At 29.3% G+C, this 72,089-nt stretch overlaps 4 protein-coding genes across 4 annotated transcripts; 1 reads left to right on the top strand and 3 right to left on the bottom strand.

Annotated features, from left to right (window-relative positions):
* Positions 1-19,764: 19,764 nt before the first annotated feature.
* Positions 19,765-23,149, bottom strand: LOC129972890 (larval cuticle protein F1-like). The gene is made up of 2 exons (XM_056087197.1): positions 23,105-23,149; positions 19,765-20,566 (listed from the first exon to the last, which is right to left on the bottom strand). Exons 1-2 carry the CDS (start codon positions 23,114-23,116, stop codon positions 19,778-19,780), a joined length of 801 nt encoding a protein of 266 aa, XP_055943172.1. The 5' UTR covers positions 23,117-23,149; the 3' UTR covers positions 19,765-19,777.
* A 19,920-nt stretch (positions 23,150-43,069) lies between these two features.
* Positions 43,070-45,690, bottom strand: LOC129973036 (cuticle protein 63-like). The gene is made up of 2 exons (XM_056087392.1): positions 45,626-45,690; positions 43,070-43,500 (listed from the first exon to the last, which is right to left on the bottom strand). The coding sequence occupies exons 1-2, from the start codon at positions 45,635-45,637 to the stop codon at positions 43,096-43,098; spliced, it is 417 nt and encodes a 138-aa protein (XP_055943367.1). The 5' UTR covers positions 45,638-45,690; the 3' UTR covers positions 43,070-43,095.
* Positions 45,691-48,327: 2,637 nt separating this feature from the next.
* On the top strand, positions 48,328-51,608 carry LOC129971863 (cuticle protein 63-like). The gene is made up of 3 exons (XM_056085838.1): positions 48,328-48,416; positions 49,866-49,964; positions 51,306-51,608. Exons 1-3 carry the CDS (start codon positions 48,405-48,407, stop codon positions 51,606-51,608), a joined length of 414 nt encoding a protein of 137 aa, XP_055941813.1. The 5' UTR covers positions 48,328-48,404.
* A 7,790-nt stretch (positions 51,609-59,398) lies between these two features.
* Positions 59,399-61,556, bottom strand: LOC129971862 (elastin-like). The gene is made up of 2 exons (XM_056085837.1): positions 61,545-61,556; positions 59,399-60,523 (listed from the first exon to the last, which is right to left on the bottom strand). The coding sequence occupies exons 1-2, from the start codon at positions 61,554-61,556 to the stop codon at positions 59,399-59,401; spliced, it is 1,137 nt and encodes a 378-aa protein (XP_055941812.1).
* Between the last annotated feature and the right edge of the window lie 10,533 nt (positions 61,557-72,089).

Raw genomic sequence — 72,089 nt, 5'->3', positions numbered from 1 at the left:
TATATAAGAGAGTTGGGAAAAGTGGTACCAAAAATTTGAGAATTTTATGGTTGCAACAGAAAAAAATTTGAGACCAGATGCACCTAAAATTTCCATTTTACGAAGTTTACTGGCGACAAAAGATTGTACATGTTTAACACCTTCAAATTTGAAAGAAACGCGAAGAAAGAAAGCTTTCCGGATGTTGTGAGTAAATTTAAGCAGTCCTATATTCCTCGCCAGAATATCAGTTTTGAGCGATACAAATTTTTTTCGGGTTTCCAACAAGAGGTTCGATCAATTGACTAGTATTTTATCCCATTTCTGATTTGCCAGAAATCTACAAATTCGACCCAAAGTTCCTTTATCATAATTCATCCTTCTATTAAAATGTTTTTGAGTTATTTCGTTCATAGACGGAAGGACAGACATGCTGATGTAAAGCCAAGAATAAGTTTCTGAGACTAAGGGAGATCTGATACGTCAAGATGCATTAAAATCTCGAATTACAATATTTTCTACTTACTGTGAATACGAAAAAGTAAAAATTTATAATATTAACAGCCCCTTTTGTTAATTTCTTTTATCATATCTACATACTGAGTATAAAATGACAAAACCTATTATATAAATAGATTTACATTTCTATATAAATAGTTCAATTAACACATTTGTAATCTACAGTAAAAACAAAACAAAAAAGTTGTTAGACTATTCTAGGCAGATGGAATTATGGATTAATTCATATTAAAAATGATATGGTTAACATTTTATCGAATTCATTTATTTGTTATCTACAAAAATTTCTTTCATTTATTTTAACATTTAATGACAGTAAATAAAAAAGAAATGATGACTATCCAAAGGAAAATTTTAAATCAGATGTTCACACAAAAAATTAACTTCATAATTTTTGGCATAGTCGTTTTGCGTTTTCTAACTATCCTTCATTAAAGGTTTGGTGTCTCTGAGAATAGTTGTAGTAAGCAAAAGTTCTAAATAGGCTAATTATATTAGACACTAATATTAATTGGTTAGACTCTAACCTTTTAATTACTTTGCTGTTTTTTTTGTATCTAATTAAGTAATAATTCCTATTTTGGGAATATATTGTTTTACTGATCCAGCTCAGAACACAGAGAATATTTAAGGCTTTGTGGATTTTATGTAACTTGATTTATTTTAAGTTTAAGAAGAGATAAGAGAATGCCCGTATGATGCTCGGATTAAGGAAATAAATTATGTCTGATTCATTTAAATTTTCTTCATTTTGTTTAATTTTGATTGATATTCTTGTGTACAGACGATCACCCCGCCACCACTGAATAAAGCAGTATCGACAGGATTTATTTTGATTATACTAAGAACGCATTCATTAATCTTCTTAGACTGCCCTATTTTGAGAAAATTCTGATTCATATAAATCTCAGCAATATACTCCATCCATATTCTTTCCCCAGATTTTAATGAGATTAAGGATTACTTATTATTATTTTTTTATGCGAACAAGATAGTATTCGAATTGAGTTTTGAAGCAAGTCCCAACTTCTGACAATTTTCTTTAAAAAAAATTTTTCATTAAAAAATTGTTAAGTAATCAGAACTAAAAATAGATCGTCTAGTTGAAATTAGGTTGCATTTGTTTGCTGAGTTTCGCGAGGAAAGTGTTTAAACTTTTCTTCATGTTGTGCCAATGCATTTTTACTTCGCACAGCATAAACGCATAAACGCAACGCATAAACATGTGGTGACGACTCATTGTACTATACAAAGTCAGATTTGCATATCAGAGACAACAACTCTTGTTGAGAATCTTGTGTAATCAGTTTACTTTCTTACTGCGTAATTTCGTATTTGATGTGAGAATCCAAATATGTCATCATATAAATAGTTATCATATGTGTGATTGTGTCGCGAATAAAGTTAGTAATTTTCTGAATCGAATCATCAACATCGATACGTAAACCATACACAACACATCACCCTCATAAGCATTTAGTCCCTTTGAATAATAACTTGTAGGTTCTGTACTATTCCTGGCATTTAGTCCCTTTGAAAAATAACTTGTGGTATTTGTAATATTCCTGACATTTAGTCCCTTTGAATAATAACTTGTGGAATCTGTAATATTCCTAGAATTTAGTCCCTATGAATTATAACTTGTGGAATCTGTAATATTCCTAGAATTTAGTCCCTTTGAATTATAACTTGTGGAATCTGTAATATTCCTGGCATTTAGTCCCTTTGAATTATAAATTGTGGGATCTGTAATATTCCTGACATTTAGTCCCTTTGAATTATAACTTGTGGAATCTGTAATATTCCTAGAATTTAGTCCCTATGAATTATAACTTGTGGAATCTGTAATATTCCTAGAATTTAGTCCCTTTGAATTATAAATTGTGGGATCTGTAATATTCCTGCAAATGGTTTGATGCTTGTGATTCTCTTATGTAATCTTTAGTGCATTAGCTAGATTTATTACTAATGTGTGAAAACAATAAAGGATTATTGGTTAAGAAAAGAGAAGCATATTTTTTCAGGGGAAGAAGCATTTTAATATTTCTTTCAAAATAAATTCTCTGAAATTATCAACAAATTTCCTAAAGGTCAATTCCTTGTTATTTGAAATCTTTTGATTATCTTCATATTTGATACAGTTTTTTTAATTAAAATTTCTAGATAAAATGATTGTATCATACACCACCCAAGCTTATTTTTGAGGTTGTTGAATTAATCTGCAAACCGCAAATCGACAGTTTGTTACTTTATACTTAAATCACTACAATTAATTTATCATTTAATAATTCATTGTCTTCTCTGCCTTTGAATATTAACCGACTGGATTGCAACGATCTCTGTGGAATAAAACTCTATGCGATCTAATATATTTTCGAATGAAACTGTAACCACTTCATTGAAAGTCATCAATTCAAAATTCAAAAATCAAGTACATATTAAATCGCCTTTAGAAGATTTTAAAATTTTTAAATGAAATGAAATAAAATGAACTAACCCGAAAACAAAACATGCCCTCAAATATAGATCATATTTCAAACTAGAATTCATATTTTAAAAGTCTAAATTGATAATCTGAGTTTTTAAATCTTGCAGATATCGATATGTTAATCAAATCTATTGACAATTGCACAAGAAGGATTTGGTCTGAAAAAACATAAGAAAGAATTGCTCTACAAACATAAGAAACATTTAAACTTGCACGTGATTTGCGTACAATATCTTATTTGATAGACGTAATGTTCATGGACGCTCTCTATAGACGGGGAAGAATTTCTAGAAAGTTCGGCAGCTTTGACGTCATTGATGTATTTCAAGAATAAAATAAAATCCAGCCTTATTTGTGACACGTGCAATTGACCTGCGTCAGAAGATTCAAGGACGAAGGATATTATTTATTCAATCGAAAAATCGAAATTGTTCTCCCTCGGTTTTAACTAACAATTCCATAAAAGGATAATCAAGATTATTAAATAATTTTACAAAAAATGATTTGGAAAAGCAACATTCATAATCAGGCTCCAATAAAAAAGGAGCAAAACTATTTTTTCTACTTGTGATTCCTGGGGTCTTTTCTTAATTTTATAACTTTTTTCGCGTTTTTTTTATAATTACGTGTCTATAATCTACGCTATCATATTTTCCCAAAGGGTATAAAACTTTAAATAGATGGACGAGGGGAGAAAAAATATATACTATACAAATTAACTCTTGCCTAATGTAAAAAAAAAGAGTTTTATTTACAAATATTCTCCCTTTAACACATTTTATAACAAATGTTCATTAGATAATTTAAATTTATATACAATGGAAATTGTAGTTAATGATTTATTTGAGTTGAAAAATTAATTTTATAAATATATATTGACTCATGTATCTTGTTTAACATCTAGTTCAGGTAATTGATCATTTTCACCTTAAGAAACATTAAAGATAATTTTTTACTTTCTAGTATAACACTATAGAGAAAGTCTTGCAGTCTTCGAAAAATTTTAACTCAAGATTTTAATGAGTATCTATGGTTAAGAACACCATGAGTTTGAAAAACTTAGTTTTGGAAAACGCCCCTCTGTCTGTGACAACTCAAAAACGTTTTGAGCTAAACGGATGAAATTGGTACACAGGTTTTGCCCCAAATTTCTATCAAATTTTGGGAAAATCCATTCCGAGAGAATCTGCCTGTCCGGCTATTCGGATACAAGTTAACAGGTTGGTAACAGGTTCGGATACAAGTTAACAGGTTGGTAACAGGTTCGGATACAAGTATGTAGGTTGGCATAAGTTCTGACAAATTTTTTTAGTAAGTCAGAAACGTAGATGCTTCAGTTCTTTATCTCAGACAAAATGATGTGTCTTGATTTGTTACTTAATTATTAATTTACCAAATTAGTTAATTAATCAAATTAAATTTATTTAATAAGTTAAATGAATCCTTTTTCTTATTCTAATTTCAAGCCTAAAAATATTTTAATATGACTAGAAAAAAATGGCCCTTTAAAGTGTTAAAATCAAAAATAATTATTTTTAATGAATAGAATGGTTCAAATATATATTGAACAGAGCATGGATCTAAAATCTGTTATAATTTGATGATTAAAATTTTTTTCGAAGGAATCATAAATATTAAGTTATACATCAAAGATTTAATTCAAGGTAAATGCAGCCCAAACTAGCGAATTATCTGCAGTGGCAGCAGTAAAAAAAAAAAAAAAAAGCTTAAAACCTAGAAAATAATGAGCAAAACTGTCTTAAAATACTTTTATTTTTATAATAAAGACAAAGACTAATTATTTTTACAAAAATGTTGAAGATGAAATTAAAAAAAAAATCGAAAAATGGTGAAGTCAGAAAATGACTGAAAGAATATAATGTTACAATGAATATCAAAAGAAAAAAAATCCCAAATATTCATTGTATAAAAATTAGATTTACATTTATAATGACAAAAATTACATTTACATTTATAATGACAAAAATTACATTTACATTTATAATGACAAAAATTACATTTATATTTATAATCACAAAAATTACATTTACAATTTGCTTGGAATATTTCTCTTTCCGGCTTATGCATTTACAATTTAGATTTTGATCTCCAATTGTCATATCATTTTTGTCTGTTGTCCCCATGTCCATTGTCATAAAAATCATTGTTATAAAATGACTTTTCCTTTTTGATACATTGATAAAAGCGTTTTTTAAAGCAAATTTAAAGACATTTACATTATTATCGTTATACTAATATTTAATTTGGCAGCAGGTGATCTGGGAATATTGGCTGTGTTTAGTTTGAATCAAAATTTATATTGACAAAGTGATATTGATGATTATCTAGCAAAATATTTTTGATCAGTAAATAGTGATGGCATTACGGCCAAGGAATTTTAATAGCTGTTGTTTACCAATGGATTCTAAAACTCTCCGAGCGCTTTTGCGCATGCATTAGGGTGGGTTTAATTCATGAAAATAGAAGTGAGGGAAAAGATGAAAGGAAGAGATGTTAACATTTAACAATAAAGTAAAATCAGATTACTCGCGGACTGAATTAAAAAAATAATATGGGCAGAAACGGCATGGAACTCACATATACGTGAAAAAAAAATTGAACCGAAAAATATTTAATTGGGCAGGTATCAAGGTCAAAGAATGATGATAAATTCGGAAAGGCGCCCATCCTTCCGTGTCTCACCCCTTAGTGAGATAGAATCGTCGAAAAGTGTTCGTCACAGGATACTGAAATGAACAGCATTTATTTGTTTCATTTATTATTAACAAGAATGTTCAAAGTGGGTTTGAATATAGCGAGTTATTGTGATATTAATTAGAGGGAATGATCATCCCAAAACTTTCTTGAATACACTCTAATATAACTGTTTTTTCTCAGAAAACGCCTTGCATGTCATCGGTTTTCAATAGTTATGAAATAACAATCTTTTGTGAGAATTTATCATTTTTATTGAATCTATCGTGGAATACTTGGTAACCGTTTTTTGCTGAATAATCTCTGGCATAAGGTTAATAGTATTCGAAAATCGAATTTGTGGTTTAACCCTTTCTAGGGTCGTGGGAAGTATGCTTCCCACTAAATTTATCAATCTTTGTATGAAATTATGTAGGTTGGCATAAGTTCTGACAAATTTTTTTAGTAAGTCAGAAACTTAGATGCTTCAGTTCTTTATCTTACACAAAATGATGTGTCTTGATTTGCTACTTAATTATTAATTAATTAATAAAATTAAATTATCTAATAAGCTAAATGAATCCTTTTTTAATTCTAATTTCAAGCCTAAAAATATTTTAACATAATATGATTAGAAAAAAATGGCCCTTTAAAGGGTTAAATGCGTTTTTCCCATTAAGTGAAAAGAAATCTGACACAAAACTACGCTTGTAGTCATAAAGTCCCATACCAATTTCATATATTTAAATGCCGGCGTCCTGGCTTAGGGGTAGCACGGCTTCCTTGTGATCTAGGCTTCCCGGGTTTTTCATAGTTGTTCTTCTGCCTGTGTTCTATCTGTGAGGTGTGTGAAAGAGCTCCCCTGTAAAATGGGGTTATGCAAGCATTGTGTGCTTCATCTTCGTATGAGCTGAAGAGCCAGACTTCTGTCCTCGGGTGCTCAGGGACCTTTACCCATAGAAGCTTTGCGCAAACTCGGCTTAAATCGCTGACGAAATCAACAGGCTTATCTATGACAAGCGCAATAAGTAACAACAACATATATTTAAGTCGTTGTTTTTACATTTTTCTGGGAGGTAGAGACAGACAGATAGTCAACCCCTTTTCAGTTCGACACAAAATTTCACAGGCGTCTGTAATTCATATTAAATCTGTGCACTGAATTTTATCTACTCGGTTCTCTTCGTCTTGTATTTATTGTGCTAATTTATATTCGAATAGCCAGGACAGACAGTCTTTATCTGAATGGATTTGTTCAAAATTTGATAGAAATCTACAAATTTGGTGTAAGGACCATACACCAAATTTCAACCATCTAGCTAGAAACGTTTTTAATTTTCTTTGCCACAGACAGACAGACATTTTCCAAAAATGTGTTCTTCGAACTCATTAAGGTCTAAAACATAGAGATTAATCAAAATTTACGGTTAAAAGTTTTTGACAAATTACGCAGTTTTTACTATACTGCGTATACGAAAAAGTAAAAATATTACTGTCCATTTAATATATCTTCTATTTGCATGTTATCGTTCGTGGTAGTGTAAGTTCACTTTCTTATTGTTCAAGTACACTGTACAAATAATAAACAAAATTTTACTTCCTCAGCTTTCAACATTGGAAAAAAAAATCACGTCTTTAAATATTTGTTGAACAAATAAATATGATTTTAGCTCCATTGAACCAAAGGATGTTGTTGAAAAGTAGACTTAAAAATATTTTGACAAAATACTAGAATACTAGTACAAAGATACATTTTTGCAGTAGCTTTAAAAAACTCAGAAAAATTATATTTATATACATAGATATAATTCTAGAAATTCTATTTCATTTTTTCAAACTTAGAGAAATATACAAGACTGAAATTCATTAACATGTTGAGATAGAAAATGAATGCTTGAATGTGAAAGAAAAAAAAGCCTTCCTGCTGCAGATATTTTTGAATAGGCCAACACTTTCTCAATCACTTATTTTTTTACTTCTGCATTCTTCTCCATCAAAAAATATTGTTTTCGTATTTTTATTTATAAAACATTTACATTTTATTGTGTTTGCCACTGATATTACTCCTGTTAAGAAGTAAATCATTATTGCTCGCAATTTTAATAACCAGAGTGTTCCCGCCAAAACTTCCTCCCTACTTTCTAATAAAGGTGATTTCCCACCCAGAACGCCTTGCAGGGCACTTGGATACAAATTATTTTTTAGGTGCGAATTTTGCATTTTTATCGAATCTATCGTGTCATCCTTGGTAACTTTTTTGGCAATTAATCTCTGCCATGTGGTTAATAGTATCTTAAAATTGAATTTGCGCTTTAAGCGCTTTTTCACAACCGATTGAAACAAAAATTTGACTCAAAACTGCACTTTTAATCACAAATTAACATACCAAATTTGATAACGCACTTACTTATTTCTGAAAGTACAAACCGACAGACAGTCAATCCCGTGTTGAATTTGGCTCAACATTTGATAGGTATCTTCTCTATAGATGTTAATTCTGTGTACCAAATTTTATCTATTTAGATCTTTTGATTTTATATTCATTTTGTTAACATATATTTGAACAGAGGGGCCGGTAGATTTCCTCTGAATGTATTTTGCTCAAAATTTAATAGAAATATACAAATTCGGTATTAAGAACAATAAACCAAATTTTAACCATCTAGCTCAAAACTTTTGAGTTATCTTTGTCACAGACAGTCAGACATTTGACGTAAAGACCATATACAAAATTTCATCCATATATTTCAAAGTTTTTTTAAGTTATCTTTGCTACAGACAGAATGACGGACATTTTATAAAAATGTTTTTTCTATTTCAGGAAGGTCTAAAATTTGGAGTTTTGTCAAAGCCTAGAGTTCGAATTTTTTTTGATGATTATTATAATTTCTCTGTACTAAGTATAAGAGAAAGTAAAAAGCGATACTTGATATTTCACATGTTCATATAATCTGATAATGAGTTTCGAATGTAAGATTGAATATACGGGTAATCGAAATATAATTTCTAATGAAATGATGAATATGCTTTTATCTATTACTTTTTGCCTTAGGCCATCAGCAAATTCTCATGGAAAATGGGTTATATTTAATTTCAGTTAAATCGTTGAGACGTAATTTCAAACTCATGATTCCATCAATTTATCAAAAATTAAAACCCTGTTTTTTTAAATAGTTTTAGTTATTTTCTGTTCATTGCGTACAGGAACTTTCATAATGGTGTCCAGTCTCATGACATAATAGCGCTATTAAAAATAAAATTGTGTGGTTCATCTCTTTTTTAAAATATGCGGCATAACAAGTTAACTTTTTGTTTTGTTTTGTAAACTACCCAGAACCGAATCCTTTTACCTTAGCTTTTAACAATGGGAATTTCCGTGATTAAATAATTGATAAAATATTGAAAACGGTTTAAGTTTCGGGTCAACAATGTACTGACTATTGCTGAAAATCAGGAAAAATTTACAAGGCTATTAAATCATTATCGTTAAAAAGATTATATTTTGAATTTGGAATGCTGTAAAAGCTGTTTTAGTACAGTAATATTTTCGGAAGTCATTAGAGCAAAATCTCAGAATTCAGCTTAATTCTTAATTAAGGATAATCTATTTAAAAATTCAAAAGGCCCGTTTCCACTTTTCAAAGTATACATGCACATTTAATTCATGTTGTTGTTGTTTATAATGGCACTTGCCATGGACAAGCTCGCTGACGAAGTCAACGATTTTAAGCCAAGGGAGCGTCTCTTGTTTTTAGCGGCGCCAACTAGGGCCAAGCTACGCACGCATCACATTCGCGTGCACAATCCTTTCTTACAGGGGGTCACATTCACACATCTCACAGATAGAACAAAGGAAGAACAACCATGCCTGAACCGGGACTCGAACCCAGGACGTCCAGATCATTGGGAAGACACGCTACCCCTATGCCAGGACGCCGGCACATTTAATTCATAGAGTAGTTAAATAAACTAACATAGACGGCATAATATTAATCAATTTGAATGAAATTTCTGTCAAAGCTTATAAGTTTTATAGTAATCTCATTGTAAAAATGTAACATAATGTGTAAAATGTAAAGCTTCACGCTTCTTTAAAAAAATATAACTAAAGCATTTAAATCTTTCTTTAACATGTTGGTTTAAACAGGGATGAAGTTATAAACATGTGTGTATTTTAAGGAAGAGTGGCGATAAATAAAAATATTCTGTGCCAGATGAGAATGAAAATTATTCTGGAATACAACTTTTAGGAATTCAATTACTTTTTTACTAATTTTTAAAAAAACATAAATAATTTTATTGAAAAGATAATAAAAAAGAATTGACGCAGAGTATCTCAATGATAGGATACAGCGAAGGATTTTTTAAAGCTTCGAAAAACATATAAAAAATATCATGGATATTCATGTTTTAATTCGGGACGTATTGCCTTAATTTTGAGAAGTTTTCCTCATTTTATTTTAGCTTTTTTATTAATGGTTGAAATTATTTTTACAAAGACAGTATTAAAGTAAAAAATTAATAAAATTATTAGTAATTTAAAATGGTCTCAAAATCATATAGTTTATACAAATGGCTATTCCTTTGCTAATAGTAAATTGATAACTGAAGAATCTAATATATAAAGATTACAACTCTTTTACTTCGTTGAAAAAAAAAGATAGAAAAATTTCAAATTTGTGTTAAGTTACATCATGTTCAACAAACTATTAACCAAAGTCTAGTAATATTTCAGTGGAATAGGAGAAAATGTAAATTATCACAAAATTTTTGAATGAAATCTAATTTATTTTACATTTACATTACAATTACTAAAATAAATAGCAGGACAAATCTGAAATTAAATCATTACATCCTTTTAAATTAATCAGAAAGATTCTTAAATCAGAGCCTTTCCGAATCCTGCACCCAAGATTCCTGCTCCATATCTGAGTCCGTAAACTCCTCCGTGTCCGAGTCCAGCACCGTATTCAAGGCCAAGAACACCGGCACGTCCGACAATACCTCCGTATGTAAGTGGAGCAGCAAAGACAGGGGCGGCGATTGCTGGAGCGGCGACAGCGGGAGCGGCATAGGTCAAAGGAGCAGCGATGGCAGGAGCAGCATAGGCCAAAGGCCCAGCAAAGGCAGGAGCGGCGAAGGCAGCAGCCTTTCCTACTTCAGCCTTGGCGTTCATGGAACCGGTTGCTCCATCTCTGATGTCATAGCCATATGCATAGTTACCAAAGGCCTGAAAAATAATCTGGACATTAGAAAAGGACTTTTTAAAGCTTAAATTAAACTAATGTGCGTATGTGCAATAAGTTATCAATCCTGGGATAAAGACTGGATATTCTTTATAACAGTTCATAGCATTCAAAATGCTCATTTTATTACATGATTGTGGACTTGAAGGGAGATATAATTATCTTTTTATTGATATTTGTCTATGATTTCAAGAATTACTTAGTAAATAAAATATCAAATATAGTAATATTTAGCACTCGATTCACTCGATTCATGCAAATGTTTCAAAACTTAAGCATAATTAACCCAGACCTGATGCTAAAAAAGGATGTATAAGAAAGTAAATTTCAAAATATGGTCACATGCAAAACAATCAGCTAATTATTTCTAATTATGTGCTAAATGGCAAGATTCTATAATCAAAGTAAGTTATTTAAACTTTTTTCCTTGGAGAGCATGAATTCGTGAGTTATGCTAAGTGGTGTCACATAACAATTGATACAAATTAAAACAATTAACGACAATTAAACACATTAACTTCTTTAAGATTTTTTAAATAATTATATGTAAAGATTATAAAGAAAAAAAATTTGTTTTTAAATATTTAAAATGAATTTGACTCATGGTAATTTTGAAGTTGAAACTATTTCAATTTCACATTGAAAGAATAATATTTCATTTTGAAATATGTGTAAAGAAATAATATTTCATTTACGGAATTTTTGTTTTTTTATCGTGTGAAACTTGTAATATTTTAACTTTATCAAGAAATAGTAAGAAAAAATTACGAAGTTCTGTAGAAGGTAATAAGAAAGACACATGATTATTTTCTTGAATTAAACTATTTTCTTCGTCCATTTGCTATCTATGTTATATCTTGATTTACTGACATGCGAGGGAAATGGACCATTAATAAAAAGATTTGCATATACATTGTTTGATTTAATTTAATTTAGTTATGTTAATATCTCGTTTTAAAGAAACACTAGGGCAATTGTGAGACGTTAATAGATCGCGGTCAGATGTCGAAGATGGTAATTGAGTTGGCACCCAACTGTCTAGACCACCGCACAACAACCAGTGGAAGAATATTTCGGATATATAAATTGCTTAGATACTTACATCTTGCTGTCTGGTTTCGGTACTGATTCCGGTGTTGACGAGAGGGGCAGCGAGGAGGGAGGCGTTGGCAGCTACGACAGCAGCGCACAAGATGACAATCTGCATAAAAATCATATTACAGTAATTATTTTAAATTGTTGTACTTTTTCTTTGTATCAGAAAAGTTGATTTATTATAAAAAAAAGAAGCAAGTAATAATGTACGTATACAAGCAAGCAAATGTTTTCGAATTTAGACAACAAGGAAAAAAAACAAAAACTCTGAGGAGTTTTATGGTCAGAACTTTGCTAATTTGGATTTTATAGGATTTCAAGAAAAATATCTTGGCTTTTATCAGCTTCTATTGTTGAAATTTGTTGATTATCATGCACAAAATATCTTAATAAGGTTTGAAATATAGTAATAAACTACTGCTGTAGGTGATCAAATAAAACAAGAAAATATACATAAGTAGCATATAAATCCTGATTGTTTAAAAAAATTAATCTGAGTTCAAGAATTTTTAAACAACGTTCAACTGCTTAGACAAAACAACATCACACCATTTTAGTATTTTAATATCATGAGAGAAACAAATAATTATATGTTGTAGATTATAAAATAAAAGTTACATTTTTTAGATGACACATTGGGATAAAATATAAGGAAAAATAACTCATTAATTAAGAAAGCAAGTTTAGAAAATGAAGGAAACAATTTCTTTTGTGGAAGCCTACAGTTTTTTTTGTGTGTGGATAGCATAAAACTCGCTGAAAAAAAATAATGGCACTGAGTTTCATTTTCATTTCTATTATAATGAAATCGTTCATTTATCCAATGGTTAGAATTAAAAAGTGAGCTAATGCAAAAGTTCTAACTAAAATGTTAATAGTTTTTAATGAAAATTACTCACCTTAGCAAACATGATGGGAGATTTAACTGTGTCTGGATACACTGATTTATAACTAATATCCCACGAGTATTTATACCCTAAAAATGAGTAGCAAAAACAGTTAAATCTGGTAATAATTAAAAATGATTAGGCGTGGAAGGTTGAAATTAATTTCTTTTGTCAGTGTTTCCTGAAAGGCCTTGAGGAGAATTCTGGAATAGAGCGCGTGAGAGCAGGAGTTTTTGACGTTCATTGCCATAACTGGAAGGGGAATGATCGATACAGTTTGAGGAATAAAGGAAAATTTAGCAAGCAAAATATTGCTAAATTTTGAATTTTTCACACAACTCAATTTTTGTTTTCTCTCTTTCGCATACGAAATGTATTTAAAGAAAATAATGTCAAGAAATTAGTCCTCTATACTGGGTTTCAAAAGAGGGATGTAATGACGTCATAGATTTAAGAAGTCTTGGATACACATCTTTGGCTTTATGTCTGTGTGATTATTTTATTTGCCGCTTCACGTAAAGGCGAACACTGTAATTCAGAAATACCGTGAATTAGATGAAGAAACTTAAACATTTGATCGTTTAATAATAATTGTTGAAGTCTTTCACATTTATGTCAAATCTATTAAAATCGAATATAATATTCTTCGCGCTTAGAAATCCTTGTTCCATTTCCTTTTGATGGAGTTAACGGACGCAGAGCTACTCTTGATCTTGATGTTTATAGATCCGATGTTATGGATACGAAATCGATGAAGCTACCATCTAAAAATATTTTCTGACTACAAAAAACTTTAATAAATTATGAACTGCTAGAGCATACTAAATGATTTGCATCTGTGATAAGTTGGTGAAAGTAGTATTTAGATTTCCATGGATTATTTTGAAATATGAATAAAGTTACTTTTGTTCATTTATAGTTTTTCGTAATTTGATGAATTATTTTTATTTTATAATTCTTAAGAACTTTCTTTTTTCATTCTTATTTATTCTTTATTTATTTTTATTATTATGTATAACTGTGATCTTATGAATCTCTTACCTATCAGTTTAGTGATGGATTTTATCGAATCAAATAAAACATCTAGGAATGCATACATTGTGTAATAACAAATACAGATTTATGGATTTTGGCTGTGCACTTCTTTTAGTTAAAGAGAGTTGTTATTTTTATGATATTCTAGAATGGCATAATATAATTCAATGCTGTAGGAATAAATGGTAAACTCAATAATCTGTTAAAATCGTTGTAGTCGCATGCTGATTTCCAATTCGTGATCATCACGCTATAAGTACTTAAAAGACTACCTTATAATACTACAATGAGTATCAATGCATTTTTGTGTAACAGACATTTAAACTTTATGATAATTGTTTTGAATAGTTTAATAATTAATTGATAAAAAAACCCTAAAAATAATACATTTTACCAGATTTAAAAAGCTTTAAACGAAAGAATTTTTAACTAAGCAGTTATTACTTATAATTAATTTTCATTTAGAGAATTTTTTTTTGGCACCTGTGACGTAACTTATTGAATTTTAAGAAATTCTTAAAATTTGTCACTTTTCAGAAAACTTTTTCCAATTTAAAACTATAATTTTTAGATCTAATAATATATTTCCAGTATCAATTCCAAATTTTTTTTGAGATAATTATTCAAACATTTTTCTTTAATTTGAAATACTATCGATCAAAAACTTCCATTGATTGATTTTTAGTTTATTATTTTCAAATGAGCTGCAAGCTTTTTTTACCCACTGATATAGTTAATGAAGAAAGAAACATTTTTCATCATGAAAATTTGGCGTATAATAAAATAAAAAACCAGAAAAACTAAGAATCTTAAAAATTTATTTAAAAAAAAAACTCTTCAATTTGATATTGAAAATTTATTTTAAAAAAATAGTAAAATTTTTCCAAAATTTATAATCGTCTTTTGGCAACAGCCCCATGTTTGGATTATTTATGTGTTTGAATCGGCGGAAAGCCCGTGACAATATCCATTCAATTTCAAATATAAATTGAATTTAAAATCAGGCTGTCTTAAACTATTACTAGGAAATTTAGCTGTGCCAAAAGCTAAATTAACTAACTCACTCACTTGATTCTAACTAAATTATAATTAATAAAATAACTTACTAAATAATAAAAAAAACATTATTTCTGAAAATGCTGGAAGGCATGCCGAAAACAATAATGCAAGGCTATAAGCTACATAGAAAAGCACACACACACAAAATGCTAACATAACACTTATTATGTTAAATGCATTATAAATTTGAGTGCTACATCAGTTTGCTAATAATTAATAGAAAGGGAATGAGTGAAAAGCATTATGTTGGCGCCTTCAACATCCTTTATTTTATTAAGTGTTTCTATAAGGCTTGTTGTTTCTTATATGAACTTTTGTTCCAGTTGCTCATTAGTATTTTCTTTTCTTAAAAGATTTATAATACAATGCAATATTTCCAAATTAACAGAAAATCATATGCTTTGGAAGTATTTAAAATTTCTCATTAATTAAGGACTAATAAGCTCGGTGAAATAAATATTATTTTTAGAAGTAACGTGGGAAAAGCCAATATTTCATCTAATTTTTAGTTAATTAAAATTCTTATTAAATGTTCAAAAACTCTTTCCGAGTTGCTTATCTTCACTTTCCAATGTGCCAGATTTGTTCTCTCTTAGTCAAACGATTTGGCTCGCACAATGGCAATGACGACACATACTCATGTTTATCTGTTATTAATAGAAATGTTAACATTTATGCAAGTGTAAAGGTGTTTGAGATATTTTGGGAAATGTGGTATCTCCATCGATTTGTATTAATTTAATTTTCATAATATGATTTCATCTCAAAATTGATTTATATAAAAAACATTATCAATAAAATTAATATAACAAGGTTGTATTGGTAATTATTGCAAGAATTAGTTTAGTCGTTAAGGGTACATGCGAACTCAAAATTTTGATTTGGATTAATATGTATTCATTTTAAGGAATAAATAATATTTTGACAACAGCTTATATGGGTTATGAAGCATTTCCGCCCTATCTTTCCTTAATATTTTTTTTACTGTGTTTATTTCAATTCGATATACCTATGAAAATACTGTTATATGGGCAGGATTAGTTTTCTTCATATTATCAGTTTGTAAAAGAAAATTTATATTAATATGATTGCATGAATTAAACATTCAAAATAATATTTTTTAAGATAAAATGGATCTTTTGTCTTATCATGGATATTTTTTCTCAACCAAGCAGTACAATGATTCTAAAAATACATTCTTTGTTACATATTAGAAATGGGTACAGATACATATATGTAATGTGTGCTGATGTAAAATGTACAGTAATATGTACTGATCTACATATATTCGGAAATATGTACTGATATATATATTCAGTGATGCATAGTTATATATATATATATATATATATATATATATATATATATATATATAACCAATCTTAAGTAAGAAAAAGTTTGAAAACGAAACTAAAATGAAAACGAAAAACAGTTTCGAAATCGCAACTAAAATTTATAACCTATTTAAACTAAAACCAAAAAAGAACTTCATAGTATTTAGAGAGCGCAATTGCAGCTACTTCTAAAACACAGATGAATTGATACAAAAGTATTAGAATCAAGTTAATAGGAAAAACAAAAAATCAAATAAAAATTAAACCAAAAAAATTATAAAAAATATAAAAAAAGAATCCGGCCTGAAGACTTTTTCAAGGCTCACCCTCAGGCAGGGATTCAAAGAAAGGGATTTTTTCTGTGAGGAAATACAGACATTGTCTAATAATGATTCCTCGTGACCAATAGCAATAAAAATCGAAATTGCTAATGATAAAACAATAGTTGGTATATACGATAAAAGGGATGATTTCAACTTTAAAATAACAAAACTATGTAACTACCATTACAATCTAAACTCTAAAATTTTCAAAAATCTAATTTTCTAACAAGTTAACAGGATCGAAAGGGTTTGCAATAATAAAAATTCTTATATTGTAGCATCAAACAACCTCCTTAAAAATTTAATTAAAAATGAATTTCCTAGAAATTACTGTAATGTCAATTTTTTAATTAAACAAGGTATGGTTTGGGATTAATCCTTTGGCTTAAATAAAAATAGAACTTTCCTTGAATATTGGATCACACAATAGATGGCGCTGGGAGCCCACATCTGTTTACATAATTTACCGCTAGTGTTTTAAAAACAGGGAATCACAATCGATAGTTTAAAGTTTCCTTGACTGTTGATGGTATGTACTGGCCTTTTCGTTTTTAATTTTTAATTTTAGTGCTATTTTTTGTTTTTATTGTTATTTTTGTTATTGTGTTTTTACTTTGTTGTGGTTAATTTCTTCCAATTTGTTGTTTAATATTTCCTTTCTGTTAAAATGGTATATCTCTTGAGCATAATTTCAGGGGATTTTCGGGTCACGAGGAATCATTATTAGACAATGTCTGTATTTCCTCACAGAAAAAAATCCCTTTCTTTGAATCCCTGCCTGAGGGTGACCCTTGAAAAAGTCTTCAGGCCGGATTCTTTTTTTATATTTTTTATAATTTTTTTGGTTTAATTTTTATTTGATTTTTTGTTTTTCCTATTAACTTGATTCTAATACTTTTATATATATATATATATATATATATATATATATATATATATATATATATATATATATATATATATATATATATATATACTATAAATATACATATAAACAGTCTCTCACTTTATAATATTCCATTTTCTGGGTCAAGGTTAAGCAGTTGAGCAGATTGCTTTATTTTGTTCACGGTTGGTTTGACAGTTTCACCACTGAAACACTGCATTTATGCAATGGCCTAGTTAAGATTAATCAGACAAAGCAACCGTCTAGTGTCGCAAGGCTGAGGAAAGGTCAGCAAGTCAGTCAAAAAATTTATTTTCTTAGTTTTCAAATAAATAAGTTTGTAAAAATCGAAATTCTATAAATTATAAAATATTAGGATATATATTAACGCTTTATCAAGTGTAACTGGTCAGGTTACTATATTTCTCGTTACATTTATTTAGTTATTTGAATATTTAGAAATATCAACATCTGCATCAACAACATTGTGTAGAAATATGGAGGAAGGGTAGTCTGGTGTGAAATAAAATTGTATTTTGAATTAGTGAATAAAAAATGAATTAGTTAATAAAAAAGATTCAGCTTACACAAAAATCATGAACACGTTAGAAATATGTTTGAAATGCGAAACTAAATTGATCAATTTAATTAAAAAAGACCTTCATAAAGACGAAAGGAGACTTTGATGCCTTAAATTCTGAAGCTGTGTGTATCACACCGTTTATAAGTATTCTATATCATATGTATTTGTATGTAGTTTCATCATTCAGGTAAAAAGATGGTTCATTCATCATTAGTATGTAGTTTCATTTGTATGTAGTATGTATCATTGTATGTAGTTTCACTCTTCTTCCCACCAGTGGTTTAATTTGGTCATCTATACTAAGAAACAAGAATGTTAAAAAAAAGGGGGGTTATGGTTTCTTTTCTCTAATTATGCTGTCAAATGTCATTATTTAAAAATTGCGTTGTTCACCATAACAACGAATTGCTAATGATGATGGAAGTTTTCACGTTTTTCTTCTACGAGAAAAGCAAATGTGGAACGATTCTTCCAGAATGTCTTCCAGTAAAACATTTTATAGATATGCATGATTGAATTTAGTCAGACTTAAAGCTAAAAGCTCTGAAGTTACTTTTGACAACCAGAAGGCGCCACATTAACCTTTTAACATGGATATTTTATTCATAGAAATACTTCATCTAGTAGAGTTTGTAGATATGCTATAAAACATGATAAAAGAATGAGATGATCAAAGATGAGATCACATGCTTTGTTGAAGTCCACAACTGACAGAAGTGATACAGATGTAATTCGTATTATATAAGCAGATTCCATCGCATTTCCTCTTTTCATCAATACTTATTTCCTAGGCCTTGAAATAATGCTGCATACAAGTCAAACAGAGTAGACAAATTCCTCTAAATGATGTGAAATTGATGCAGTTACATTTGAAATCTTAAAATGGATTTGCTTAGTAATAATAATTAATAATTTGCTTAATATTAATTAATAATTAAATATTGCAGCATCTTTTTTTATCTCAATAAAAAAAATTTGAAATTTTATTCAGTCGAGTTTATTGATGCAACCAAAGATGCAACTTGCATATGGGGGCAACGGGTATCATATTCGGACCTGACAAAACAAATTTGGAGTTTTGAATTGTGAATATAAGCGGTGTCCTTTGACTAGAAAAAGTAAAGCGGTATTTGACTAGAAATAAGACACTTTATTGTATAACATGCTGTTAAAATTAATAACAAAATGTTAGCTTTAATAAAAGATCCAAATCTAATTTCAAAATTTCTAGTAATTCTAAAAATAGGAAATTATTTTGCACCATATTTTGGTTTTTAATATATAATTATCGGATACTCTTATGAAATATTAGTTTGTCAAGGGCAAGAAATCTAGATTGAATTGGATGTAACTGATAGCGATATTCTCAAATGCAAATTGCAAATTGTAGTTTTATATTCGCGTAATTAAATGAAAACTGAAATTTGTTTTTGTCTTAAGAGAACGTAAGAAAATGGTAATTTAAAAAGATTAGATCCAGATTAGTTTTTAACAAAATATTTGTTTTTAATTTTTTAATAATATATAAAGATTAAGTTATATTTTTATTAATTTTTTTGAACAAAAATGAACAAAATGAAATTGATATGCTAATAAATAATTTATTTAATTAATATATTTTAACATTTAGACAGATTTACATCAAATTTTTACAAGATGGCTTTTCCAAGACCAAGACCGAGGGGTGCAGCAAGTCCGAGCTTTCCGACTCCGAGACCGTATGGGGCTCCGAGAAGACCATTTCCAATGGCGAGGGGAGCAGCAAGACCGTGTCCAGCGACGAGACCGTTAGCGAGGATGCCGTTACCAGCGATGACACCGTTGGCAAGGAGACCATTACCGGCAACAAGTCCGTTAGCAAGAGTGATGGGTGCGGTTGCAGCAAGAGGAGCAGCAGCGGCAATTCGGGCGGCAGGGGCTACGTGGTTGATGGCGGTCCTTTGGGAAGAGACTGTGGCAATGGGAGCAGCAAGACCGTTGACGAGGATTCCGTTACCAGCGATGACACCATTGGCGGTTACAAGTCCGTTGGCGAAAGCGACGGGTGCAGCGGCAGCAATGGGAGCGGCAATTCGAGCAGCAGGAGCTACATGGTTGATGGCTGTTCTTTGGGTGGAGACTGTGGCAACGGGAGCAGCAAGACCGTTGGCTAGGATTCCATTACCAGAAATGATACCATTGCCGGCTACAAGTCCGTTGGCGAGGGCGATGGGTGCAGCGGCAGCGATGGGAGCACCATATCCAAGAGAAGCAGCACCTGCAGGGGCGACGTGGTTGATGGCGGTTCTTTGGCTGGAAACGGTGGCAACTGCTGGGGCGGCGGCGATTAATCCTTTTGCGATACCTAAGGGTCCAGCAGCCAGAGCGGGGGTACCCAGTCCTAATGGTCCGACGATGGATGCTTGAGCAGCTGCAACGGCAGCGCAATAGAAAACGATCTAAAAGATGAAGAATTTTTTTTAGTAAAAATGTTTTAATAATATCAATAAAATTTGTAATGATTTAATAAAGTGAAAAATGATTTCCTCAATTTTAAGACTGAATGTAAAAGAACTCATTTTGAATGTTATATCATGTGAGCACTTGATATCAATCTTTAAAATTATTTTTGACTATCCTTACATTTTATCTTAGCATCTGTACTTAAGCTTTATCTTGATGTATATCTTTATATTTTATTACCTTGTTATTTAACTTTTTGATTCAAATTTACCTTTGTATATGTAACGAACACTCAAGGAAAGTATTGTGAACTTGATGTATAAATTATAATAATATAACAGAAAATTCTTTTGTATTCGACGACCTCTTTCTTAAAGAGAAGAAAAAAAAAATTCATTCTATTTAAAAATGATAAAATATTAATATCATACTTTAATATTCTGTGTAAAGTTATTTGTGAAATTTATTTATTACAAATAATAAGGGTTTTTTTTTACATACATAATATTAATAAAATCTTATGAACTAAAAAAAATTGTTTTTTCTTATTATTAATGCTGTTGAAAAGTTTTTAAATTCCCCTTAAGTCCTGTAGACCGCCCCATTGCGGCGAGGGGGTGTTCCTGGGTGGAATGGGTGATGTATGTCGGGAGTTTTACTCCTGGTAGGGCTACCCTAGGCGCGAAGGCCATTCCATTATACTCAGCTAAGGTCTGCAGGCACCGGAGCTGAGTCAGTCTTCTACCCTTGGTGCTCCAGTCTTTGACCACAGAAGCTGCTTATTTACCCCATCCATGGTTATGTCACCCTTTGTTTCTCATGCTGCATCGGTCATCGCGCAGTTAGAACAAACAGTCCACTGATGCTTTTGGACTTTTTTAGGGTGCACAATATCATGGACCTGATCTAGCCCTGCTGATCTTGGGGATAGGCAACACAACACACACACAGTTTTTTAATATTAAATTTTCAGTTTCATTTTAGTTTTACATTTTGTTTTGTCATCGTAGGCTATATAGTTTGGCCTATTCTAAATGTTTAAAAATCCATTGCTATTTTAAAGAAAGTGTTATAATAAGGGCAAGGTTCTTAGTGACTTCTCATTAAATTTACTTCTATTCGATACATAACAGTAACATGCATTTTTCCTTACTTTATTTATATCGGTAAATTTACATTTAATTTCAAGATAGGTGTAACCCTATTAAACCATTAAGCATATATGCAAAATGATAAGTTATTGCTACTGATTTACAAACTTATCCTTACAAATGATTATTTTTTTCTCCATAATAGAATCAGGATTGTATAGAAACCTAAAATTTATTTAAATATTTTCGAAACACTTTTGGTTGATTATACGTATACCAGTTTAAAATATATTTTATCCAAGTATTGTTGTAATTAAAAATAGAATGAGAATTTAGAAACTCTTTGGGTTAGATAGATGAATTTGAAGGAATGATTTCATCGCTAGAATTATATATCTTTACGCGGGCGTCCTGGCGTAGGGGTAACACATCTTCCCCGTGATCTGGGCTTTCCGGGTTCGAGTTCCAGTTTGGGCATGGTTGTTCTTTCTGTTCTATCTGTGAGATGTGTGAATGTGTCCTCCTGTAAAAAGGGGTTGTGCAAGCGAATGAGTGACGTGTGTGTAGTCAAGTCGTATTCTTGGCCCAAGATGGCTCTACGATAAAAACAAGAGGTGCTCCCCCTTAGGTTTAATTCGGCTGTCTTTGAACAGCGGGCTTGTCCGTGGCAAGTGCCGTAAGAAACAACAACATATATATCTATCAAATTTGAGATTCAATGAGACCAGACAAAAATAAATGCTTGATAGTTTTCTTTTCATACAACTTTTGAATTGAAATGTTGGATGTATGAAGATTATGAAATTTGATACGTTGTACTGATTATTAAAATTATATAAATTTGATCTTTATCTTCTGACAACATGATTTTCCAACTTTTCCTTAGGTATAAAAGTACAACAAAAGTGGACTAGATGATTAAAATATGATGTGGAATAAGTTAGTAAGAAAATAAAAATTATAAATGTATATCCCATTTTTGGCTTAATAAATTTAAAAAAAGTTAATAATTTCCCTGAATAATTAATAATTCAAAAATTAATCGTTTATCCAGGATTCTCATTCTTCAAACTATTAATAAAACGAGTAAGTAAATTAAAAACCATCAAATTTATGGAGCTTATGTAACGCCAAAACCTATAAAGTTAATTTTGATATAAATGTGTAGCTATTGAATTTGCAAGTATTAAAAAAACATTGCATAAATAATTATTGTTTTAGTATGCATTTTTCTACTACTATTAATTTCATTAAAATGAATTAATTTCATTTAATTAATAAATTTGCTTATACCGATAGACAAAAATATTAATTTTTCCTTGCCGATACAGGTAAAATAAGTCACATAGATCATTGGACTCTAGCAATAATTAAATTTGAGTAAAACTAGAAGACTTTAAACATAAAAAAAAACTTGAATATAATTAAAAATGTTCATCTCACCTTTGCGAACATTTTGAAGTGTGTTGACTGTCCTGTTTGAGGATAAGTGTGATTTTTGCTCAAGAGTCAACTGCTTTTATAGAGCAGAATAAATTTCCTGATTTAAAAGTTTTTTTGTTACGATATAATTATTATATCTTTTTCTTTGCTATTAATACATTAATTTTCAATTTTTCTGGTCCATTGACATTGACATTAGCATAAAGTTTCTGTTCGAACCAGACAAAACCTACTTTTTGGACTTGGTAAGTCACCACACCCATATTTCGCGTTACACACTTCAGATTTCTTCAAGGTAAGCATCTCGTAAGCTTTTATAGCGATTACGTCTTTAGAAAGAAAAATCAATTGAAATGGTTTCCACGAAACTTTCTCGTATGCTCTCAAATAAATGAACTTTGCATTATTAACGATATGTTAATTGTGAATAATAGTCAGAAGTTATAAAAAAAATATGAGAAGATTTATGTGCAATTTCGATATATGTTTTTTTTCTACCCAAAAAATAACAAAATTTGAAACAAACTTATCATTGCAGTCACATTTCATTGATTTACGTCATTGCATTTATGACACTTTAGAGTGACATATCTACCCTTTGCTTATGTATCGACATTTAATTAGACTGATCTATCGACACTTTCGATTTGAGATTTGTGTATGGAGTTTTATTTCTCTCACGCTTTACATTTTGTAGTTATTGAGTTCATTTGCCGGCGTCCTGGCATAGGGGTAGCGCATCTTCCCCGTGATCTGGGCGTCCCGGTTCGGACATGGTTGTTCTTCGGGTGGTGTGGCTATAGCGGACACATAAAATTTCATGGTCAGGGCGGACACTCCGAAACTCATCGTGGTTAGAGCGGACACATTTTTTCCCCATCTTAGAACAGATAAAGGGTGCAGATAAATAAGTAAATAAATACATTTAAAAATCACAAATATAATTTAAAACAGTATTTTAAGTGGCAAATCTCTTTCACATGGGATAACTTCTTTCTTTTTTTTACCGAAGTTTTCTGTTTTTGCACTCGATTATCGAATTACAAGGATAAATACATTTTTGCCAATCAAATTTAATTATTTATATTATATTATAGTGCGAATGCATTTTAAACTTAGCGAAATGTAATAAAAATAAAAACTTTCAGAGAAATATTTAATATTTATTAATAAACAACTTTGGGCACGCAGGAATGTTGAATGTTTAGTTTTCTTCGTATTGAAAATTTGTCTTGACATTTCCTTTACAAAGATGTGTCATTTCTTTCACACATGCCCAACTCATTCCTAATTTATTTTTCTCGGTGTAAACGGCGTGGGTAATCATCTACAACTAAACATTCTTTTCCTTTTTTTTTGTAGAGTAATTTTATTGAAATGGCTATGGGGTCCATCACAGATTTTTTCGACGATATAAAACGACATACACACTTCATAAGGATCAAACATCTACTGAGAAAATGAGAAAGGTCTTCTCTCTCAAAAATATCGGCTTATCTCTACAGCAGGTGCAAAGATCGAAACTACACAATAGATGACATGTGACTGATTAGGGAAACAACACAATAGGTGCAAACATGTCCGCTCTGCCCACCCAGCTCCTCTCACGTGTCCGCTGTAGCCACTGTCCGCTCTGACCACCTCCGCTCTTGCCACGTAACCGTTCTTCGTCTGTGTTCTATCTGTGAGGTGTGTGAATGTGCCCCCCCCCTGTAGAAAGAGGTCGTGCAAGCGAATGTGGGTGGGTTATCTTCATATGAGCTAGAAGTCAGACTTCTGCCCTCGGGTGCTCAGGGGTCTTTACCCTCAGAAACTACTGAACCCCCTTTCCGTGGTAACGCGGAGACGACATCATTATCATTGAGTTCATTTGTAATTCGTGCTTGTACTTGAAACTCGTAACTTCATTTGTGCTTGTTCATTAAAAAGTAATTAAGGTACTCCAAAGGCCATATAGACAGACTTCCTGTGAATATATTTAAAAAAAAAAATATTTGATACAAAAATACGAATTCAAAGTTCATTTATCAAATTTTATCCTTCTTCCTTAAAAACGTTTTTGAGTTATTTTGTTCAGACGTAATGCCAAAAACGTGTTCCTCAGACTGAGACATATCTGAAACGTGAAGATTCACTAAAATCTCGAATTACAATATTTTATATCTACTTCGTGCACGAAAAAGTGAAAATTCTTAATATTATCACAATCTTTTATAATTTTTTTATTAGATCTATATATTTTATAAATAAATTACAAAACCTATTATATAAATATTTTACTAGGTTGCTTTTAAAAGGTTGCTTTTTATTTTGATAAAAGAATTTGAATTAGGTTATTGAAATGAAAGAAATCAGAATAACATATCAACTGCGAAATAATTATGTATAGTAAAAGTTAATTAAGTAAATGTGTCCGGGTATGCATTTACAAAAGGCTATTGTTAATGAAGCTTGATATTTCGAAACAAATAAATTACAAAGATGACACTAAGCTGATATATCAGATTTTTATGACGCATCAGCAGAGGGTGAGTGTCTTAAAGGGCAGATTTAACTTGAAACCAAATAATATGAAGTTTTGGTTAAATAAAGGCATTCACTACTTTGAGATCTAGACTATTTTATACTTAATTATGGATTAATTTATATTAAAAATGATGTAATTAATATTTAATTGAAATTATTTATTTATTCTCTACAATAAGTTCTTTCTTCCATTTTAACATCTAATGGACGGTAAGTAAAAACAAACTTTATTAATTCTCCAAGAGACATATTACAAATATATAAATTCTCAATCGGATATTCATAAACAAAATTTAGCTTTAGAATTTTTGGCATTGTTGATTTTGTCTTTTTTAACTATCCTTCGTTAAAAATTTGACGTTTTGAGAATAGTTGGAATAATCAAGCAATCAAAAATTCAGTATAGGATTATTATGTTAATATCTTTAATTACTTTGCTGTTTATAATATCTAATTAGATGATATCTTCCCTTTTAACAATACGCTATTTTACTGATTCATATCAGAATAAAGAGAATATTTAAGGCGTTCGTGGATTATATGAAATTTAATTTCTTGTAAGTTTAAGAAGAGAAAATGCCTATATAATGCGCGGATGCGAGGAATATGGAATTAAATTGTATCCTATTCATCTAAAAAGCATTCATGAATCTTCTTAATGAGCTAAATTTCGAGAAATTTACCGATTCATCTGAACTTCAGCAGTACCCTCACTTTATATTCTGTCTTCAGATTTTAATAAGATTAAGGGTCAAATCCCTTTAATTATTTTTTTTATGTTGATCAAGATTGCATCGGTAATTATCTTTAAAGCGAGTGCCAACTTTCGACAATTTTCCTCAAAGAATTTTCATTAAAAAGTGCCATTAAATGAAAATTAAAAATAGATCGTTTCGATAAATTTGAATTTCATTTGTTTCTTTTAGAGTTTCGTGTGGAAAATGCTTAGACGTTTCTTCATGGAACGTATAGATGCTGTGCCAATGCAGTTTTAATTTTGCGTTCGGACTTGCACAGCCGGCACGTTTGTGCATTTAGTCTCTTTGAATAATAATTTGCGGGATCTGTAATCTTCCTGTAAATAGTTTATGCTCGTGACCTGTCACATCTAGTGTATTGGTTAGATTTATTACAAATGTGTGAAGACTATAAAATATTCATGGATGATTAAAAAAGGACATATATTTTATCAGCAGAATAAACACTTTACTATTTCTCTGTGTGTAATAAATTTTCTGAAATAATTGACACATTGCTCAAAGGTTAATTCACTATTAATCGAAATATTCATATTTGATTATAATGATTATATTTATATTTGATAAATCTGCTTTTTATTAAATTTTCGAAATAAAGTGATTGAGTCTGTTGCATTACATCTATTCTTATATTTGAGTTCGTTGCATTAAATTGAAAACACGCACTGATATTTTAGTAGTTTGTATTGAATTCATCTAGGATTAATTTATCATGGAATAACGCTTATCCTTCCCTGTCTTTGAATATTAAAAGATTCGATTGCAGTGATCTCAACGAAATAAACATCTTTGGGGTTTAATCTAACTTCTAATGAAGCTGTAATCACTTCCTGATAATTTCACTTGGCCACATAAACCACATTTAGTAAATTTTGAATTTTAAATAAAATAAAATTAAATAACCTGTAAATAGAGAATGTAGAAGAAGGTATATGAAGTCATATTTTAAAAGTTTAAATTGAAGATTTGATAATTTATATCTTATGGATACCAATTATATATATTCATAGCAGCATAAGAAACATTTGTTCGACAAGATGTGAGGTGCCTCTTATTTCATTAAAGTCATTTTCATGGACACCCTCTATAGACGCGGAAAAATTAATTGACTCTTCTGAAGATTTTACATCATTGATGTATACAATCTAGTTTACTGTTGTTATTTCTGAAGGCACTTGTCAAAGACAAGCACCACTGAATAAGTTAGCGAATTTAAGCCGAAATTTTTACTTCTCTTGTTTTACAGTAGCGCCATCTAGGGCCAAGATTACACTCTTAGCTAAACACGCGGTACAATCTTTTTCACGGGGAGGACTTCATTCATGTAATTCATTCATTCAACCACATATCGTAATTTAGACCAGAACCAGAGAACGATCACCTCTGTTCCAGTACCCTCAGAGGTATAACTCTCGACATGGAGGACTTTGGGACCACAACAGATTTATACGCGCGCCAGCCACCACCACACACGAAGAGTCTACGGCTGGCGAGTTCGAGCTCAACACCCAAGGGATGCGAATCCAACGCCCTATCAACCAGGCTGTAGAGGCTTATCTAGTTTTATAGTTTTATTTGTGGCAAGTACAGTATGTCAGAGTCAAAAGATTTGAACAAGGACGAAGGATATCATTTTTTCATTCAAAAAAATCGAAACTTTTCACCCCCGGTTTTAACCTACAATTCCATAAAAGTATAATCAAAATTACTTAACAATTTTACAGGAATAATTTGAGGGAGCAAATACTCTTAATCAGTTCCAAGAAAAGTGTGCTATCTTTTCTACCTACGATTTGTGAGGACGTTTCTTGATTTTGTAACTTTTCCCATGGTATATTTTATATTTACACCCACATTATAATCTGAACTCTCGTATTTACTCATAGGATATAAAGCTTGAAATGGATTGACTAGGAGATAATTTGTTTTATAATAAACTAATTTATGTCTAATGGTAAAAAAAAAGTTTTATTCACAAATTTTCTTCCTTTATACATTTTATATCAAATTGTTCAATGAACATTTTAAACTTGTTTATAAAGTTTATTGAATTTAATCATATATTTGAGACGAAAAATTAATTTTATATTATCACACTATCTTGCTTATTATCTCATCTAGGTAAATGACCTCTTTTATTTTAAAACTAAGATACACTAAAGATATTTTTTTTAAAAATCTTATGATCAGATGATCTTGTGCTGTTTAACAATTAAGTACTGATTATGTTAAATTGTTTCATGGGTGAAAAAAAATAATACATATTTTTTATTGTATATTAAGTGAGACAGACTATGATCTCTATCTCAAAAGTAGACAAAGATAAATATTCTAAATTGTTTTACTTGGAAATTGTAACTTAGTATCATTTTATTTTTCAAAATTGTCTTTTATTTGAGGGTAGATATTTATATTAGATATATTCATCTTATATGAATTTTTTTTAACTTAGAACTTTTTTAACAGTAGAGAAATAAGAGAATTTAGAATTCTAAAATTATTCACTTACAATCAATGAATTCAAAAGCAATGCACTTATTTAACTCATGAGAACAATTCAGATATACAAATATATATATATATATATATATATATATATATATATATATATATATATATATATATATATATATATATATATATATATATATATATATATATATATATATATATATATATATATATATATATATACATATATATATATATATATATACATATATATATATATATATATATATATATATATATATATATATATATATATATATATATATATATATATATATATATATATATATATATATATATATACATATATATATATATATATATATATATATATATATATATATATATATATATATATATATATATATATATATATATATATATATATATATATATATAATTTATCATTCGAATTGATTTTGGTTTAATCAAAATAATTTCAAATTATAAATCATATTTTAAGATTATATCAGTAAAAAAAAAAAAATCAACTTATCTGAAAAGCATTAGGCTCAAAATAAATTGATTTGAATGAGCAAAGTTTCGGTAAAAACAAAAAGAAAAATTCATAAATTTGTGACGGAAAGAAAAATTGGAATAACTTTTCATTTTTGTAACAAAATATTTATCGATTCTGCATAACAGGGCCTTTCATTAAAACATTATATAAGACGTTCTGCGTTTTTTCAAAGCCAAACAAGTTTTCAGTACCTGCCTTAGAGGAATATTAATATCAAAAATTGCTTTAACTATTGATTCATATAATTTACTTCATATCTTTTGCTATGAATCAAATTGCAAATTAAATCTGTTAGAAAATTAATCGCGTTTCCCTTTATCATCAAATTTTTGCACATATCAATATATAAAGTTTAGTCACATGAAGTTCATAAAATTTTGCTCTTGTATACAAGATAGTTGAGACAGCTCTGAAATAATGCAATATAGATAAAGTTCTTTTGCCTGTGTAACTTACCTTTGCGATCATGATGAATGTGTTGAGAGATCTTAGCTGAAGTTGCTAGTGAGGTAATGACAGAACACAGCTGCTTTTATGCAGTAAGCGAAATTTAAAAAAGAAAAAATTCTTGTGCTGTATGAAAAACTAAACCTAAAGCATTAGATGAATAAATATATTATTGTTATAGCTCGAGGCGTATAATTATCAAGTATCTCCAACTGACATAATTAGATGACATTGGAACTTTATTTACTACTTTATTTCCGCGTGCGAGTCGTTTTGATAGTTATTAATACCAGATATGTTAATTGTGATTTACGCGGTAACTGTCTTCAGGGTTTGCAAAATTTTCATTAATTATTCTTAAAAATATTATGACTAATTTTTTTTACAGTTGTTTCATGCCCAACCATGGTTTGATTTCAGAACTAACATGGTGATTTTCTTTCTTTTTTCATCGACGTATTTTGTTGTGATTAAAAAGCAAATGGGAAAATGAAACAATAAATTATTATTCAGTTCTACTTTAGATTGAAAGACTTATACAATTAAATTTTTTAACAGAAGATTGTATCGAGATTCCCTATTAGGAAAATAAATAGAAAGGTATGGCAGAGATCAATTACCGGTGTAAAAAGTTCTTATTTAAAATTAATTTAACAATACTAACATTCTGTATTGAATATATATGGGTTATATTTTGGTACAAAACTTCTGATCCAATAACAGATACTGAATCTTTCCTATTTTTTTTCTTTTCTTCTGCACTATACCAGGGGTAAACAATTTGATACTTGATGGAATTAGCATGTGCCTTTACGAATATCTTCTGGAAATGGGTCTCGAACTCATGATCTTCCAGTTATGAAGGCAAAATGTTTCCTCTATGATTATCCAAAAACAAAACCAATAATTTTTGCAATAAAATCCAACATATATTTTAATATTTTCTAGACAAGTTATTTAGATTTTGTAAAAACAGAATTTTCCTTTTGCCTATGGAAGAGATAGAATTGCTCTTTCCTTTAATTATTAGAACTTAACTTCCAAAGCAGAACTAATATAGTATTTCTACTTTAATCACCTGACAGCTGATTCTATTACCTTATTAAGTTCAATAATTCTAAACGGTACTTATATAATAATTATTAGTGAATAACGGAAATAATAGTAATTCTAATGGTGGTTGATAGATTTGAATTATTACTTGAAAAAAAGAAATACAGCTTTTTTTGTCAGAATTTTTCTTCCTTGAAGATATTTAATATTTCCTTTTATCTATCTAATCTACATATCTATTTAGATATTTAGATACAAATAGAAGTTCGAAGTTCAATGCAAGATCTGAAAAACTGAGAAAAAGAGAGTTTAGTATCATTTTTCTGTTTGTGAGCATCGATCAACATGGGGTCATATATTCATCGATATCTTTCAAAAAATGCTATTAATTAAAATCATGTTTGTTAAAATTTTCATTCTGATATTCAGAAGATCAAAATCTGTCATCACAAGCAAAAGAAAACACACCCCCTAGGAACGAATTTGAAAGAAAGAACAAAGAATGCAGATGATGGAAAAAATGTCTTGCATTGTAATATGCAATATTTTTCTGTTAATACGGCATCAGCATTGACGTTTCGAGTTGTAACACTAATATTTGGCAAGTATGTTTGGCCATTACTTATACTGTGTTGCCATGTTGTCATCAACACTTGACGATAGCGTGGGACTTTTCGATAAATGGCTCCAATATTTTAACTTCATGACCTATAATTCCATATTTGGTTGTTTGGAGTCAACGCTAACAAGCCTTTGCATGACTCCGATATTTAGCTAGTATTTATATTGTTACGTAGGTAATTTAGTATGGAACTCAATGACACACAAGAAGTAGAGCTAAATCAATTTATTAACTCAACTCTAAGCTCAGAAGACCGTGACTGAACACCTTCGACTTCTGTACTAGCAGGAAAAGTTCCAGAATACTTTTCTGAAGACAGTAAGAAAAGTCCAGAGCATTTTTCTGATAAATTAAAGAAAGATACAAAATCTTCTGGAACACGAAATAAAGGAGAACATAAATCAAGGAAAAATATTTACACAAATTTTGAATCTTGTTTGCATATTGCGGGATTCGAACTCACAACTTCATGGTTACGAGTTCAGTGTGAAGAGCATTCAGCCATGGAGAGTCGATTGCTTCTTTTCAATGCCGCAATGAAGTGTTGTTAAGCTGTCACTAATATTTAGTGACAACCCAGTGTTCAAAGATAATTACATTTTTTTGTTGTTGACAATTGGTGCTGCACTTATGAAAAGTATCCTTCATATTGCTCATTATTTTTAAGTTGATTAATTCGAAGTTTTACAAAACGAAATTGCATACAAAATGTAACTAGTGAAAAACACCTGCCAATAGAGAAAACTTGGCATAACCTTAAACAGATTATGAATGAAGCTGGTGAGAAAGCAATACCAGGTTTTGATGAATTTCGCGAAAAGATTAAAAGTTTTAAATACAAAAGGAAGCTAGGAAAATATTTTTCAGTTATTAAATAGCGTAAAATCCGACTTCAATCTAAGAATAATAGCCTTCAACAAAAAAAGTGGTGAGATTACCAAAAAAATTGAAATGACTCTGTCTGGATGGCATTAACATTTCAAAAATCTGCTTAAGAAAAAAGATAATTACACATATCGTACTGCCTATTCTAAGATGGGAGAATGAAAAAAAAAATAGCAAAACTTGCATATTCTCCATGATAATGAGTTAGAAATTATAAAGCTAAACCGTAATAAATTAGCCAACCAGATGATAATAAAGCTGAGCAGATAGACACTAATGAAACTGCACTGAATAAAGCAATTCACAGAGCTATTTGTTGAATATGGACAATGAAATAAATGCTATTGATTTGGGAGAAGGATCTGTTTGTCCTATATATAAAAAAGACGACAAGCTCATTGTGATCGTAGGTAAATTACTCTACTGAATACAAGATATAAAATTTTCTCCATAGCATTCTATATAAAAGATTGTTTTTATCCGTCACTAAAGTTATTAGGGACTAGCTACCAATGTGGTATTTTCAGAAAAAGATAAACCACGACAGACTAAACAATCTCTGTTAAATAAATTTTGAAAAGAACATTGTCACCTATCATCATTTCATTAATATTAAAGTTGCATATGACATTTTTAACAGAGAAAAGAAATGATGGGATTTAACATCCCCAAAAGAAAATTCACAAGTTTAACTAAAGTGATTCTTAAAAGTACGGAATTCAAAATTTAAATAGACCATGCTTCTCAGAACCTTTTTGCACTGAGAAAAGTCTGTTACAAGAAGACTGTCTCTCATATCTAGTTTTTAACTTACCTCTTGAAACGCCAATAAAAGATGTTCTTCAAAAAATACTATCAATTTAAATAATGTTTTTTTTAAAAATTTCATTGCAGCTTTCATAAGATTAAAAAATATTTATTTATTTACTCTATTTTACTCTTTTATCGAATTAATAGGCATATAACCAAATTATTAGTCATAAAATTCTTTTCAAATTATACAACCATTCTTTTTTTTGTTGTTGTTTTTCTATATGTGTAAGGAATAAATAATGCCACTTTCTAGGTTTCTAAATTAAATAAAATATACGATAAAGAAAGGTAAAAAAATGCAATTGTTGTCATAATTTAGTTTTTCTTCCCATTAATTATAAATGAAATTACAGATCGTAAATAGATTGACAGATTGACAGATCGTAAATAATCAAAATTAATTTAGTAATAATTAAAAATTTTAAAATTCAAATAAATAAAATATATTGAAAAGGGCTTCATTTATTATCATTTACTAAAATTTCAGTTGGCCTAATATATGTGATTTAAAATTATTTAAATTAAAATCCACTTGACAGACTGTCAATATCAAAATTTATCTAATAATAATTAATTAATAATTAATAGTTTAAATAAGTAAATAATCAAAATTAATTTTAATTAATTAGAATTAATTACACTTTTATAATACATAAGAATTCTAAAGTGCAACTAAATTAATTTTTCAACTCAAACTGGAACACTGTCCTTCCGGGTATGTTAATGAGTAACAGAAAATAATAACAAATCGCAGCTTATTATGTGAAAAACTTTCAAGGTTTCTTGCTACATTATTGATACTATCGGAAAATCTCGATATAGCACTGGTTTTATTGTTTGTTTTCAATCTCAATTTCTGTTCCAAAAAAATAAAATCTCAAGAACGAAATTTTAATAGCCGTCTGAAAATACTAGATATTATTTTTGAATTTATTTAGAGTATAAATACGATAAGTTTTGCATCTGGAATAAGAAGAGTAACCAAACTCAGACAAACTTAGAAGATGTTCGCAAAGGTAAGTTGCTTATCTTCCTTTATATCATGTATAATTGCTGTTCAAGTTATTATTTTTTTTACGATTATTAAACAGGCGAAATAACTCAGAAGTTAAAAATTTTTTTCTTGGGGGTATATATTTTTTCTACTAACCAGGAGATAAAAATATCGTGCCACTAAGATATAAAGATTCAATAAACACAAAGATGCTAATCTGTCTGTTTTGTAATTATCCTGAAGATATTCTGATTCTCCTAATCCTTTATACCATCCCACTTGCAACGTCTTATTATTGATGAGGAAAAAAAATTAACAGCACCTTGAGAAATGAAGAAAGGACTACAAATTGCATCTTTTAATGAGCTATAAATCAGAAAAATTGCTTTTTACTTTATCTATTTGAAGAGTTGATGAGGTATATGAGTATATTAAAATGTCTCTTCTGAACAGTTTCCTTACAAAACCGTTTGAATCTCGCTTATACGACTGTCTTTGGGCAGTAATATTCACTTTAATGGTATTTTACATTTTTTAAGTGTTATTTTCTCAAATTATAAATTTTGATAATTTTTTGATAATTTTGAAAATTTTCGTACTTAAAAATATAAATTATGTATTTTTTTGAAATGCAGTATATTTATATCTCACCGAACCTGCAGTTCCAGAGGATTTTACCGATGTTTTAATATTTCATCATGCAAAACACGAACATTTCAAATTATTTATCAGTATTTTTTTTTAGTATTTAAAAGCTGAGTAGATGTACAGCTTATTTCGTATTTCATGAATTATGTATTATACTTCTTAAGTTACCAGCACAAGTCTGAACAATGTATTTGTTTAAGCTCTAAATTTTTAAGTATTTGCTTTGTACCTTTTTTCAGCCAAAAAATAATTAAATAAATAAATAAAAATAAATAAATAACTTTTAAAAAATTTTTTGTCTTTTAATAAGCAAGCTTTTGCTTCATAGATATTCTTTTTAATCTATTTTATGCAAGAATTCAAAAATATAAATACGTGAGAGAGGATTGATATTTGTAAAATGCTTACATAAACAGAGCTGATGAACAGATTGAACAAATATACACTAAGTTATAAATATTCGGAAACAAGGAGTTTAATAAGAAAATATAATTTTCAAATTATATCATGGTTTACATCCTTTTTTAAATATTATTTTACAGCTTTCGCGAAATACTTTTTTGGGGATCAAAATAATTGATTTTTTTTAATTAAAAAACATAAATTGATAATTGATCAAAATAATTATTTTAAATGTTTATTACGGAAATTTTGATTTTTTTTCTTCTGAATGTATTCTACTTCAATATACTAGGATGCAAAATTTTTTATAAAACACATTAAATATTGAAGTGAGTGTCACGAGAATTTAATGACAAAAAAATCAGATTTGACAATGCGCTAGTGTCAAATATATTTGGTTTCCATTAAAACTAATCAAATAATCAATAAGTTAAAAAATACAATATATGTTAGGGACAAGTTAGGATAAACTCGAAAAAACATTTTTTTCGGATGTTATGCAAGTTTTTTTTAATCAAACAAGCATTTAATGGAAACAAGCTGTTAAAAGAAACATCTTTTATTCCAAGAAGTAGCATTCCTTTTGGGCAATTGGGAATTCTTTGAATAACTGTGTTTAATAACTTCATCATAATTTTTATCTTACTTCTATAATTTCACTGGCCAAAAAAAAATCTGAGAATCTATTCGATATATAAATATTTTTCATCAAGAAAAATGCAATGAAAATAGTTTTTTATGCTGCTACTATGATTGACTGATTGTACTTTAAATCCATGCCAGTTGATTTAACTTATGTTTAAAACAGATTATATCAACCTCGTCGCCAGAAGTTTGATCTAAAACACATTTGCCTAATACATTAATTGCTGCTCTGAATTTCTTATACTGTAATTTATATGGGCCCATCGGTTAGTGGTGGCATCCTACGGCAATAAAAGTATTTAACTAAACTCTGAACTTCAAGTTCTGAACCCAAAACATTCAGCATTAAAAAAACGCATATCAATATTTCTGGCGAGTTCGAAGAGTATAAATTTTCTTATACAATTGTTCTTGAACTGTTGAGTTAAATACTTGCCATAACAGGTATTACAGCATTAACTTTTGCACTGTTCTTGATTTAGCAATATGAAAGTGAATTATTCATTCTTTTCACAGGTTGTTATCGTCTGCACTGCTTTCGCAGTAGCCCATGGATCTCTCATCGCTGCACCTATCGTCAGCACTGGAGTCAGCAACAGAGCTTAGACTCAAGATGTAAGTATTCTTGGTTGAGTCTTTTTTCAATATACTTTTTGTAAACATGGGTTTACATTTGGCCAGTTGCAAGACGACCAGTAATCAGCTGATGAGTAGAAATTGACTGATTTATATTACCAAAATTTCCTACGATATATTTAGGCACTAAATGTTTGACTATAAATTGCCGTTTTGGGGTCCTTGATTTTTTCTTTTTCACTGCGTATCGTATTAAAATTATGGATATTTACACAAAGAAACATGGTAAAATAAAAATAAAAAATGCTCAACGTCCTTAAATTTGGAAGATTATAGAAAAAAAATGGTAAATAAAATGTAAACACACACACACACAACACACAATCGCATCAGAATGAACAAAGAGCAAAAAATATCGAAATTAATTTATGATATGCGTTCAATGTTTTCACTCCAAAAAAACACACCTCATAATTCTACAAAAGTATGCGCAGAAAGGAATAAAATACATACAGCGGAATGCTATTGTCCCGTCGGAATAAATATTTGCCATGGACCGAATAGCATTTTTCAGCCTTTTTACGCATACGCTACCTATTGACCGTCTTATAAATACCCGAGTGTAAATCTAACTGAAGTTTAGGTCTTTTTTTATATTTATTGTTTCATGATAGTGTAAATTATTAAAATCCCCCACCAACAAAGTTTAAGATTTGTTGCTGTTGGATTTGAACAATATTACTATTAGGATGTTAAGTTTGTAAGGTATTAGTCATTATTTGAATTTTTAATAATAAGTAGAACACATATCTTTTGTTATTGGAATCATAAATGATTAACTTTCGGAGATGACTTTTTGAATTAAAAAAAGATGACTAGTCCTTATCGCAATAGTCTTAATCGTATTTATTATAATTGTTATCATTAAAAAGGAGAAATTTTTATAAATACAGAGGAACATACAGGTATGTAAATGGTCACGAGCCAGTGCACATACGCCTTATTTAAGAAACTGATTTTAACATTATTATATGGGTAGTGTGTGGCAAAAATGCAGATTTTCCGAATCGAGTTTTAATTTTAGTTCTAAAATTTTTTTTTTTACTTTATAGGCTTTCGGCAACTACGCTTTCAACTACGGAATCCAAGATGGTCTCGGTGCCACCAATTCTCGAGCTGAAGTAGGAGATGCCCACGGAAACAAGAAGGGAACCTACACCATTGCCGACATCGACGGACGAGCCCGACGAGTCGACTACGTTGCTGACGGTCTTGGATTCCGAGCCACCGTCAAGACCAACGAACCCGGAACCGCCGCTAGTGCTCCAGCTGCTGCCCTCGTCGCCAGCCCTTACGCCGGACCAGTAGCCCCAGTAGTGAACCACGTAGCTCCAACTGCCCCTGTAGCCGTTGCCGCCCCAGCAATCGCTGCTCCCATCGTTTATGGTGGAGTTATCGGACATGGAGCTGCTGTTGGTTTTGGATACGGAGCCGGCTTTTATGGAGCCGGAATCGCTAAAGCTTTCCATTAAGAAGCAAAATGAAAAGGAAAGATTGATTCTTCTTTAAAGTAATGAAGTAATATTAAGGAAGAAATTATTTATTTGCTTGAGTGGGAAATATGTGGATAAATTTGCAACTAAAAATGAAATAAATATGATGATGGTATTGATTTTTGTTGTATTTCATCATGCATTTATATTTTTAAATGAATGCTATTCTTATGATGACAATAGAAACAGTGGTATTAATTTAACTCATATCATCTTGTTTATTTTAGTTATGTTCAATCACTTTTCTAATGAAGTTAAAATAAAAAAATACCTCAACTCCCATAAAAAATCAAGCTATGCAGACGTTATAAAATCTAATTGTACTTAATTTTCTCCTCTGATATCTAAATGCAAGGTCATTTTACTCTTTCAATAGAGTAGTTCGTAAATTTTAGTTTAAATCATCATTTACTGAGTATTATATGAAGATGAAATTACTCCATCTCCGTTAGTTTAATTTAATTTAGTTATATTAAAGTTCCTTTCTTTTAAAGTAACACAAAGGATATCTTTACTCCATCTTGTATTTGTGATTTTCTCTAAAATTTCTCTTTAAAAAATAGTGAAACTAAATTAAATGAAACTAATCCAGTGTCATGAAATTTACTAAATCAAATTCATAAAATTTAATAAAAATAAAACTTTACGATATTAGAATTGTTTATTTATCTCTAAATATATTTTATAATTTACACAATATCTTAGAATTCTATTTATTTATACATTAAATAAAATATTTAATACAATACTATAAAAAACTTGTACAGAGTGATTATACAAATCCACGAGATCAAATTTATGTAATTAAATTTATACGATCATATAATAAGACATGAATAAATAGTATTGAATAAGTATGGATAAACTAAAAACTTCTTCATATAATTTTTTTCCCATTAAGAATTAACTGCGTGCGAGCAATTAAAACATTTTGGAGTAATAATTTAATTACAAATATACTTTTTATGTTGTCTTCCATCTTTTTAAAGTTATTTTCAATAAAAAAAAGGAGAAAATATTTCTGTGACTTGCAGTTCTTAGATAATCAGGGTAAAAATTCCTATTTTAGCGTTGATATTTCTTGCCAAAATATATGATTTTTTAATTTTAAAAACGTATTTGTTTTTAGAAATAGAGCATTATATCACATTCAAATAAAAAAAAATTTGGTATTTAATTTCAAGTATAGGTCAATCGTAAAATTTACGAGCTCAACAATTTCATTTTTTATTTTTACACAAGAATAAATTCTTAGCATATTACTTTTAGTAAAAACAAATCAAGTTGAAACAAATTAAAATACATGAGTCTTGATTTACAGTCATAAAGATCAATCGCTGATTAATTCCCAGCACATTAATTTTCTAATATTACATTTGCACAAAAATTCAAATTTTCATATAGCTAATCTCATCTAATCTAGCAAAACAGCTATTGTATTCTCGTGAATAACATTAATAATCTTTCAATCATAGATGAAGATATTACATGATTGATTTGAACGTCGCCATCTATAATCGAAAATAAAAATAAATAGATGAAAAAACTACAAAATTAAATCGAATCATAGTAGTATACACTAGACAAGAAGCCTTGGATTAGAACCTTTGTTCCTGAGGTATAGCTTATTTGTGCCCTGATTCGTGAATAAGCTGCTTATGAAATCTGATTATGGCATACATTTTTTGATTAGAATTAGAAAGAGGGACTTTATTAAGTTCTACATGTTTAGCTGTCTCCCAGGATCATTTGGTCTACATTCTTCTTAACTATAAGAACCCCGTAACGTTAATGAAATTTTAAAGAGCAGTTGTTAGTTGTGTAGTAATGACAAGTATACATTCTGTTAATTGACATTCTTCCTAATTCGTACAAAACATTATTCCAAAGGCCTAAATCATTATCAGATAGTATGCGGTTTGTTAGTTTATATAATTCTTTAATACTAGTTCACTGATGACATTACTACAAAGGCTTAAATCGTTATCAGACAATATACGTTTTGTTAACTTAAATTACTCTTTAATTTTAATTTCTAGATGACATTACTCCAAAGGCATAAATCATTATCAGACAATATACGTTTTGTTAACTTAAATTACTCCTTAATTTTAGTTTCTAGATGACATTATGGAAATGACAATTATTCGTTTACATTATTAGTTACATAATATCTAAGTCCCAATTCGTTATTAGACTATTCCTTTGTACAGCTTATTCCTATGTGTATCTTTAAGGAATATGTGAAGTTAATATAATTTTGAAGGAAAGTTGTTAGTTGATCAAATCCTTTGCATCCCATAAGTATACATTTTATTAATCAATCTAATGGCTTGTGTACTAGTTCACAGATGACATTACTACAAAGGCTTAAATCGTTATCAGACAATATACGTTTTGTTAACTTAAATTACTCCTTAATTTTAATTTCTAGATGACATTACTCCAAAGGCATAAATCATTATCAGACAATATACGTTTTGTTAACTTAAATTACTCCTTAATTTTAGTTTCTAGATGACATTATGGAAATGACAATTATTCGTTTACATTATTAGTTACATAATATCTAAGTCCCAATTCGTAATTTAGACTATTCCTTTGTATAGCTTATTCCTATGTGTATCTTTAAGGAATATGTGAAGTTAATATAATTTTGAAGGAAAGTTGTTAGTTGATCAAATCCTTTGCATCCCATAAGTATACATTTTATTAATCAATCTAATGGCTTGTGTAATAACCTGTGCACATGAGTTGTTAGAATTTGAAAGCTAATATACTTGTGAAGGAATGCTGTTAAGTGATCGAATTCTTTTGCTCAATAACCACAAGTATACGCTTTGTTAGTTGATCAAATGTTTTATATTATAATCACAAGTAAGTGGGTTGTTAATTAATAGAATATTTTCTAAATTATCTATAAGTAAGCTAGTTTTTAAGTGCGTTGAAATAAATGATTGATTATCCTTTCAGGGCATATTGACATGTAATAAAAAATGGCTAACTTGTTTTGCGAAACTCTTTTAAAATCATATTACGAATTAAAGAGAATCGCAAGGGGATTTTGAATATAAGTAACCTATAAGCTTCATTCCATTGATTTCACTATCAAAATAACATGAAATAATTTTAATGGGCTTTTAATGTATATTCAAAATAATTTTTATTTCCATGAACATGACGTGTACTTATAGAAAAAAATGCTCAACAAAATATTCAACATCGAAGTTTTAAGGAATCTTCATGCTATAGATATTATTGATTTCTAAACATCCATTTTGTTATTACGTATATCTGAAAATACGAATATGCGTATGTCTGCGAAACGGCGATTGTTGCCGTATTAGTTCCTATGTCTGTAATGCAAGTTAAAATCTAGCATTAAAAAGTATTTTGATATGTGAGTTTCGCACCATTCTAAATGAAACTTTGAGCGAAACTCATTAAAATCAAGTCTATCTATTCTTCATTTTGTGCATTCAGAAGTTTGAATGGAATTTCATATATGGTCCAGGCACGAAAATTATAAATATGTCTATAATGTTGAATTCAGACATTAAAAAGAAAATGTCTAATTTTCACTATAGATCAAACTAAACACAACACGCACCATATTGTGCACAATAGAGTTAAAAGAGTAGAAGTAGTATGAGAGGAACTAAGAAGTTAAGTGATGCCGTACAGGAATACTACTCCAATAACTTATTTTATTTTAACCATACGACTGGCGCAGTATAGTCAAATTTGGCTCTTGCGCCACTAAATCCCACTATCCATCCATCCATCCAATAACTTATTTTGTCTTCGAAACATTACAAAAATCATTAGTATTATTCGAACTCAGTTGATTCCTATTTAAAAAACGCCAGTACTCTAACCTAAATAGTCATGATTGCTATTCTTTCACGCATAATTTTGTCTTTCGTCCCTCATGGACTCTTTAGAAATTTGGCAATTTTTATAATCACGATTTCAGTCTTTTGTGGAATCACTATAAAACAGATGATGCACTAAATGATGGTTACATAAAATGCTTATATGATATTGAGCAATAAAGTAAACTAAATTAGAAAATAAAACTCAAATATTGCTTATCTTTCAAAAATTCGGGAATATTGTTTTGATTTATTGTAGAATGAACCAAACAGTTGTTTATGTAAACACTATATGGCGGAAAATATAAACTCAGCATTAGTCACTTCATTATTACAAAAAAATATTGGAAGAAAGCTATTCAGTTATTACAAGTGAAATTCTTTTTAAAAACAATTTCTCAGAATTGTCTGTTCTTGTAAATTATAATATAAACTGAAATTATTTTTACTACACATTTAGAAATTAGCGGTCATTTATATAGAAATAACTTAAACAATAGATTTTTTATCAAAGAGTTAGTGAGACTGTTATTTAGTAGACTTAGAATATTAAAATCTATGAAACTATTAAAATCATTATTATAAAATTTCTTAAAGTAAAGAATATGAATAAATATCATTTGTCTTGTAGGGAATTGAATAAATGATGCATGATTATTCAAATTTATTTTAAAACTGACAATAATATTAATCATTTTAAAGAAAAACAAACATACGTAATTAATTGTTTAAAGGTTTGTGTATTTGCAGAATAGTTATTTGAAGGTAAACATTCATTTGAAGAAAATTTCAGGTTTGTCATTTATTTTTTTACTGAATAAATAATTTTATAACTGATTATTTAAAAAAAATAATTTTTCTTCTATTTTCACTTTTTTATATCAAAAATTGTTTTTTTCTTTCCGACTAAATCTTGCAGAATATGAATTACTTTTGTTTAGAAATGTTATTTACTAAAATTAAATAGAATTCAATTTTTTTCACTATGGACATCGTATTAAGATATTAAATGCATTATTAATTTGAAATTAATAAGCGATCTTCATGCTTGGACTATTTCGTGCTTCAAAATTTGGTTGTGCAAGTAAAAAAAGAAAAAAACTTTGTAGAATGCTATAAATAATTTATTTACGTCAATATTTAAATTAAATTATCGGTACATTTTACAAGATGGCTTTTCCAAGACCAAGGCCGAGGGGTGCAGCAAGTCCGAGCTTTTCGACTCCCAGACCATAAGGGGCGCCGAGAAGACCATGTCCGACAGCGAGGGGTGCAGCAAGACCGTGTCCGGCAACAAGTCCGTTGGCGAGGATTCCATTGCCAGCGATGACTCCATTGGCGAGGGCAAGAGGTGCTCCATATGCAAGAGGTGCAGCAGCAGCAAGAGGAGCAGCAGGGGCTACATGGTTGATGGCGGCTCTTTGGGTGGAGACTGTGGCAACTGCAGGGGCGGCCACCAGTGCCTTTCCATAACCGAGAGGTCCGGCTGCAAGTACGGGAGCACCATATCCCAAGGGTCCGACAAGGGATGCATGGGCGGCTGCGAGAGCAGCGCAGAAAATAACGACCTGTAATGGAAGATTAGCTATGAATTTCTGAGCGGTATGAATGTTATATCTAGAAAACTTAATATGCATTTGTTTGTTTAAATAACACATCAAATTTTCTTTGTCTTCAATTACCTTCACTTTTTTCATAATTATTTTTATAAATATTTATTTAATTTTTATTTTAAATTTGTATATATATTCTGTATTTTATTTTGAATGTCAATTTCATTTTATTTATTTAAAAATATAATGCTATTTATTTTTTTAAAAATAATTCAATGAAAATTCTGGCATGTATTACGATGTATAGAGCATTCTATGTTTTAGTTTGATAAGATATAAAGCTTTAAATATAATTTAAATTTTCTCCCTAACTATATATTTGGAAAACCATTTTTTGAAATATTTGACTTAAACTACTGTAAATTGAAATAATAAATGTAAATTAAAGTAATAATAATAACTTGAATAAACTACTGTAAATTAAAATAAAAATCCAATCAATAATTTAAAAGATGCATTTTTTTTATACCTGTTATATCTATTCTCATCGGGTTTCTCATATATAGAGAGAAGAAGACTGCGATATGATAGTTCGTTCTCTCTTCTCAGGTAGGTACATAAATGTTGTGGGGTCGAGTTACCTTCAATTTCATGATTTCATGTATTTCCTGCGGAATGGGTTATACCATTGCCCAGTAATGGCTATTATGATTGAACCCTAGTTCTCACTCTTTGTACTGTCATATCCTTCTTATCCGTCATAAATTTGGCTCACGCATAGTCAAATATGGCTCTTGCGTCAATAAAACCAGTAATTAACTAATTCTTTACTGCATTGTCATAATGAAGGAAATTCAGGTATTACGTTCTAGTAATAGTTGGATAAAATGCTTTTCTATAATTTTTAGCTGTAAACTGTTAAATGAATCTTTCAATTTTAACTAAATTGCTACTAATGAAAATTAGATAATAATTTGCAAGGACTTTTATTTGATTTACAGAAAATGAATTCTGAAGGATTTTGCATCTGAATGATAAACATTTAAAAATGATAGTATGGATTATGAATGTTAATAGAACACATGTAACTTTTACTCTCAGAACTCAAGCAACGAAATTTTTACGAAAACTGTTGAATTGAAGCTACGACTAATTCTCAAAATTTAATCTAATACAAATGTTAAATTTATTAAAATTTAAAGATGCAAAAACTTCAGACGCAATGAGTGATGAAAAATTCCAAAACTATTTAAAATTATAAAAAAAGGAAATAATACAAATTGAGCCGTAACAATTCATAAATAGACAGTCGATAATAGGAGTTTTTAATTTAATTTACCTAAGCTGAATTTTTAAAACTGTATGAATACTGAACATTGTTAACTAAGTTCTCAATATATTTCTCAATTATAAATATTTAATGAGAAGCGATAGTTCATAAGAATTCATTCAAAGAAAGGTATTAAAGTAATTAAAATTTATAGATTGAAAGATTATGCAACTGCACATCTTAAAGTCTTATAAAGTACCGAAACCTAAAATTTCATCCTTAATAACAAATTTTACAAAATTTAATCTAAGCTAAATGTTCAATTCATTAAAATTTAATGATGGGGAAAATTCAGACACAATGGTGATGAAAATTCCAAAATTAGGTAACAAACTAAATAATACAAAAAAAAAAAATACTGAAAGGATTATACAGCAATTAATTCAATCTAAAACCCTCTGTTCATCATGAAATTATGTGAATATACTGAATTAAATTCAAAGATGAATTGCATCTGTTTTGGATACTTGAATACAATAAAAATTTATTGATCTGATTGAACATCATCAAACCCTTTTCTTTTATAGAATTCTTTCATTAAAGTAAGAAAAATAATAATATCTCTATTTTTCACCCCTGAAAGTTCTTTAATGTTGAAAACTAAAGATAGTTTTGTGTCTCAGAACACTGTGAAATACAATATTATTTTGAAACACTGGCATAAATTAATATTTTATAGAAATATAAGACATTAACATTAATATTGTCTCTTCTAACACAAATGCATATAAAAGTACCGAAAACTTTAAATAACAAGAACGCTCACAAATTCTGCCCTTAAGCTAAGTTTAAGAAACATTATTCACTCACCTTTGCGAACATGATGAAGTTAGAGGTTCTTAGCTAGAGTTGCTAATGAAATAACACTTGAAGAAAGCGGCTTTTATATGAGCTCTAGAATAGAAAAATTATATGCTTTGTTCAATGAATTTGGAAAAACAAAAAAAAAATTCTGTTTGTAAAAGGTGGAGATCTAAAAAGTCCGAAGAGCATGGTCTTTACTCCACCCAGTGTGTTTGCCAGCTGGCATTGGAATTTTGCAACTGGTTTGTTTCCTCGTACCGATTATCTCAAAATGCATCGGGGCGTGATTTATTAGTACATAGTAATTCATTAAACGGCATTTTTCAAGGCCACCATAATGAAATGGATGGGGAAAAATGAATCAAGCGAAATTAGTTTAAAAAGTCAAAAAAAAAAAAAAAATTTACAATAAATTTGATCTTAAGTTTTCGGAGGAAATCTATATTTAAACAGAATGAGTAATAAAACGATGCTGCTTTAATAATTTTTTTTGACAATGCAATTTATCTTATCTTTCCGTACGAATTGATGCAGATACTATATATCTAATAACAAATATATGAAAGTTTAAATACTCTATGCTTTTTTACATGAAATATATATTATGGCCAGGACCAAATTTAAGTATAAGATACACAAATTATCGCTGAGGGTAATTAAAAAAATTAACTATTTGGTTGCATCAAGTTTAGCATGCCGGCGTCCTGGCATAGGGGTAGCGCGTCTTCCTCGTGTGCTGGGTTCGAATCCCGGTTCGGGCATGGTTGTTCTTCATCTGTTCTATCTGTGAGATGTGTGAATGCGCCCCCCCCCCTGTAAAAAGGAGTTGTGCAAGCAAATGTGATGCTTGAGTATTTAAGACGTACTCTTGGCCTTATTTGGCGCTTCTAAAACGAGAGACGCTCCCTTAAAAAAACGGTTTAAAATCGCTGACTTTGTCCCTCCCTACAATAGATCCCTACAAACCTATCCGTCACAAATGAAATGACATAACATTAAAAGAGAACATACGAGCTGATAATAAGAGAGACGCTTTTTTGACATATGGGGAAGCTCCACTTTTTAATTTCACAGCATATATAAGCAATGAAAGCCTTTCTACTGACGCAGTAGCTACATGACTTGTTATGCCATGATAGTCTACAGATTCAAAATTGCAGTTCGTGAAAGATCTAGCATGCTTGAAAGTGTAGCTCACATTAAATCAGGTATCAAGAGTCAAACCACCTACCAATGATGAGGCGTGAGACTATGGAAGAAGTGTGTGAACTTATGTGTCAATAATACTTATCTTATTTACAGTGGTTTAATTTATGAAGTTCTTTCAGCTCCAGAGGTGAATTCTAAGCTCCAGAGTTCAATCAAATGTGGTATAAAAAAGGCAAAACAATAGTACGGTTATGTCACTTTTTATAAAGAAATATCACGGAAAGTTGTAAAAAATGTCATGCATCTGATGCTACTTACTCTTACCACGCCACTAATGAGTAATCACTTTATTTCGTGTGGCGAAAAATATTCTACATGCTGCTAATAAGTCACGTTTGTAAGAAAATAATTAAGTCATCGTCACAGATGTTGTATTGGCAAGTAGAACTTTAATCATCTTTTACCTCGATGGGTTGAATTTTTTGATGGAATATATGAGGTAAACTTTCCCAAAGTTACAGTACCCGAAGACGTATTATAACTTTCTTTAAAAAGAGGTTTTAATAATATATAATTTATATTTTCTAAATAATTTTTCTATTTAAAAACAAACAAATAAAATGTTATTCAAGCAAAATTCTAATTAAGCAACTCACATATAGAATATTGATCGAGTCACTCATCTAAAATGAAGAATTGCACCAAATGATTCAGAAATTTTTTTATTTACCTTTTTTTGTTCAAACAAACAAATTGTTATTAGAGTAAAATTCCCTTTAAATAGCATACATATTGAATCCTGATCGACCCTCAACCAAAATTATTAAAATATTTCGCTTTAATTACATATACTTCTTACACAATATTATAATGTCAAATTATCTTCTTCTTTCAGAAATATTATAATGTCAAAAGTGAGCTTAGAAAAATTGTATATTCTTTCTGGATTATTTTAATAACATTTTTAAATATATTTTAAATGTCTTCACACAATATCAATTTATATGTTATAGCCAACATTTTAAAACACTTACAAAATTTGATAAAAATTCTGACCATAAAAAATTAATTAATCTCAGTAAAAATAAATTAAATATTTTCATCATGCAGTAAATTTAACATTTTAGGTTTTAATATAAAACTACAAGCAAATATTAAATGAAGCAAAACATTATTAATGGACACATTTGAAACATAAACATTGGAAATTCCGAGAAACTGAATGATATTAAGCATTATGACATATGAAAAGAAATCAAGGCCATATGAAGATCGAATATAACAGAAAAATAGAATAACAATATTGTTTTTGTCTTTCTCTATTTTGATTTTTGGGACACACCCTTTAAAGTATGTTAAAAAAAATTGTAAACAGTCCTATCCGCACAATGAACCTTATTGGAAAAACTACAAGGACATCAACTCTCGTGTAGGCAAAAGTAAAATTTCACACGTCTTTTCCTATTCTATTCTTGAAAACCTCCGCATGCGCCAAATCAAAACTAAAATTAAAAATATTAATTTGCATATACCGGTTTTTGTATTTTTCTGGAGTCATTTTAGAGGTATAAATACTTACCAAGTCTCAATTTCTAGTCAGTGTATTCTAACACAGCAAACCAAACTAATTATCAACATGATCGCTAAGGTGAGTGTTACTGCATTTCGGATGAATAATTTCTTAAAGCTCTTTAAATTATGTCTTAAACTTCATACATAATCATACTGCATTCATTTCGATTTCTATATTTAAGAAAATTAGCATCGTCTTTGTACATGTTTAACATAGTTCACTATTCAATGAATTAGATATATGAATTAAATTTCACGATACTAATGACTTAAATTGTACAGTAAAATAGTTTAAAATTCGGTTGTTAAAATGATTTATTTAGAAATTTTCAGATATGGCTTTATAAAAGATTAAAATAAAAATATTACAATTGTTTTCCTCTGTAATATCAATTGAATACTGAAGAATTATTATTCATTTTATTTTTTATTTTATTGTAATGCTGTCGATTATTTATCATTTATTTGTCTTGTATTTCAGATTCTTCGCTTAGTGTTTATAACTATAGATTATGATTTCATTACTGAAATTAAAATATTTATGTTTATACATCTTAAAAGTAGAATTATTTGAATTAAAATACTTTTTTTATACACAAGTAAAAATATTCTTCTTATTTTCTTTACTATTAAGATTAATAATAAGCAATATATACTTTCACTTAATAATGTAGAAACTTAAATGTCTATTTTTTTGCAACCGAAGTATATAATTTATATGTATATACAGCATAATTTTTCAACACGTAAAGTTTTAGAAATAATGCACAAAGAACATGTAATTTTTTTCTGAGTGGCAACAGTTGCTAAAAAACACTGATTTTTTTTTGCTAAAAAAATATTGTATATTTTTATAAGGCAAAGTTTTCTTTACAGGGGAAGAAAGTGAAACAAATGATTTAAATTTTTATAAATTCTTTGAAAAGAATCTGTAAAAAAAACTTATAGAGATAAAACACATTATTTTTAATTGTTTTTGATAACTAAGCTTTTAAATTTTTGTATCAGAAATTCTGTTGATTCATTAATAAAGTTTAATCGCTGTTAAAAATTTTAGAATCTGTCTCAAAATTTACCTAGTATTGTATCAAAGCTTTATTTATCAAACAGGGTTTTATAAATGTGTGATCTAGTATCTGAACTTTACTTTATCCATTTGCCTCTAAAGTTTTTGTGGTTCTTTCTTGAACTATTTTCATATTATTTTTTGAACAATACTGGTAGATTCTTTTAGTTCTGTCAACAACAACACAAAAAATATCAATTAATTACTTCATTTAACGAATCCTTAAATCAAAGTAAATTAAAAATTTCAATTTTTTAAAAAAATTTTTGCAACAAAATTTTTAAACATAAAAAAAAATTATCAATATTTCTAAAACCTTTAATCTAGGACTTTGAATTCAGATACACTCACAAAGTTGTTATTGCTTTAAGTTGTTCATTGACTGTATTGTATAAAATGAAATAAAAATTTGAGATCTTTATAGCTATAAGAATAATAGCTAACTTACGGTTTCTACAGGTTGTCATCTTCTGCGCTGCCCTCGCAGCTGCACATGCCTCCCTCCTGGCCGCTCCCCTCGTCAGCACCGGAGTCAGCGCAGAATCCAGACAGCAAGATGTAAGTTTTGAAAATTTTTGTACCATTCATTTTTGATGTTTTGTCATTTGGTGTTTCTATGAATTTTTTTAAGTAATTTTCATCGATTGAATCAAATGATATTTTTAATTTAATAGTTATCAGATGAGTTTAGTCATGAAAAGAAAGCTTAGAAATTTCTTTTTACAAGTTCGGATCTGAAATGAATAAAAAAAAGCCTTAAAAGTCAGTTTTTATAATGACATGTATGCATTTAAACTTAGCGGAAACTAACTTAACTATCAGAAACTCTCAATATCTCTATAACTGAGCAAAATTATGAAATCATTCAAATATACCAGTTTAAGATCATTTAATATAATCATGTGATTATTATTATAAATCAGATATATTAATGTTAGCAATATATTTTGATCGAAAGTATAAATAAAATAACTGAGAGTTAAACATTCGCTTTTGAAGATAACGTTAATTCTCATATTCGAAATACAAGATTTAATGAACTAAAAGAACAACGTGAATATAAATTTAATTCAGTAATAAAACCACTTAAATTTAAAAATTATTTTAAATTTTTGTAAATTATTTTAAGTTGAATTATAAATTAATCAACTTATTCAAATTTAAAATATATTTAAAGTATATTTCGTATTTAAAACTTATTATTAATCCCCCCTCAAATAAAAAAATTTCAATCAAACAATTAAAAGAATTTCATTTGCTTAAAATTGAAATATTCTTACTTTAAGGATGGATATTCGTTTTTGTCCCATAAATGCATCCTTTTCAAATACGTATTGTAAAATGAACATTTTGAATATAAATTAATGTATTAATTTGAAACTGTTGCCATTTATTTAATAATGAAATGTATGAAACACTTTTAACATTAGAATCCAAAGAAAATTAATGAAAATATATTAGAGAAAAATAAACTTTTTTTCCTTTGAAGCATAAGTGCATATGCAACATGTTCTGTATGAGAACAGGTAAGGTTTGCATGACAACTTTCATAGAAAATTTTATGAAAGGATTTAGAAAGTATTATCAACTTTAGAACTAAAATACCAGAAAAGAACCTTGATCAACGGAATTAAAATTAAAGAATACATCGCGAATTAAATCATGAGGATATATGCTCCGAAAAGTTCTGAAAAAACTATCAATTTTTTTTTATGCATAATGTGAAAAATCAAAGTAAACCAAACAGATTGTGTTCTTTCATTTATTTAGAAATCTTTCTTAAACATATTTATTTTTATGTATTAACGCTCACACTGTTTTAAAAGTAATTTTTCCACTTATTTCAAAATATACTTTTAAATGGCAGAAATTTAAATCTATTTTTTGCTATCTGTATAGGCTTTCGGTAACTACGCTTACACCTATGACATCAGGGATGGAGCAACTGGATCCATCAACTCCAAGTCTGAAGTAGGAAAAGCTGCCGCCATCGCTGTTGCCGCCCCAGCAATTGCTGCTCCCCTTGCCTATGGTGCTCCTCTTGGTCTTGGACATGGAGCTCTTGGACTCGGATATGGTGCTGGTCTCGGATATGGAGTTGGTCTCGGATATGGTGCTGGTCTCGGATATGGAGTTGGTCTCGGACACGGAGCTCTCGGTGTCGGATATGGAGCTCTTGGACTCGGCAAAGTTCTGTATTAAGAAACAAATTTTTTAATTTGAATGGACTGCCCCTCGAAAGATCACATTATTTATTTTGATTAAGTGTAATGTTTATGGTGTGAAATAAACTAGTTTTTTATTCGCAAATTGTTTTGTTTATTAAAGGATTTTCAAATACATGACATTATGGTTCAAAACACTTAAATTACAATTATGTTTCGCAATGGTTACGAATAGTTTTTAAATTTTACATGACAAACAAGATATTTTTTTATATATATTAGATAATATATAAAATATATTTTTTTTATGTTATATGCATAAAATATTTTTAAGCATAACTCATATGTGATTCTGCCCTTATTCCTGTTTAAAATGTTTGGATATTAACAATCTCGCTTTTGGCATTTAAAAAAATTAATTGATTATTTTCTATCCGCTTTTCACGATAAATGGTTTTCCCATCATATTAATAGCATCCATTGGGTTTTTTCTTAAAACTTTAAAATTAAAATTTTGCATAAAGTTTGATAAGATAAAAACTTTAATTGCAATAAAATATTAAAAAAATAATTAAAAAAAATACTAAAATTGTACACAGGAGTTTTTTAGGATTGGAAAAAATATTGTAATTTTTAAAAAGTAAGAACATTTTCTTGATGTTTTATATTTAACGAAGTTAATAACTCCTACATTTAGTTTTTTAAAAAATGTTAGATAGAAGGACTTATTAAAAATATAAGGCTTAATGAAGATAATATTCTTTATATTAATCATGTTGGATTCTAATTGACAAAAAAAAAACTTCAACTTTAATAACTGGTCATAATTTTCAAATTGTTATTTTATATGAATCAATCCATAAAAAGACAGTGACTGCTTGTCATAAAACTGCAAAGTGGCAAGTGTCAGGAAGTAAATTTACTCTGTGTTTCTTGAGAGCGCATGGATTAAAATCCAATGATTATTAATTATTTAACTTGCTTCAAAGTATATTTTCAAAATTATTTTAACATATAAATGAAATTATAATTCTTTATTAATCTATGAAATGTCTGTAGAAAGGTTTCTCAGAATAGGTGAAAGATCTAAGAACTAATAAAATAATTAAAGAGTTTAATAAAAAAAATTCTTAGGATTGATTTTTATTAATGTAATAAAAATACTGAAAATGTTTAAATAATTTGCTATATATTTTGCTTTTAATTTATAATTATTATAAATTTTATAGAATTTTGTAATCAGTTTTTCTCACATTTTTGACAAGGTAAGTTATATGTACAGAATCTATGTTTCGCCAAATCAATCGATTAATAAAAATATTAAAATAGTTCATTGTGAGATATAATTGCTTAAAATTATGAAACTCTGAGAAGTAGGGAGTAGAAAATTGATCACAAAATGTTATCATTACTAGTATGAAACAACTCAACTTAAGAAAAATTATATGATGAGTGAATATCTCAATTAAGAAACAGATATTAAAACTTTTGTGATCACATTGTTCGTATAATGAAACTTAATAAATTAATGTTTCATACACTCCCCCCCCAAAAAAAGCATTGTAATTGGCAAAGTGATGAAAATGGATTGCATTTTATTTTAACAAAGGAAAGCAATATTATAAACATTATTATATAAAATGTTTTATAATTGTTCTATAATGGGAGATATAATGTGACAGTAGAAAATTGGCCTTATTTAAAAAAAAATCCCGTTTTATTTTATTTAGGCAATCTGTTCACATTGAATAATTTTTTTATGATTTGCTGGTCATATTCAAAGAGGAATAGATTCCTGGAAACACTGACTGCCTGTAACTTTCATTGAATTTCTCATGCCTAATTCGGTGTTCATTACTCCCTTAACAAAGTATTTTTTAGCATCAGAATTGTGATGGACATTGAAGTCATGTTATTTTGGAAGCCTTACACCTGTTCAGTTCATTATGCGAACTAATATTAATAGAATCAAACCCTGTGACAAATTGTCATGAAAATCATAATTATCAAGCCAATTTAATTTCTAATCGTATGTTGTATTTCAAGTACTGCAATTTTTCTTTCTTATTCTTAATTTAAATTTAACATATGATTAGTATAATATACCGAGTAGATGAAAAATTATGGAAATAAATAAAAAAAAATCTTTATCGTATCACCTTTCCTATTTCACTACTAATCAACTTAATTCGTCAAGAAACAACAAAATACATTGAACATAATGAATTTGTTAAACAATATATGACCTTGGAAATAATTTATTTCTTGAATTGAATAGTATAAATTCATCATAGTTAATAATGTACATTATATTGTCACATAGGTTCTCTAGTGTGGAGCTCAATGACACACACAAGAAGAAGAGCTAAAAAAATTTATTACCTCAACTCTGAACTCAAAACACCGTGACTGAGAGATCTGCTTTTATATTAGCAGGGAAACTTCCAGAACACTTTTCCGGGGAGAGTAAGAAAAGTCCAGAACACTTATCTGGTTAAAGAAAGATCCAGAATCTTCTGGAACACGAAATAAAGGAAAACATAAATAAAGGAACTAAATATTTACACAAACTGCGAATCGCATTTTCTTTATCAGGATTCGAACTCGCGATCTCTTGATTATGAAACCATTTGGCCATGGAGAGTCAACAGTCTCTTTTCAATGTGGCAATATATAAAAACATAATTTCAGACACAATTTTTTCCCTTTATGCCAGTCTTAAAATTAATATCGAGAAAAAATATAGGAGCTTTGATTATTCTTGCAATATATCGTTGCTCTTTTTATTTCTATGTTTCTTCTTTACTCAATTGAACATTTATTATTTTCAATTTTTTGTTTGTTAGATTTTTTTTCTTTAATGTATAGACTAGAATTGTACTGAAAAAAAAACATAGAAAAAGAAAAAAGAATGTTCTTTATATTATACGCAAAAATTACTTGATGCTCAGTTAGTGCGGTATAGTTTATTTTCATATTAAACTTGCATGTAGGTACTTTCTACAACATTAATGGACTATTCTCATTTTTCTAAATCGATTTACTATGCTTATTTCAAAGAGATTACGATTCGGTTTTATAAAATTAAACAAATTAGATCTTGCTGAAACTTGTTAAAAGTAGGGAAACCTAGTAAAAGATTCAGTATTCCTAAAGCACAGCAATTCTAATTTTGTATTTAACCATTAAATGGTCACAACCCTTCATCATACAGGAAATATCGCTTCTATACCTCATAATTTGAAGTTAAATCGTTCTAAGACTGTATAATTCATATGAAAATTATGCAATTTCATGCAACGAAAATTATGCATATTCTTTTACATATGCATATTGTTATATTTACGCAGCTCAAGTATTTTTGGATTCTTTCATGAATCAATAAGACAATTCTCTCTCAAAACGGAATTTGTCATTTAATTAGATAACAAAGGAATCAAAACAGTTTAGGGACTAATCCGGCTTTTAGGCGTTTTCTTCTTTGTTGGAAACATTAAAAATGTTCACAACTCTATTCTGAAAATAGAATTCTTCTGTTATAAAAATATATATTTGTACATATAAGTCTGGATGCTATACAGCGGTGAAATCATGATACTTTCAACGTAATCTTTAGATTGCCGAGAAATTTCAAAATATCTTTTGAAAAGTGTTTTGCTGAAGATAGAAAGAAGTGTTATCTCTCTATTTCAGGACATTTGGGATAATACTACTGATCCTATTATCCTGCTTTTCTGATTATAATTTCATAATTGATAATTTCTGTAGCAGTGGAAAATTATGCGATTATAATAATATAACTAACTGAAATAAGAAATAAAATTTTTGACTTGAGTATTTCGAGTGTTGATTTAACCGAACTTCTCTATAGTTGAAGATTTCTCAACGTGTATAGTCAGAATACAGGGCATTGAAATTGATTCATAAAAAATTGAAGATTTAATTAATATGCCACAAAGTTTCTTCCATATTTTATTAATTACAAAAATAATATTTAAAATAAAAAATAAAATTAAATAATATGCAATAATTTTATTGGATATAAATGGAAATTAATACAATAATAAATTCCATTACAAAAATAATATTTTTATTTAAAAGAATAATTTTATTTAATTTGTTTGATAAAGTTCATGTTCAAAAAGATTTTTAATAAATGTTTTTATTTAGTTTTACATCTTATAAGCCTGTAACGATGGAATTCTGTAATAGGAATTTCATTTTTTTTCATCGTCTGTTAGAAATCTCAAATATTGTTCAGTTATTGATTTCTGAAAGTAATATATATATTACTTTCAGATTTCAATAATATTTCAATAATTTTGGTAACCTCAATTATCTCCAATATAGTGAGTTAGTTGGAAATTGATTTCACTGATGTAATGATTTGGGGGAGGCTAAGTATAATGGTTTGCATGCGATGAATGATGACTTACGGCATTGGATTTCATCTCTACTAATAATGCATATTAATATGTGTGTGTGTGTATGTTCGTGTATGTTGTGCACGATAGAATGACCAAATTTATCGCCGATAAATATTTGAAGGCTGGAGACTCCCCCCCCCCCCAGAGCAAACTTTAAAACGCATTAATAGAATTTTATGGCATACGTACACACTATAAGATTTTTTTTAAAATTTTAACTTTAGTCCAGTTTTTTCACATATATTATATATGTTTAATATATGTTTAAACTCATTTCAGTGAGAAAAAGCCATACTACACTAATTATTAATTAATTAAATAATATTTAATGAGCTAATTAGCATATTTTTTGAAACATGATATCTTAAATTCTAATTTGAATAGACACACGATTCTAATTGGAAATTATGCCTAATATTAGTCTACTGTAAAACATCTACTGTTTCATACAGATTATTTTGATACATAAATAATTGTATTTGGTTAATTTCTCGTTGAATTGGGATTGTTTGAATGAAGCAACATAGTGGGAAAATATTTCTTCATAAAATGAGTTTAAAAAAACCGAAACTAGAGACTTTAGAGAAAGTAAGAAAAATAATTATAACTCGAAAAGTATTACGAATATTGACAACATCTTAGTATCGTTTGAAAGCTAAAGGATCAGAGAACATTTTGAAGCAATTAAAAATATTCCATATTTTGAACGATTTTCGAATTTTCAAGTGTGTACATAATTAAAAATCAAGTGGAATCTAGGCCTTTTCTCACAATAATTCCCAAAAATATTTTCTTAAAAGTTAAAAATTACTTTTAATAATTAGAATGATTCGAATATGTAATGAATAGAACATGTAATTAAAATCTGTCATGATTTGATCCTTAAATTGTTTCCTTGAAGAAATCATTAATACTAAGTTATACATCAGAGGTTTACCTAGCTAGTCATCAATTGGCCATTAAAAAAAAAAGATAAAAAAACTAGAAAGTAATGCACGGAAACATTTTAAAAGTACTTTTATTATCCTAATAAATAAAAAACGAATTATTTTTACAAAAAAATCTGAAGTTCAGTTAAAAGAATATATAAAAAAATGTGAGGCGCAGAAAATAACAGAAAGGATATAAAGTTACAAGGAATATAAAAAAAATCCTAAACATTAATTATATAAAAATTAGAAAACATTTTAAATTTGATTACATTTACATTTTGCTCTAAGTATTTCTCTCTGTGCCATATGCTTTTGAGATTAAATTTTTATCTCCGATTTTTAACATAAAATATTTTTTCCTTTTGATACATTGATAAAAACGCGTTTTAAAAGAGATTTTTAAACTTATTTATTATTGTTATGTTCAACTTGACATCCGATTCTTTGGGAATATTAATTGCGTTTAATTTCAATCACAATTTTTATTCATCATGTGATGATTCCCCAATAAAGTATTTTCAATCAATAAATAGTGATAGATTAAGGGCGAGGAATTTTAATAGCTATGTGCTTGTTCTATTTATTCTTTACGAAAACGTTCAGAACGATTTCATTACATTAACATTACTGGTACATTAACTAGTGGAAGTGATTACCCCTAAACTTTCTCACATAGTCTCTTATATAAAGGTGTTATCTCAGAATACGCCTTTCATGGCATTGGCTTTCAATAATTACGAAATAACAACCTTTGGTGTGAAAATACCATTTTTATTGCCTTTATCATGGAATCCTTGGCTTTCTTGGTACTCAGTTAATAGAATCTGAAAATCGAATTTGTATTTTAAATGAGTTTTTCCCAACTGATTGAAACAAAAATTTGACACAAAACTGTGTTTTTAGTGTCCAATTCTCATGCCAAATTTTATATCTATTTAAAACATTACGCCTTAGATTTATTGCGTTTACATTTTTCTGAGAGTTCAGAATGATAAACAGTCGATTCCTTTTTGGGTTTGGCTCAAAATATGATAGGTCTCTACAATATAGATATTAAATCTATGCACCGGATTTTATCTATTTAGTTCTCTTCGTTTTGTGATTATAGTGTTATCTTGTATTCGAAACAGATTTCGGACAGATAGACTTACTTTGAATGGATTTTACTCAAACGTTGATAGAAATCTACAAATGTGACGCAAAGATCAAATATATTAAATTTCATCAGACACGATCAAAATGCTTTTGTGTTTTCTTGGTCATTGACAGACGGAAAAGCCTATTTCCAAAAAAATTTTTTTCTGAGGTCTCAAAGGTGGAGATTATACAAAATTTCTGTTTCGAATTTTTTGTCGATTACAATACTTTCTCTGTACTACGGATACGAGGAAAAAATTGCAACTGCATATTTAAAGTATCTTCAGTTTGTATGTTATCTTTCGCAGTACTGTTAAGTTCACTTTCTTATTTCTCATGTAAACTGTGCAGATAATAAACAGAAGTTTATTCTAACAACGGAAGAAACTCACGCGTTTAAATATTTGTAGAAATAACAAATATGATGTACTCATCATTGCAGCAAAGGATGTTTTTGAAAAATAAACATTAAAGCATTTTTGACAAAATACTAGAAAAAATTGCACAATAGTTAAATGTTATCATTTAAAAGATTTTTTTTGAATATTAAAATAATTCAAAAAATCTTTTTGCAGTAGTCTGAATGTTAAGAAAATTTATATTTACATACATACCCAAAAGTTCAGAAATTTTGCTTCATTTTGAAAACTCTGAAGAGGCAAATCATGCCGAAAGCAAGTACTAAAAAAAGCAAAAGCGAGAGAATGCTGATATGAGAAGATTGTTGAAAGGTAAAATAATCGAGAATAGCTTGAAATTGAAAAATAACATAATATAAGAGTTAGGATGACAGAAGAAGATAAGGCACGAGGAATCTTGTTTTCGAATGCTACGAAAGGCCGTATAAATTATTTCAGATTATACTTTTGAATCAAAAAGAACTGGGAGAATATGTTCGATGTCGAAGATTTTCACAACTTTAGGGGATTTATGGGGCTGAAAACTCATCTGGCACGTGCTGCAGTATTGGAAAAGAGGAATTAACTTGGTTTTTAGAACAACTGAAACCTTTAAAAAACCGATTGCAAATCCGAAATATACAATTAATCGAAAGTGAATACAAAGGAGATTAAACCTGGTGGAGAAAATTAGTGATATCATTAGTAAAAAATAATAATTTTTGTTAATTCATCGAAATATATGATTTAGACAGAAGTTGGAAACTAACAGCTCATTAAAAGAAAAGTTTTTCTTATTAGATATATAAGTTGTATAAGAAAAATATTTAAGTTGTATCTGTTGAAATCGTAATTAAATATATCACAAAATGGAATGCAAATAAATAATTTATTTATTTAATATTCTAACATTAGACAGATTTACATCACTTTTTACAAGATGGCTTTTCCAAGACCAAGACCGAGGGGTGCAGCAACTCCGAGCTTTCCGACTCCGAGACCATATGGGGCTCCGAGAAGACCATTTCCAATGGAGAGGGGAGCAGCAAGACCATGACCAGCGACAAGTGCGTTGGCGAGAATTCCATTACCTGCGATGACACCATTGGCAAGGAGACCATTACCAGCGACAAGTCCGTTAGCAAGAGTGATAGGTGCAGCTGCAGCAATGGGAGCAGCAGCTGCAATTCGGGCGGCAGGGGCTACGTGGTTGATGGCGGTCCTTTGGGTGGAGACTGTGGCAACGGGAGCAGCAAGACCGTTGGCGAGGATTCCATTACCAGTGATGACACCATTGCCGGCTACAAGTCCGTTAGCGAGGGCGACGGGTGCAGCAGCCGGAATAGGAGCGGCAATTCGGGCGGCAGGGGCTACGTGGTTGCTGGCGGTTCTTTGGGTGGAGACTGTGGCAACGGGAGCAGCCAGACCATTGGCTAGGATTCCATTACCAGTGATGACACCATTGCCGGCTACAAGTCCGTTAGCGAGGGCGACGGGTGCAGCCGCAGCAATAGGAGCGGCAATTCGGGCGGCAGGAGCTACGTGGTTGATGGCGGTTCTTTGGGTGGAGACTGTGGAAACGGGAGCAGCCAGACCATTGGCTAGGATTCCATTACCAGTGATGACACCATTGCCGGCTACAAGTCCGTTAGCGAGGGCGACGGGTGCAGCAGCAGCAATAGGAGCGGCAATTCGGGCGGCAGGGGCTACGTGGTTGATGGCGGTTCTTTGGGTGGAGACTGTGGCAACGGGAGCAGCCAGACCATTGGCTAGGATTCCATTACCAGTGATGAGACCATTACCGGCAACAAGACCGTTGGCGAGGGCGATGGGTGCTGCAGCAGCAATGGGAGCACCGTATCCAAGAGGAGCAGCAGCGGTAGAGGCAACATGGTTGATGGCGGTTCTTTGACTGGAAACGGTAGCAACTGCTGGGACAGCGGCGACCAATCCTTTTCCGATACCTAGGGGTCCAGCAGCCAGAAAAGGAGCACTCAATCCCAAAGGTCCAACGAGGGAGGCCTGTGCAGCTGCGAGTGCAGCGCAGAAGATGACAACCTGGATTATAAATAAATAAATATATTAATGATCACTCGGAGAGATAAAATAATATGACTTTCGCAGCGCGTTCTTGGCGGAAGATGTTTTTCATAATAGGAATCTAAAGATTCTTTTAAATTAAATTCTATTAAAACAATTGTAAATAATATATTTATGAAATATATTATTTAAAATTGTGGATTATCTTTCAGGTTATTAATAATTAATAATGGCTCAGAGTTCTCCTCAGAAATACTACTAAACACGCACACTCTCTCTGCGTCAAGACTCCCTAATATTACTCATGGCTTCTACCCCTTTGCAACTGTTCTTCCACTATTCACTTCACATCCTTTCGAGGACAGCCGGAACAGTTCCATGATGGTTAGTGACATGATAGCCCCCTCAATGAATCAATAAGTTTCATTCAACAATTTTAAAACAAAACTTTAGGATAAGCAATACAATTTTCAGCCGATAATCCACAAGCTCTAAATAATTGTGAAATTTTTTTCATTTTCCTGATTTAGCACAACAGTAGAGAAATTAAGAAAATTTGGAATTCTAAATTTATTCATTTACAATCAATGAATTCAAAGCAAAGTTTCAGTAAAAACAAAAAGAAAAATTTATAAATTTGTGACGGAAAAAAAGATTGGAATAATTTTTTATTTTTGTAACAAAATATTTATCTATTCTGCATGATAGGGCCTTTCATTAAAACATTATATAAGACTTTCTGCGTTTTTTCAAAGCCGAACAAGTTTTCAGAACCTGCCTTAGAGGAATATTAATATGAATAATTGCTTTAACTATTGACTCATATAATTTATTTTATATATTTTGCTATGAATCAGATTGCAAATTAAATATGTTAGAAAATTAATCGCGTTTCCCTTTACCATCAAATTTTTGTACATATTAATATATAAAGTTGAGCCACATGAAGTTCATAAAATTTTGCTCTTGTATACAAGATAGTTCAGACAGCTCTAAAATAATGCAATATAGATAAAGCTCTTTTGCCAATGTAACTTACCTTTGCGATCATGATGAATGTGTTGAGAGATCTTAGCTGAAGTTGCTAGTGGGGTAATGACAGAAGACAGCTGCTTTTATACAGTAAGCGAAATTTAAAAAAGAAAAGATTATTCTGCTGAATGAAAAACTAAACCTAAAGCATTAGATGAATAAATATATTATTGTTATAGCTCGAGGCGTATAATTATCATGTATCTCCAACTAACTGACATAAGTAGATGACTTTGGAACTTTTTTTACTACTTTATTTCCACGTGCGAGTGGCTTTGATAGTTATTAATACCAGATATGTTAATTGTGATTTACGCGGTAACTGCCTTCAAGGTTTGCAAAATTTTCATTAATTACTCATAAAAATATTATGACTAATTTTCTTTTTACAATTGTTTCATGCACAACCATGATTTGGTTTCAAAACTTACATGGTGATTTTTTTCATCGACGTATTTTGATGTGAATAAAAAAAATGGGAAAATAAAAAATAAATTATTATTCAGTTATGCTTTAGACTGAAAAACTTATACGATTAAATTTTTTAACAGAAGATTGTATTGCGATTCCATATCAGGAAAATAAATAGAAAAATATGGCAAAGATCAATTACTGATGTAAAAATTTTTTATTTAAAATTTATTTAACCATACTAATATTCTGTATTGAATATATGTGGGTTATATTTTGGTACAAAACTTCTGATCCAATAACAGATACTGAATATTTCCCCAATTTTTTTCTTTTCTTCTGCACTATACCAGAGGTAAAGAATTTGATACTTGATAGAATTAGCATGTGCTAAGTCCATTGCGAATATTTTCTAGAAACGCGTCTCGAACTCATGATCATCCAATTATGAAGACCAAATGTTTTCTCAGTGATTATACAAAATAAAAACCAATAAATTTTGCAATAAAATCCAACACATATTTTTAATATTTTGTAGACAAGTTATTTAGATTTTGTAAAAACAAAATTTTCCTTTTGTCTATGGAAGAGATACAATTGCTCTATCATTTAATTATTAGAACTTAACTTCCAAAGCAGAACTAATATAGTATTTCTACTTTAATAATCTGACAACTAATTTTATTACCTTATTAAGTCAGTAACTTTATACGGGTCTTTAAGAATAATTATTAGTGAATGAAGGAAAGAATAGTAATTCTAATGTTGGTTGATAGATTTAAATTATTACTTGAAAAAAATAAATACAGCTTTTTTTGTCAGAATTTTTCTTTCTTGAAGATATTTAATATTTCCTTTCATCTGTCTAATCTACATATCTATCTAGATATTTAGATACAAATAGTAGTTCGAAATCCAATGCAAGATCTGAAAAACGGGGGAAAAGAGAGTTTAGTATCATTTTGCTGCTTGTGAGCATCGATTAACATGGGGTCAATAAACGCAATTTAAGAAGCTTTTGTCAGCATTTAAGAATATCCTTATTATCTGCTATTAACATGGAGTAGGATAATTTAAAATATATTTCACATGAATTTTATTTCAGAATATTTTAAAAGAGATATCTTTAAAAAATGCTATTAATTAAAATCATGTTTGTTAAAATTTTCATTCTAATATTCACAAGATCAAAATCTGTCTTCACAAGCAAAAGAAAAAACACACCCTAGGAACGAATTTGAAAGAAAGAACGAAGAATGCATATGATGGAAAATGCCTTACATTGTAATATGCAATATTTTTTTATTAATATGGCAGCAGCATTGATGTTTCAAGTTCTAACACTAATATTTGGCAAGAATATATGGTCATTATTTATACTGTGTTGCCATGTTGTCATCAACATTTGAGTACAGCGTGGAACTTTTCGATAAATCGCTCCAATATTTTAACTTAATGACCTATAATTCCATATTTGGTTGTTTGGAGTCAACGCTAACTAGCCATTGTATGACTCCGATATTTATCTAGCATTTATATTGTCACGTAGGTACTTTAGTGTGGAACTCAATGACACACAAGAAATAGAGCTAAACCAATTTATTAACTCAACTCTAAGCTCAGAACACCATCACTGAGAGATCTTCGACTTTTGTACTAGCAGGGAAAGTTACAGAATACATTTCTGGAGACAGTAAGAAAAGTCCAGGGCGTTTATCTGGTAAATTAAAGAAGGATCCAAAATCTTCTGGAACACAAAATAAAAGGAGAACATAAATCAAGGAAAATTTTTTACACAAATTTTGAATCTTATTTGCATATTTCAGGATTCGAACTCACGATTTCTTGATTACGAGACCAGTGTGATGACCATTCAGCCATAGAGACAAGACTGCTCATTTTCAATGTGGCAATATAGTGTTGCTAAGTATCCTTCATATTGCTTATTAGTTTTATACACTTGTATTTTTAAATTGATTAATTCGAAGTTTTACAAAAAGAAATTGTATACAAAATTGTAACTAGTGAAAAACACCTGCAAATAGAGTAGACTTGGCATAACCTCAAACAGATTATGAATGAAGCTGGTGAGAAAGCAATAGTAGATTTTGATGAATTTCGCGAAACGATAAAAAGTTTAAAATACTAAAGGAAGCCAGGAAAATATTTTTCAGTTAATAAATAGCATAAAACCCGACTTCAATCTAAGAATAATAGCCTTCAACAAAGAAAGTGGTGAGATTACCAGAGAAATTGAAATGACTCTGACAGGATGGCATGAATATTTCAAAAATCTGTTTAAGAAAAAAGATAATTACACATATCGTACTGCCTAGTCTAAGATGCGAAAATGAAGAAATAGAGCACAACTCGCATATTCTCGATGATAATGAGTCAGAAATTAATAAGCTAAACAGTAATAAATCAGCTTACCAGATGATAATAAAGCTGAGCACACAGACACTAATGAAACTGGACTGAATAAAGCAATTCACAGAGCTATTTGTTGAATAAGGACGATGAAATAAATGCTATTGAGTTGGAAGAAGGATCTGTTTGTCTATATATAAAAAAGACGACAAGCTGGAACGTTGTGATCGCAGGTAAATTATTCTACTGAATACAACATATAAAATTTGCTCTAGCCGTCTATATAAAGGATTGTTTTGTACGTCACCAAAGTTATTGGGGACTGGCTACCAAAGGGGTATTTTCAGAAAAAGATGAAACACGACAGACTAAGCAATCTCTGTTAAACAAATTTTGGAAAAAGCATTGCCACCTATCACCATTTCATTAATATTAAAGTTGCATATGACATTTTCAACAGAAAAAGCAATGATGGAATTTAACATTCCAAAAGAAAATTCATAAGTCTAACAAAAGTGATTATTAAAAGTGCGAAATCCATAATTTAAATAGACAATGCTTCTCGGAACCTTTTTATACTGAAAAAAGTTTGTTACAAGAAGACTTTCTCTCATATCTAGTTTTTAACTTACCTCTAGAAACAATTATAAGAGATGTTCTTCAGAAAATACTTTCAATTTAAATAATGTTTTTTTTTTAAATTTCATTGCAGTTTTCATAAAATTAAAAAGTTATTTATTTATTTATTCTATTTTACTCTTTTTTCGAATTAGTAGGCATAAAACCAAATTATTAGTCATAAAATTCTTTTCGAATTATACATATATTCTTTTTTTTGGTTTATTCTATATGTGTCCTAGATTTCTAAATTAAATAAATTACACGATAAAGAAAGGTGAAAAAAATCCAATTATTGTCATAATATGGTTTTTCTTCCCATATTCGAATTAAATTATCTATGAAATTAATCAGATTAGTAGATAGTAAAATATTTATTAATAAACCATGCTCCATTTGCTATACAAAATGTTTTAAATCTCTTTTAAAAGTGACCATATAGAAAAGCGATCCACGATTTTCTAAAAAACTGCTGCTTTTGGATGTTGCAGCAAATATATCAGAATATATATAGCAAAAACAATACACCAAGCAAACATTACATATGAGTTGTTGGATCTCAATGAATTGTGCTACTATTAAATAGCTCTCTGAAATAGAAGGTTTTGCAATACGTAATTTTCAAAAGGATTTCATCCAGTATGCATGCCATATAAAGCATTTCAAAACTCTTTAAAAGATTTTATATTTAAATTATTATTTATTATTTAATTATTACATTTTGCTTTTAATCAAAATTTTATACTTTATTCAAATTTCAAAGCATAAAACAATAACAGGATTCAAAATCAAAATTCAATTATTTATGACACTTACGCAGCATCATTATAAAAAAGATTGTAAATCATAAAAAATTATAAATTTTAAAATTTAAATAAATAAAATATATTAAAAAGTGCTTCATTTATTATTATTTACTAAAATTTCATTTGGTCTAATGTATGTGATTTAAAATTATCTAAAATTAAAATCCACTTGACAGATCGTAAATAATCAAAATTAATTTAGTAATAATTAAAAATTAAAAATTTTAAAATTCAAATAAATAAAATATATTGAAACGGGCTTCATTTATTATCATTTACTAAAATTTCAGTTGGCCTAATATATGTGATTTAAAATTATTTAAATTAAAATCCACTTGACAGACTGTCAATAATTAAATTTATCTAATAATAATTAATTAATAATTAATAGTTTAAATTAGTAAATAATCAAAATTAATTTTAATTAATTAGAATTAATTACACTTTATAATGCATAAGAATTCTAAAGTGCAACTAAACTGGAACACTGTCCTTCCGAGTATGTTAATGAGTAACAGAAAATAATAAGAAATCGCAGCTTATTATGTGAACAATTTTCAAGGTTTTTTGCTACATTATTGATACTATCAGAAAATCTCGATATAGCACTGGTTTTATTGTTTGTTTTCAATCGCAATTTCTGTTCCAAAAAAATAAAATCTCAAGACCGAAATTTTAATAGCTGTCTGAAAATACTAGAATATTATTTTTCAATTTATTTAGAGTATAAATACCGATAAGTTTTGCATCTGGGATAAAAAGAGTTAGCAAACTCAGACAAACTAGAAGATGTTCGCAAAGGTAAGTTACTTTTCTTCCTTTATATCATGTATAAATGCTGTCCAAGTTATTATTTTTTTACAATTATTAAACAGGTTAAATAATTCAGAAGTTAAAAATTTTCTTTCTTGGGATATATATTTTTTCTACGAACCAGGAGATAAAAATATTATGCCACTAAGGCATAAAGATTCAATAATCACATAGGTGCTAATCTGTATTTTTGTAATTATCCTGAAGATATTCTGATTCTCCTGATCTTTAATACCATCCCACGTGCTATGGCTTATTATTGATGAAGAAAAAGAAAAATTAACAGCACCTTGAGAAATGCAGAAAGAACCACAAATTGCATCTTTTAATGAGCTATAAATCAGAAAAATTACTTTTTTCTTCATCTATTAGAAGAGTCGATGAGATATATGAGTATATTAAAATGTCTCTTCTGAATAGTTTCCTTACAAAACCGTTTGAATCTCGCTTATACGACTGTCTTTGGGCAGTAATATTCACTTTAATGGTATTTTACATTTTTTTAAGTGCTATTTTCTCAAATTCTAAATTTGGATAATTTTTTGATAATTTTGAAAATTTTCTTACTTAAAAATAAATATAAATTATGTATTTTTTTGAAATGCAGTATATTTATATCTCACCGAACCTGCAGTTCCTGAGGATTTTACCGATGTTTTAATATTTCATCATGCAAAACACGAAAATTTGAAATTATTTATTAGTATTTTTTTTAATATTTAAAAGTTGAGTAGATGTACAGCTTATTTCTTATTTCATGAATTATGTATTATACTTCTTAAGTTACCAGCACAAGTTTGAACAATGCTGAATGTTTAAGCTCTAAATTTTTAAGTATTTACTTTGTATCACTTTTCAGGATTTTTTTTTTTTTTTTTTTTTTTTTTTTTTTTTTTTTTTTTTTTTTTTTTTTTACTTTTAAAAATAATTTTGGCTTTTGATAAGCAAGCTTTTGCTTCATAGATATTTATTAAATCTATTTTATGCAAGAATTCAAAAATATAAATACATGAGAGAGGATTGATATTTGTAAAATGCTTACATAAACAGAGCTTTATGAACAGATTGAACCAACATATACTAAGTTCTAAATATTCGAAAACAAGGAGTTTAATCTGAAAATATAATTTCCAAATTGTATCATAGTTTACATTCTTTTTTAAATATTATTTTACAGCTTTCGAGAAATAATTTTTTTGGGACCAAAATAACTGATTTTTTAATTAAAAAACATAAATTAACAATCGATCAAAATAATTATTTTAAATGTTTATTACGGAAATTTTGATTTTTTTTCTTCTTAATGTATTCTAATTCAATATACTTGGATGCAAAATTTTGAATTTTTTTTATAAAACACATTAAACATTGAAGTGACTGTCACGAGAATTTAATGGCAAAAAAATCAGATTTGACAATGCGCTAGAGTCAAATATATTTGGTTTACATTAAAACTAATCAAATAATCAATACGTTAAAAAATACAATATATGTTAGGGACAAGTTAGGATAAACTCGAAAAAACATTTTTTTCTGATGTTATGCAAGTTTTTTTTAATCAAACAAGCATTTAATGGAAACAAGCTGTTAAAAGTAACATCTTTTATTCCAAGAAGTAACATTCCTTTTGGGCAACTGGGAATTCTTTGAATAACTGTGTTTAATAACTTCATCATAATTTTTATCTTGCTTCTATAATTTCACTCGCCAAAAACATCTGAGAATCTATTCGATATATAAATATTTTTCATCAAAAAAATGCAATGAAAACAGTTTTTTATACTGCTACTATGATTGACTGATTGTACTTTAAATCCATGCCAGCTGATTTAACCTATGTTTGAAACAGATTATATCAACCTTGTCGCCAGAAGTTTGATCTAAAACACATTTGCCTAGTACATTAATTGCCGCTGTCAATTTCTCATACTGTAATTTATAAGGGTCCCACCGGTTACTCGTGACCTCCCACGGCAATAAAAGTATTAAATTAAATTTTGCACTTCAAGTTCTGAACCCAGAAATTCAGCATTATAAAAGCACCTATCAATATTTCTGGCAAGTTCGAAGAGTATAAATTTTCTTAAACAATTGTTCTTGAACTGTTGAGTTAAATACTTGTCATAACAGGTATTACAGCATTAACTTCTGCTCTGTTCTTGATTTAGCAATATGAAATTGAATTATTCATTCTTTTCACAGGTTGTTATCGTCTGCGCTGCTTTCGCAGTAGCCCATGGATCTCTCATCGCTGCACCTATCGTCAGCACTGGAGTCAGCAACAGAGCTCAGACTCAAGATGTAAGTATTCTTGCTTCAGTCTTTTTTCAATATACTTTTTGTAAGCATGGGTTTACATTTGGCCAGTAATCAGCTCATGAGTAGAAAGTGACTGATTTATGTTTGCACATTTTCATAAGATAGATTTAGGCACTAAATGTTTGGATATAAATTGCCGTTTTGGAGTCCTTGATTTTTTCTTTTTCACTGCGTATTGTATTAAAATTATGGATATTTACACAAAGAAACATGGTAAAAAAAAAATGCTCAACGTCCTTAAATTTGGAAAATTATAGAAAAAAATAGCAAATAAAGTGGAAACCCACACCCACACCCAATGTTTAATTTTAAAGGTATAAAACACTAAGAAAATAAACAGAATCGTTTGAAATAATAGTCAAAATCATTTTAAGCCTAATCTCATTGGCGTGGGAAAAAAAACCTCTAAAGCTTACTCATTTGGCGATTTTTGGCGGGAAAGTTAGATTTTAATTAATAAAAATTAACCACTCAATTAAACGGAATAAATAATAGCCTATGTCCTATTCCAGCCTATAATCTATCTCTCAGCTAAATTTCATCCAATTCTGTTCAGCCGTTCTGGCGTGATTGACTAACATCCATCCATCCATCCATCCAAACTTTCACATTTATAATAGTAATATAGATTAGGATGTTAAGTTTGTAAGGTACTGGTAATTATTTGGATTTTTAATAATAAGTAGAACATACATTTTTTATTATTGGAGTCATAAATGACTAACTTTAGGACATGACTTTTTGAACTTAAACAAAAGATGATTAGTCTTTATCTCAATAGCCTTAATCATATTTACTACAATTGTTATATAAAAAAGAAGAGAAATTTTTATAAATACAGAGAAACATACAGGTATGTAAATGGTCACGAGCCAGTGCACATACGCCTTATTTAAGAAACTGATCATAACATTATTATATGGGTAGTGTATGGCCAAAATGCAGATTTTCCGAATCGAGTTTTAATGTTATTTCTAAAACATTGCTGGAAAATATACATTATACAATATTTATTTAATAATTTTTACACCATTTTCACCAGCTATCTAGATACTTCGAATCAAACGATTATTACATATCATCAACAATCAATAATAATAATACAATATTTTTACCATCCGTAGTTGTCACCTAATATGGAAATTTTCCAACTGATTTAAATAAATATCATCTATAGAGTATTATTCTGCAGAAATTAATGATTTAGTCATTTTCTGCAATTTATACAACAGTTGGATATAAGTAGATCATTAAATATTTAAATCAATATAAAATATTCATTAGGATATAGTAACCATAGGGATATTGCTTTTATAATGCTATTATGATTTTTCTATTGTACTAATTCAATGACAAGTTTCAGTAATATGCAACTTTCTTTTTTTTTACTTTATAGGCTTTCGGCAACTACGCTTTCAACTACGGAATCCAAGATGGTCTTGGTGCCACCAATTCTCGAGCTGAAGTAGGAGATGCCCACGGAAACAAGAAGGGAACCTACACCATTGCCGACATCGACGGACGAGCCCGACGAGTCGACTACGTCGCTGACGGTCTTGGATTCCGAGCCACCGTCAAGACCAACGAACCCGGAACCGCCGCTAGTGCTCCAGCTGCTGCCCTCGTCGCCAGCCCTTACGCCGGACCAGTCGCCCCAGTAGTGAACCACGTAGCTCCAGCTGCCCCTGTAGCCGTTGCCGCCCCAGCAATCGCTGCTCCCATCGCTTATGGTGGAATCATCGGACACGGAGCTGCTCTTGGTTTTGGATACGGAGCCGGCTTTTATGGAGCCGGAATCGCTAAAGCCTTCCATTGAGAAACAAAATGAAAAGGAAAGATTGATTCTTCTTTAAAGATGAAGTAATATCAAGGAAGAAATTATTTATTTGCACGAGTGGGAAATATATGGATAAATTTTCAACTAAAACATGAAATAAATATGATGGAACTATTTGATTTTTGTTGTATTTTATCACGCATTTATAAGTTTAAAATAATGCTATTCTTATGATAAGAATGGCAATAGAAACAGTGGTATTAATTTAACTCATACCATCTTGTTCCTTTTCGTTATATTCAATCACTTTTCTAATGAAGTTAAAATACAAAGTACTACAACTCCCATAAAAAAACAAGCTATGCAGACGTTATAAAATCTAATTGTACTTAGTTTTCTCCTATGATATCTAAGTGCATTCTCATTTTCCTCTTTCAAGAGAGTAGTTCGTAAATTTGAGTTTAAATCATAAGTTAATGAGTATTATATGAAGATGAAATCACTCTGTCTTCGTTAATTCAATTTAATTTAGTTATATTGATGTTCCTTTCTTTTTAAGTAACACAAAGGATATCTTTACTCCATCTTGTATCTGTGATTTTCTCTAAAATTTCTCTTTTAAAAACTAGTGAAACTAAATTTAATGAAACTAATCCAATGTCCTGAAATTTACTAAATCAAATTCATAACATTTAATAAAAATAAAATTTTACACCATTAGAATTGTTTATTTATCTCTAAATATATTTTATAATTTACACAATTTCTTACAATATCTTTCTTTTTATTTATACATTAAATAAAATATTTGATACAATACTATAAAAAACTTATACAGAGTGATTATACAAATCTATGAGATCAAATTTATTCAGAAATTTATACGATCATATAATAAAGCAGGAATAAATAGTATTGTATAAGTATGGACAAACTAAAAACTTTTTCATACAATTTTTTCCCGTTAAGAATTAACTGCGTACGAGCAATTAAAACATTTTGGGGTAATAATTTAATTACAAATATACTTTTTCTGTGTTCTTCCAGCTTTTTAAAGATACTTTCAAAAAAAAAAAGGAGAAAAAAATTCTATGATTTGTAGTTCTTAGATAATTAAGTAAATATCCATATTTTAGCATTCATATTTCTTTTACCAATATATATGCATTTTTTAATTTTAAAAACGTAATTTTTTTAGAAATAAAACATTAAATCATATCCAAAGAAAAAAATTACTATTTAATTTCAAGTATAGGTCAATGGTAAAATTTCCTATCTCTACAACTTCATTTTTTATTTTTAAACAAGAATAAATTCTTAGCGTATTATTTTTAGTAAAACGAATCACGTTGAGACAAATTAAAATACTTGAGTCTTGATTTACAATCAGAAAGATCAATCGCGGATTAATTCACAGCACTTGTGTAATTAATTTTCA

The sequence above is a fragment of the Argiope bruennichi genome, chromosome 6 (assembly GCF_947563725.1).
Source record: "Argiope bruennichi chromosome 6, qqArgBrue1.1, whole genome shotgun sequence".
Taxonomy (NCBI): Eukaryota; Metazoa; Arthropoda; class Arachnida; order Araneae; family Araneidae; genus Argiope; species Argiope bruennichi.
Note: the sequence above shows the minus strand (reverse complement) of the source record. Positions and strands in the feature narration are given on the sequence as shown.

What these genes read in the sequence shown, in the direction of transcription:
- LOC129971863 (XM_056085838.1), top strand. An exon ending in CAGAATCCAGACAGCAAGAT is followed by an intron (nt 49,965 to 51,305) that starts GTAAGTTTTGAA and finishes CTATCTGTATAG; the next exon opens with GCTTTCGGTAACTACGCTTA.